Source organism: Erpetoichthys calabaricus, chromosome 9 (assembly GCF_900747795.2).
Source record: "Erpetoichthys calabaricus chromosome 9, fErpCal1.3, whole genome shotgun sequence".
Taxonomy (NCBI): Eukaryota; Metazoa; Chordata; class Cladistia; order Polypteriformes; family Polypteridae; genus Erpetoichthys; species Erpetoichthys calabaricus.
Genome location: NC_041402.2, coordinates 181,446,437 through 181,518,525, shown reverse-complemented (window position 1 = coordinate 181,518,525; position 72,089 = coordinate 181,446,437). Strand labels below are relative to the sequence as shown.

General features: G+C 41.7%; 2 protein-coding genes across 4 annotated transcripts in view; both read right to left on the bottom strand.

The window, feature by feature from the left end:
- Positions 1–20,168, bottom strand: part of gpr107 (G protein-coupled receptor 107) — a 194,725-nt gene extending 174,557 nt beyond the window's left edge. Inside the window, exons 1-5 of the mRNA XM_028808533.2 lie at positions 20,043–20,168; positions 7,570–7,692; positions 7,353–7,403; positions 3,878–3,966; positions 1,498–1,625 (exon numbers count right to left, since the gene is read on the bottom strand). Of these exons, the coding sequence (XP_028664366.1) occupies positions 1,498–1,625; positions 3,878–3,966; positions 7,353–7,403; positions 7,570–7,692; positions 20,043–20,153 (502 nt within the window). The 5' untranslated portion in view covers positions 20,154–20,168. The remainder of the gene's footprint in view (positions 1–1,497; positions 1,626–3,877; positions 3,967–7,352; positions 7,404–7,569; positions 7,693–20,042) is intronic.
- A 29,144-nt stretch (positions 20,169–49,312) lies between these two features.
- Positions 49,313–68,528, bottom strand: LOC114657697 (ATP-binding cassette sub-family G member 4-like). 3 transcript variants are annotated; one of them, XM_051931958.1, is made up of 15 exons: positions 68,386–68,528; positions 57,988–58,105; positions 56,500–56,629; positions 56,374–56,424; positions 53,796–53,941; positions 53,574–53,697; positions 53,288–53,402; positions 53,027–53,178; positions 52,839–52,940; positions 52,107–52,275; positions 51,912–52,012; positions 51,670–51,828; positions 51,016–51,134; positions 50,849–50,938; positions 49,313–50,818 (listed from the first exon to the last, which is right to left on the bottom strand). In XM_051931958.1, exons 1-15 carry the CDS (start codon positions 68,483–68,485, stop codon positions 50,692–50,694), a joined length of 1,803 nt encoding a protein of 600 aa, XP_051787918.1. In that variant the 5' UTR covers positions 68,486–68,528; the 3' UTR covers positions 49,313–50,691. The 3 variants fall into 3 exon arrangements, with proteins under 3 accessions (XP_051787918.1, XP_051787917.1, XP_028665406.2); XM_051931957.1 differs by having other exon boundaries at positions 49,313–50,938; XM_028809573.2 differs by having other exon boundaries at positions 49,313–50,938; positions 53,042–53,178.
- Between the last annotated feature and the right edge of the window lie 3,561 nt (positions 68,529–72,089).

The following is a 72,089-nucleotide window of genomic DNA, read 5'->3' as shown; positions in this document are numbered from 1 at the left end:
GGCCATCGAGCTGCCGTCCATTACAGTATATTGTGAAAAAAGAGGTTCCAGTTATGACCATTACGCGTTGAATTTCGAAATGAAACCTGCCTAACTTTTGTAAGTCAGCTGTAAGGAATCAGCCTGCCAAATTTCAGCCTTCCACCTACACGGGAAGTTGCAGAATTAGTGATGAGTCAGTCAGTCAGTGAGGGCTTTACCTTTTATTAATTAGTATAGATAATATATGGACCAAGCAGTTATATGGGAATAATGTATTTTTTCTTTTTAACAATATTTTCATCTTGATTTTCATTCTACTTTTTCAGGTGTTCTAATTGTTTAATTCATCCATTATTTACTAATTAGTGGGTCGGACGCTACAGGTAATTCTTTTGCTCTCACGGCTCGGTTTATGCTCTGATACACATTGTGAATTGTGGGACCATATTCAGACAGGTGTGCACCTTTCGTAATCATGTCCAATCAATTGAATTAACTAAAAGTGGACTCCAAACAAGATGAAGAAACATCTCAACAATGAACAACAGAATAGGATGCACCTGAGCCAAATTTCAAGTGTCATAGCACTTGTGTATAGTGATAGTGCAGCTTTTTCATTTATAATACATTTGTACAAATAATTAAAATCCCATTGTCACTTTGTCATTGTAGGGTTTTGAGTGTTGACTGATATGTGGAAAAAATGAAGTGAAAAGATTTTAGCATTAGGCTGCTACAGAACAAAATGTGAAAAAAAGTAATGGGCTCTGAATACGTTATAGATGCTCTGTAGAAGCACTAGGTATTGTGGAGAAAAGTGCATTCAGTTCTAGTCGTGGACTTGAGAGGCTGTCCTGTTAAAAAAGGAAATTAACTTTTAAATCCTTGAAACAAAAAATGAGCAACTAATTCAAATATCTTCAAAATTCTCAAAGGCATTAAAAATTAATTCAGGAGAATTACTTCAATTAACTATTGCATCACATAAGCAAGGATGGAAATTAAGAGGAAGCAATTCAATAAACGTAACCAGAAAACATTTAACTCTGATGATGGCTGGCTTCAGAAACAACCACGGTACTTAGCAGCCACTGACAGAGATTTACAAATTTCTTAATAAAATATTACGCCGGCCCAGTTAAGCAAACAAGCCTAAAGAACTCAAAAAAGCTCTCACCTGCCCTTAAAATCTCTTGTATTGTCCACTGGACTGTAGATAGGGGCAGACTGGCACAGCTTTCTATGATTTTAGGGACATCATTTTTTTTATGTCAACAAACTAGCAAATTGAGATAGGCTCTGTCCTCCCATAAGCCTAAAATGGATTAAACAGATTTGAGAATGTTGTGATTTTAATGAGGAAGTATTTAAAGGAATCTTTATTACTCCACCCATGTGATTGTATGGCATACATACCCACACTCAACCTTTCTTTCAGTTGTAAGATATTGACAGCGTAAATAAGGAATAGATCAATGGCAGAAAAAAGGCATGAAGATGCCAAACAACACACACCTGGAGTCGGATCGCGTGACATGTCATTTTTCTTCTTCTTCTCCTTAAGAGGCTGATCCCAAGACACATTTTTCCCTGTGACGATACGAGGCAATTTGGTGTCATCTGCAGAAGTCTTGATTTTCACACTGTAACAAAACAATAAATGTTTGTAATAACCAGAAGCCTAAAGTGTAAAATTGTAATTAAGGTCAAGACATATGAGCCAGGCAGTGACATTCATGTCTCTGGTGACTCTTCCTATGAAGTCTAGGATTGGGAGAGCATGGGGGTCATGAGGTCACTGGAAAGGGGTGTGTGGCGCTCCCGATATCTATGCAAAAGGACGAAGGTCCAAGTCTTTAGAGTCCTGGTGCTTCCTGTCTTGCTATATGATTATGAGACATGGCTGCTATCTAGTGACCCGAGATGAAGACTGGACTCCTGTGGTACTGTATCTCTCCAGAGAATCTTTGGGTACCACTGGTTTGACTTTGTGTTGCTCACGGAGTCCCTAATGAGGCACATTACCTGCATTGTGAGGGAGCGTCAGTTACGTCACTACGGCCATGTGGCGTGTTTTCACGAGGGTGATCCAGCTCGTAAGATCCTCATTGTTGGGGACTCGAGTGGCTAGACCAGGCCAAGGGGTCGCCCATGTAACACCTGGCTGCGCCAAATAGAGGGTAATTTCCAAAGGGTGGGACTGGACCGCGTGTCTGCCTGGGGGGTTGCTAACTGGGATCCTGAGCTGTTTTGTCATGTGGTGGGTGCGGCAATGCACTATAACAGTGCACGCTCCCCAACTTGACTTGACATATTTTAAGCAATGAAAAATCCTTCAAGACAAATACAGCACCTCAAAACCCATTTTATTTTGCTTCACAAGTTTAAGACACTGCATGACAAACTGAGAAATGCATTCAATTTCGAACAAATCTTTGATCATTAAGCATCCACTTTAATAAATCGAAACATATTTGTGTGTCCATAAGGTTGCTGTATCTCCGTAATGCCAACAAATGGCACATCACAAACATACTGCTTTTATGAATGTCACACCAAATGGCATAACAGAGACATATGCATTACCTTTGTCATTCCAACAGATTGCACATTACAAACATTTGCAGTAATGCATTTTATTACTACAAATGTTTGAGATACGCCATCTGTTGGAGTAACAACTGCTATGCATTTTATTACTACATGCATTACAAAATACATTCCAACAGACGGTGCACTGCAAGCGTTAATTCTGAGGTGTACATTGATCACTTAGAGTTCAACCCGCCTTACACAAGAATCACAGCTATTCCACCTCAATAAAATGATAAGTGTCTGTCCAGTTGCTATGTCAAGACAAATACAGTATATCAACACCCATTTTATTTTGCTTCACAAGTTCAAGACACTGCCTAACAAACTGCAAAATACAGTCCAGTTCTAACCAGTCTTTGAGCATTAAGCATCCACCTTAATAAAAGGAAATGTGTGTGTGTGTCCATCTGGTTGCTTTGTCTCTATCACCAAACGATAGCATAGCACAAACATTTTTAGTAATACAATGTGCTGTATTTGTCATTCCAACAGATGGTGCATCACAAACATTAACACTGCTTTCACAGATCTCATACCAATTTGATTACAGTGCCATCAATAAAAGTGGGATAAAGGCAAATTTTTACTTGATTTCCCCCTCTGCTCCCGAGTTAAAAATTACAGATGAAACTATTCAGATGGGATTAAAGTGCACACTGCAAACTTTAAATTAACGGTATTTACATATATTTCAGTCACAGCATATATAAATGACAACACTTTTTCTAAATGGTCCCCCCATTTCAGGGCACCATAATGTTTGAGACATAGCAATGGTGGGTATATTAAAGCCGTCCTAGTCGCATATCCTTTTCTTGCAATGACTACTTGATGTCTTCAATTCATTGACATCACCAGGTGCTGAGGATCTTCTCTGGTTATGCTCAACATTATGGTGCCCTGAAATGGGGGGGACCATGTAGAAAAAGTGTTGTCCTTTCTAAATGGTGTCACCAAAATGTATACAAATACCCTTAAATGAAAGTCTGCAATGTGCACTTTAATCACATCTGAATTATTTGATTTGTAAACTCTGGAGCAGAGGGGTAAATCAAGGAAAATGTGTCTGTCTCAAGCATTATAGAGGGCACTGTATAACAGAGACATAATCATTGCATGTTGCATTGTAAACATTAACACATTGATTATTTGGTTTTCAACCTATCTTAAACTGTTAGCATTGCTAGTATCTCCTACAGGCACAATCAAACATTTTTACTTTTGTTAAGTGATTTAAGACAAGTATGCTTTCTTCTTTCCATTTCTTGAAAAGGAAATATTCTTATTGTTGGACACTTACAAACCACTGCTAAAGTCCAGCAACAGAAGTGTTACTGAAACATCATTGCTGGGGAACTTCTTTAGGATACAGTAATCGACATCTTCATCCTGAGGGGAAACAAAACAAAGAACTCAGTTAAGAGAGAACAGACAATATCGCCATGTCCCTGAAGGCTCGTTTTCAGGTGCCTTGAGGTAATGTCTCTGATGTGTAGCTTGGTATGCTACTCCTGATGGCACTGCGAAGTAACTGATGAGGGGGACTCTCTGTATAAAATCAAGACTGGTGGACTGGAGTCTCTCATCAGTCTAGCCTGACCACAAGTCACGTTTATATCATGGTGAAAAATCAACCTCTTCTCTCTTTGTCAGAGGTTCCTGTGACTAGCTTATTCTCTTAACTCTTCTGTACTAATACAGCTACCACCACACGGCCAATCTACTCAAATTCTGCACCCATGTTCAATCAGCCAATTTTCTTGGAATGTGCCAGATACACAATCATTTTGCACTGTAGTTGATTTTCTGCTTGACGAATAGTCTTTAGCACCCACGGCCTGTTCTCTGCAAAAGACAATATTTAAAATATAGTTTGATTGAATAATTGAGAAAGCAGCTGCAATGCCTAAATGTCAGCCTGCCATCCAAAAAGTGGCCAGTGGAATTTATACGCAATCATCCAGTAAAAATCCAACATTTCTGAAATGATAAAAGTAGGAAGAACACGCTGGATCTTCTACTGTGCAGTACTTACATTTAGTTCGACAGAGCCCAGGAATACAATAAAAACAAGGCAAATAATTTAGTAACATAACATTTTCAAACCTGCTTAAGCTGAATCACGCTTCCTGATGGGGGCTAAGATCAATGTGTAGTACAATGTTGTGAAAAAGTATTTGTCCCCTTATTAATCTCCTCTGATTTTGCATATTTTACACAATAAATGACCTGAGGTCTTTAAAGAAAATGCACTATTAGAGAAAAAGAAGCTGAGTGAACATGCAACAGGGCTTTAAATCATTACTATCTTTATCTAAGGAACAAAGTTATCAAATACGCCTATCACAACATACAAAAAAAATTAATTGCCTTCATAGTTTCAGTACTTGGTCTCCATACTTTTAGCAGCAGTAACTTCAGCTAAATGCTTCCTACAAATTGGTATCAGTCATTTTCACTTTTCCTTTGTCTCTTGATAGGAACACTAACCTTAGCCAAGGCTAGAGAGGCCTGCAGCTCTATGCATGCTCTTCTGGGATCCTTTGTGACTTTTTGAATGAAATGTTGTTGTGCTCTTGGAGTAACTTTGACAGACTGGCCTTTCCTGGCAAAATTCACAACTCTTCTAAATGTTCTCCATTTGGAGAAAATGGGTCACACTGTACTGTAGTGCAGTGGCGGCCAAAAGCCTTAGCTTTGTAAACCCTTCCTGATTGGCAAGTTTCAACAACCCTTTTTCTTCATTTCTTTAACAATTGCCTTTGATCGAGGTATGGTGTTCTTCTTGAAACTCTGTGGTGTCTACTTCACTCTCATGGTAAGGGCTCAGCATAGGATGAGGTTTACATTTAACAGTCAGCCGAGTCCAATTATCGGTTCACTTTGGTCAGCTGTTTGAGAAATAAAAGGGCAATTAAGTTTTTTTTTTTACATGTACGATGCAGGTGTTGGATACCTTTTTTGACTTAAACATATTAAGTAGCAATTTAGAAATTTTGTTTTATGTTTATGCTGGTTTCCGTCATCTAATATATTTTGCCTAAAGATCTGAAGCCACTAATTGCAACAGAAATACAAAAATAGTGGGTATCAAGGAAAGGGAGAATACTTTTTCGCAGAGCTGTAAATCATTTTCAAAATAATTTGGTGCAATGGGAAAAACAACAGGCAAAGAAATTAGAGATAAGGCATTATTATATACCATAAGAACATAAGGAATTTGACAAACGAGAAGACCATTCAGTCTTTTGGTCGCTTGTTAGTTTAGCTCACAATTAAGCTGTCTGAATATCTCAGATCCAGATACTTCTTAAAGGATGTCAAGGTTTCTGCTCCAATTACATGGCTTGGTGATTTTTCTAGATTCCCATGACTCTTTGCGTAAAGACATCCTTTCTGGCTTCAGTCCTAAATGCTCTTCCCATTACTTGAAGAAATATAGCAAAACTAAGAGAATGACACTTTTTAATTGATTTTTTTTTTTTTTTTTTAAAAAGGTACTCCATTAAGCCCAGTGCTAACAAAATCTATGCATGGGATGTAAGTTACAGGTGAGGAAAGAGCTGAGGAGACTTCGTGCCAGCAAAGCAGTGGGTCCAGATGGAGTATCGCCACGACTGCTGAAGGTCTGTGCGCTGGAGCTGGGGAGTCCTCTACAGCGCATCTTCAACCTGAGCCTGGAACAGGGGAGAGTCCCGAGGCTTTGGAAAACATCTTGTATCACCTCAGTCCCAAAGGTATCACATCCTAGTGAGCTGAACGACTTCCGGCCTGTCGCTCTGACGTCACATGTGATGAAGACCATGGAGCGGCTGCTGCTGCTTCACCACCTGAGGCCAAAGGTACGCCACGCCCTCGACCCTCTGTAGTTCGCATACCAGGAGAAGGTGGGAGCGGAGGATGCCATCATCTATATGCTACACCGATCACTCTCCCACTTGGACAGAGGCAGTGGTGCTGTAAGAATTATGTTTCTAGACTTCTCTAGTGCCTTCAACACCATCCAACCTCTAATAAAATAATAGAAAATGATTCCACTGCTATACACTTTTCTAATTCTGACCTTACAAAACAAACAATGCATTAACTATCACAAAAAGTGGCCACACTCACAGACCATAGCAAATCACCCTAAACATTGCACTAACTGTCAGCATGTTCACAGACGACATCATTATAGAAAGAAATGGCTGATAATACGCAGGTTCTTTAAAGAATTACATTTAAATTCTGTACACAGTAAGATTCCAAATATACAAGGGGAACTGTGACATTTAATATGAATACAGCAGCACAAATGTTTACTTGCCACGGTTTACCATATACAGCGCAGGAGTTTAAGGAGGTATGATCATAATGAAGTGTCCGCCCTGATGTTAAGACAGCAGAATGAAAGAACTAGAGTGGTACGGTGGCACAGTGGTAGCGCTGCTGCCTCGCAGTAAGGAGACTCAGGTTCGCTTCCCGTGTCCTCCCTGCATGGAGTTTGCATGTTCTCCCAGTGCCTGCGTGGGTTTCCTCCGGGTGCTCCAGTTTCCTCCCACATTGCAAAGACATGCAAGTTAGGTGGATTGGCGATTCTAAATTGGGCCTAGTGTGTGCGTGTGTGTGTGTCCTGCGGTGGGTTGGCACCCTGCCCGGGGTTTGTTCCTGCCTTGTGCCCTGTGTTGGCTGGGATTGGCTCCAGCAGACCCCCGTGACCCTGTGTTCGGATTCAGTGGGTTGGAAAATAGATGAATGGATGAAAGAGCTAGATTATATTGCATAGCACATACCAAATATGTTGAGAATCCATCATTACTTGTTCTGTCCAGGCTAAAGCCAAGCTAAAAAACAAAAAAAAAATGGACAGAGTAAATAGGAGTAAAATGACAAATATGACAAAATGAGCAGCTACAATGTCAAGCTTAAACAGACGGCATTAAAACACAAAACAATACAAACTCAACATTGTTATCCTATGAACACAGGCAGCAAGACAGAGATGCTTACCGTAGAACTGTCAATCTTGGAAATCTCTCCCCCAGACATTGAGAGTTTGCTCACGTTCACAGCCATGTAGCCATCTTTAAAGAAGCCAAAGGTGTTGAGGTGGACCTTCTGCCTCACGTCATCCTATGGGGTTAAGAAACACAGTGACGCAAATCACACATTAATTAAAAATGTATCTTTAAATTATGTGGTAATATTTAATTTCTGTTTTGCATTAATATGAAGTTTAGAATTATTTCAGTAAAATGTCATTTTTAAATGAATACTCTGTGTAAACAGGACTGCAGAATTCATAAGGGAAGGCCTGCATTGTTTTTGATTGTGTGTATTTAGAGTGGACTTAGACAAGTGCATTTGGACAGAAGGCTTAGTCAGCGAGCATATTTGAGTTTTAATGAATAGTCAAGAGGGCTTTTGGGAGTTATACCAACATAAAAGAGAGCACTAATACAGTGCCATGACTATTAGATTATCTGAGCTTAAAGCTTTTACAAAGTAACCAGTGTGTGCTTGTAAAAATACCTTTTAAGTGAACATGTTATGGAATTTAACTACATAGTAATAATCAAAGTGATTTCACTGACAAGTAACAAGACCACTTAAATATCAGTTGTCTGGTTACTGCTGATGCAACTCATAGGCTCTTTACCAGTACTTTTCCAAAACGATTACAATATCAAGTCAGAACTAGGGGTGTGTGATATTGGCAAAAAAATATATCTCAATATTTTCTGGGACTTCAACGATAGGGCGGCACGGTGGCGCATTGGTACCACTGCTGCCTCGCAGTTAGGAGACTTGGGTTCGCTTCCCGGGTCCTCCCTGCGTGGAGTTTGCATGTTCTCCCAGTGTCTGCATGGGTTTCCTCCTATAGTCCAAAGACATGCAGGTTACGTGCATTGGCGATCCTAAATCGTCTCTAGTGTATGCTTGGTGTGTGGGTGTGTGTGTGCCCTGCGGTGGGCTGGCGCCCTGCCCGGGGATTTGTTCCTGCCTTGCACTCTGGGATTGGCTCCAGCAGACCCCCATGACCCTGTGTTAGGATATAGTGAGTTGGAAAATGAATGAATGACTGACTGACTGACTGACTGACTGACATTGACGATAACAGTAATTAGAAGATATTTTGCACTTTTTAAAAACGTGTTTGTAAAAGTCTTATTGATCTAGCTTGGTCTTGTTAATAGGATAAATAGGATATTAATTGTAGCTTACTAATGAGATTAATGGGAACAACAGTTAAGGAAAACAGGTCTTATTTATGTACTTAAAACTGAAGTAAAATAACACAACAACATTAAAATCACTCAGTATTACTGAGATGAAACAGTGCAAGGCGGGGTAAATCACTTCAAAGTGGCCTAAAGGATTTATGCAAAAAAATTCATGAAGACAAAACAAAATTAATAAAATTATTATATGAGCATTTTAAACACTTACCCTTAATGTAAACAAGATATGAACCCAATGGGAATAAAATACTAATCATAATTAAACTACAGAGCATGAACAAGTACTGAGAAAAGCGCTATATAAATGTAATGAATTATTATTATTATTATTATTGTCTGAATAAATATAGACTGCTGTGCTGTATGGTGAATTGTGCAGCATACAAACAAGACCAAAAATCTAACATACTGTGCTATTGTGTAAAAATCCAAAGTTCAGCCTGGAAAAAAAAAGTAAACTATAGCATTTATAAACAAGTTCTGCCTAATACTGCATAATGATATCAGAAAAAAATAAATCAATTGTAAAATTCTACTGAGAAAACTTGAAGAGTTGTGACAGAAGCACCAGTGTACTCACAGCATCAGACTTCAAAGCAGCACAGTTAGCGGTTACAAAGTTTCCTCCGATGTTGAAAGTCCTCTCAGAAGGGCTGATTGAGGCAGAAAGGCGCAGGTACTTTTTTTTTTTTTTTTTTTGCAAGTTTCCCCAATATGCCAAATGTACTTCTTTTTTTTTTTTTTCCACCACTCGCGTGGATTTACATCACTGTCCACCTCCGGTATCATCAAGAAGCTCTTGATCTCTTTTTCAATGGCAGTGTGCAGAGACTCGCCTTCTCTGAATTCATTTTATCTTTTTCTTTCTTTTTTGTAAATAGCTGCTAAAATACGTTTTTTGCTCCCTCACTTGTGTCATTGTGTCATCACCTGCTTCAACTTCTGCAGCCATAGGGCCAGATGGAGCAGGGTGAGGAGGCAGGGATCTGTGCGAGTGTTTTAAAATAATGACAGAATAAAATGTGCTTCTGAATCGAGGACGAAAAACCAACATGGTTTGTGAAATAAAACACACCTGGTAGGTATATGCTTCTTACGGAAATAGAAATCTGTTTGAAAAAAATTAGGTAATTTGATCAAATGGATTTTTTTTCTTTTTTTTTTTTTTTTTACAGGACTCCGTACTAGATCAATTGCACTTTGCAGATGGTGAAACGAGTTAGTTGTTGAGAGGTCTTTAATGTCAAACTATTTCTTACATAGTTTGCAGATTGCTGCCTTTTACCACTAGAATCCCTGAGGCCTACGAAAACATTTGCAATGAAGGGCCACCTTAAATTCCCTCGCACCTCTGCATCAGCGTCTTTGTTTTTCAAATGTCTCAATCAGCGCAAGCAGCCTACTATCCCAACCCCCACTGAGGCAGCTGAAGTCAAGTCAGATGCAAACTTCTCACTGCTGAAGTCTCTTTATCTAGGTGTGAGGCATCTGGAATTGTACAGGATAAATTATATATCGTTATTTGGAAAACATACATTTCATGTGTGTTCCGTGTCTACAACGATCTGGGTAAATGTAGGATCACAGGAAATGCGAGGCAAGAAATGTTGAACATATAACTAATACAGAAACTTTTTCCACGTTAAAATAATAAAGACAAAATGCTGATGTGAAGTGTATAATGTGTGAAGACTGAAGTCCAAATATCAAATAAATAACGCTTTCACAAGCATATGTAAGCATTTGTTGGCTGTTACCCCCATTACTCTTCAATCCATTGCAACCCAAACCATGCCTACTGGAAACCAGGGGCCTCATGTGTAATGCCATGCGTAGAATTCAGACTAAAACATAGCATATGGACAAAAACAGAAATGTGCATACGCACAAAAAAAAAATCTAGATGCATAAATCTGTACGTACACCAGCTTCCACGTTCTTCCGCTACATAAATCCCGGTCAGCGTGAAATGTAACACACGTGCATGCGCCTGCCTCCCCACCCACTCTCCCTTCAGAATTACGCCTCTTGAATATGCAAATCAATATGGTGGTGGTGATTTCGAACTGCAAAGATCCAAGGTGCTTTCGTTAATCATGTCTAACAGTAGACAAGTTTTGAGGAACTGACGAAGTCTCCTAAAAAACAGCCTATTAGACATATAAATGTGTATCATATGTGCAGAGAGTGCATTGCACGTTTTAAAAATAAACAACCTGATGTAAGGGAAAAACTTCTCCTTGGCATCAGATTATACATTGGCATCTGAAAGCATCAATGGATGAATGGTAAACGTGAACAATTCGTTTTTGCAGGACAGGGCTGTGGAGTCGGAGACAATTTTGGGTACCTGGAGTCGGGGTTGGAGTCGGCAAAAATGTACTGACTCCGACTCGTAATAAATTTAAATTGTCATGAAAAAAAATACAGCAAGTTCAAATGTCCCATTTCACAAACAATAGTCATAATTAAGTACTTCTCTGATGTAAGAATAAGTTCAGCTGAGCTATTATACAACCTGCCATTCACATATTGTAATCTAGATTATGGTACATTACAAAAAGTGTTTTTCATTTTATTTCAAATATAATGTGTTTAACAAGTTCATTTGAGTGTAAACAAGTGTAATGATGCAGGTGGAGGTGTGTGCTATGGCCTAATGTGTGTTCAGGGATTCTTGTCTTTTGTTTAAACTGGCCAATATGGTAGAGTCAACTTCCAAGCCAGTAGTTCTGTGGTTAAATGATGTGTATGTTGCCTTGCTTCAATCAACATGGTGTGAGGGATGGCCGGGCCTGTCATCCCGGCCAATACCCCCAGGCCGCCAGGTGGAGCTCTCCCTTTGGCATAGAGGTTCCCCGAATTCCAGCAGGGCCTCATGGACCTTGTAGTTTTTACAACCAGCCCTGCTGGATACCATGGGGACCTCCAGGAGACGCTGTAGGGAGGCTCAGGGAATTCTACATGCCCTATAACCTGGAAGTACGTCATAGGCAAAGCGACAAGGGAAATGACGTGCTTCCGAGATGAAGAAGAGGATTTTTATCTGACCCGGAAGTGATAGGAGATCACATGGACTGAGGGATTGGAAACACTTCTGGGTCAGGGAATATAAAAAGACTATGGGAAATCCCAGACGATGAGCTGAGCTGGGTGGAAGGGTGGCAACACGTCTGGGAGTGGAGGATTGATTAGTTATTGTGTAGTTTATGAGTATTGTAGAGAGAAGGGTGCTTTGTGCACTTATTTGTTCAAATAAATATTATTATTATTGGACTTTTATCTGGTGTCTGACGTCTGGTCTGAGGGTTCAAAGTGTCACGGGGACCCTTAAAACTGTCACAATGGAAAATACATTAGCATATTAAATACCAGGGAGTCGGAGTCAGAAGTACTGGAAACTAAGGAGTCAGAGTCAAAGGATTTATCTACCGACTCCACAGCCCTGGTTGCAGGTGCTGTGTGTTCTCTTAATTGTTCAGCATTACAACAATAGTGTAGGAGACAATGTAAGCCTGAAAGGAATGGCAGCTATAGTCATAAAAATATGAACTTCAAAAAATTCACTTGAAATGAACAGTGAATCACACTCTGTCAAGAAGACTGCCGTTAAGAGAGCGGAAACGAAGAGCCACGGGAGATGCAGATTTCAGCACTTGATGGAGACCAGCCTCGACACAGACGGGCAGACACCAATGTTCAAACACCACCACACGTTTACTTACAACTATATACAAAGTATTCAGTCCCACACACAACCCAGTGCCCCTGCACCAAACACCCTCAGTCCAGGCCTCTTAATAATCCTGTCCTTTCTTCACTGCCTCCACTCCTCTCCTCCGAGCTTCGTCCACTTCCACCCGACTCCAGCTAACGAATGGAGGGAGGCGGCCCCTTTTGTGTCCACCCGGACATGCTCCAGGTGCCCCTTGATGAGCTTCCACCACACCAGGAAGTGTCACATGTTTCCGGGTGTCCCTGGTAATGCTTCCGCCAGCACCTCCGGGTGTGGCGGAAATGCTGACATCCAGCACTTCAGGGTCTTCGGGGCACCCCCTGGCTGTGGCCATGGGCACTTATAGGGTTGGGCTTCCAAGCTCAGTTGCCGTGGCCCCCACACAAACCAGGGCAGCTGCCCTCTCATGGTCCGGAGGAGGCCTAGTCCCTCTCCCGGTCCTTCTCGGCGTCCCGTGCACAGCCCCCAGCTGCCCGCCACACACTCAAAACACCTGAATCAGCAAATCTGACTAATAACACCAGTAGAGGCACAGACGAGGCTGCACAACATCCAACCTTCAAAAGGAATAACTAAAGAAATTGAACGTGACTGTCTAACTGGAAATATAAATAATATGCCGTGACAACACGGCATACCCATAGGTCACAATGCTTCTCTAAACTCGACTTGCTGTTGCAATGTCATGTAGTGATACAATAGTTAAAATGACAGAAAGATATCATAGCAGACAGAGGCATTTCTCAAACCTGTGGAGCCCAGAAGCTGTGGTGGTCTTGTTGAGAATTTTGATCAAGGATCAATGTACTGCATTATTAGTTTTCCTGTTCTTAGCTATGAAAAGTCTAGGCCTGAAACAACTTTAAAAGGACACCATTTATTTTGTAAGAGAGGCCTCTTGCTTGCCTGTCCTTCTTACTTGCTTTGTTTTGTGTTGAGTTTCTGCCAGAGGAGCTGTGAGACGAGGTCATCATGCTCTCTGAGGAAGCAAGCAGGCAAACTTTGCTTTGAAAAATGCAGGAGCAGAACTTTTTTAAGACAAAACAAACTGCATGTAAGGCCGTTGCCTGTGTGAGTAAAGGGTAAGCTCTTAAGCTAGCGTATAAAACATATAAGCAATTAAATGGCATTTAGCAGCATTAGAGCTCATCAATACCTTAGGCCAGGGGTCCTCAATCACAGTCCTGGAGGGCCGCAGTGGCTGCAGGTTTTTGTTCCAACCCGGTTGTTTAATTAGAAAGCAATTGTTGCCAATAATTTCATTTCATGACTTGTTGGTGCTTTAACTCTGCCATGTCAGGTCATTCTCATATTCTAGATTTTTTTTCCCTTTCTAAGGATATCATCCAAATGATTTGAAGGCTAAAATGGAGGAGTAATTCTCAGTCCTTCACTTTTTTCTCTTCACTTTCCTTCCAAGTATTTAATTAAACACAATAGTGCAAGATAAATACACACAGGTGCAAATGGTAACAAGCTAAACGGAGAAATGCTGGTCTCTTTTTCATGTTATTGCTATTTATGAGCGATTAAAAACCAAGAATACAGCTGTTTAAGACTAAAATAATCGAGCGAGACAACTAAAGTGAAACAAGCGTTACTTGAGCAATAAGAGCTTCTTATTAAGAAATTGAGTTGGAGCAAAAACCTGCAGCCACTGCGGCCCTCCAGGACCGTGATTGAGGACCCCTGCCTTAGGCAATAAAATTAAAACTCAATGTGTTATGATTATTAGTTAGTTTGAGCACTATAGGGGCTTAAGAGTTGATTATTGAAAGTTGCGGGACTTTTTCCTGAACATGTGCCATTGATGTAAGCAGTAGCTTGGCCTCTGTCAGACCACCGGGCAGCTATGTGCCATGACTTAACAGCGCTGCTGTCTGCATTCATGGGCTTTTATATTCGCATGCACGTATATGTTTTACAGTAGTATTTACGTTTATATGGCAATGTTTCTTTATACAGCTTAGTGATAATAATAAGATATAGTAGCACATATGAGTGAGCTTAAAGAAGCAATTGTTAAAGTCTTGTCTTTTTTCTTTTCAGCCAAGCGTGAAGCACTGTGTCATGTTGTTCGCAGCTTGGCCCTCATCAGTGAAGCTGTGCGCTGGTGCCCACTGGCACAGTTGCCTGTTATGTTAGCCTTAGCCTTACAGGATGCTGGTGCAACAAGTAATCATTTATTGAATTATTAATTAGGCAGTCCAGTTTCCATACATGGGCCCTTCTGATTTCAACTCAAATGTTAAGAATTGAATATTTAAGAATTGATTAACTGAAAGGCCATTTATCTTAATAGCTCAGGATTAGGCTGTAAGAATGAAGGAAGGTGTAATCAGGAGATACTTATCGCCGGATGGCAAATATGTCCTGCCAGCAAAAATATTATTATGGAAAGAAGACTGTTATAGGGATGTCTTCAGGGGCAAGAATATTGTTATGAAATGGTCTGGAACATCAGGTGTTTGTTATTAATAAAGGTGTTGAGTGGGGACAACATCACGGGAAGCTCTATACAGTAGATATTGGGAAACTAGTCTGGAAAGGGGGACATTTGGAGATAAGAATTGTAATATATTCAAGACTCTCTGGACACTCGGGGCTCACTTCATGAATGGAGACAGGCTTTATGTGCTCTGCAATTGTTTTCTATGCTGTCCAATAAATTCTTAAATTCTGACCGCCTTTCTGAAGACTCTTGTTTGTTTTTTCTGAGATTTCTCCACAACAGTCTACACGTGTGTGTCTGTCTGTTTCCACAGTTGCAGCGCTCGTGACAATGTGCAAATTAATTATGAAGCTTCAGTTACTGTGTGCTACTCAGCCCATGAATACATTTAGTTTTTATATTTCTTCCCGTCATCAAGTCTTTTTATTCATTATCTTTTGCTCTCTCTCTGAAACCCCGGCGGTGGTCTACAAAGCACACAGCCTGAAGGAATTGGGGGGCGGAGTTTGTAGAAAGAAGCACTGTGGGCGGAGCCTTTGCAGAGCAGGATTTTGTTGCCATTCATTACACACTTTTTTTAACGGGTTGTCCCCAGATCTCTTGTCGTTTGAGAATCCTGTCTGGCCCTAGCAAACCTAAAACTAGTATAATTCTTGCTGTATGTTTATTTGTTCATTTTTTATCTGTTGCTATTACCCAGCAATTTCCTTCAAGTTTAATAAAGTTTCTATCTAAAATGGAGGTTCTGTTATGCAGTGTGTAAACAGAATACGATATACAGTTTGGTCCATAAATATTTGGACAGAGACAACGTTTTTCTAATTTTGGTTCTGTACATTACCACAATGAATTTGAAATGAAACAACTCAGATGCAGTTGAAGTGCAGACTTTCAGCTTTAATTCAGTGGGGTGAACAAAACGATTGCATAAAAATGTGAGGCAACTAAAGCATTTTTTGAACACAATCCCTTCATTTCAGGGGCTCAAAAGTAATTGGACAATTGACTCAAAGGCTATTTCATGGGCAGATGTGGGCAAGTCTGTCGTTATGTCATTATCAATTAAGCAGATAAAAGGCCTGGAGTTGATCTGAGGTTTGGTGCTTGCATGTGGAAGATTTTGCTGTGAACAGACAACATGCGGTCAAAGGAGCTCTCCATGCAGGTGAAAGAAGCCATCCTTAAGCTGCGAAAACAAAAAAAAAACCCATCACCCATCCGAGAAATTGCTACAATATTATGAGTGGCAAAATCTACAGTTTGGTACATCCTGAGAAAGAAAGCAAGCACTGGTGAACTCAGCAACGCAAAAAGACCTGGACGTCCACGGAAGACAACAGTGGTGGATGATCGCAGAATCATTTCCATGGTGAAGAGAAACCCCTCAACAATAGCCAACCAAGTGAACAACACTCTCCAGGGGGTAGGCGTATCGATATCCAAGTCTACCATAAAGAGAAGACTGCATGAAAGTAAATACAGAGGGTGCACTGCAAGGTGCAAGCCACTCATAAGCCTCAAGAACAGAAAGGCTAGATTGGACTTTGCTAAAGAACATCTAAAAAAAACAGCACAGTTCTGGAAAAACATTCTTTGGACAGATGAAACCAAGATCAACCTCTACCAGAATGATGGCAAGAAAAAAGTATGGAGAAGGCGTGGAACAGCTCATTATCCAAAGCATAGCACGTCATCTGTAAAACACGGTGGAGGCCGTGTGATGGCTTGGGCGTGCATGGCTGCCAGTGGCACTAGGACACTAGTGTTTATTGATGATGTGACACAGGACAGAAGGAGCCGAATGAATTCTGAGGTGTTCAGAGACATACTGTCTGCTCAAATCCAGCTAAATGCAGTCAAATTGATTCATGATACAGATGGACAATGACCCAAAACATACAGCCAAAGCAACCCAGGAGTTTATTAAAGTAAAGAAGTGGAAAATTCTTGAATGGCCAAGTCAGTCACCTGATCTTAACTCAACTGAGCAGGCATTTCACTTGTTGAAGACTAAACTTCAGACAGAAAGGCCCACAAACAAACAGCAACTGAAAGCCGCTGCAGTAAAGTCCTGGCAGAGCATTAAAAAGGAGGAAACCCAGCATCTGGTGATGTCCAGGAGTTCAAGACTTCAGGCTGTCATTGCCAGCAAAGGGTTTTCAACCAAGTATTAGAAATGAACATTTGATTTCCAGTTATTTAATTTGTCCAATTACTTTTGAGGCCCTGAAATGAAGGGATTGTGTTCAAAAAATGCTTTGGTTGCCTCACATTTTTATGCAATCGTTTTGTTCACCCCACTGAATTAAAGCTTAAAGTCTGCACTTCAACTGCATCTGAGTTGTTTCATTTAAAATTCATTGTGGTAATGTACAGAACCAAAATTAGAAAAACGTTGTCTCTGTCCAAATATTTATGGACCTAACTGTATATCGTATTCTGTTTACACACTGCATTACAGAACCTCCATTTTAGATAGATGTTGCCAACATAGTTGGCAAGACAACTTGAACATTTCATTTTACAGTTAACTGCACTTAATAATCACAATGTTAATATCAAGGGCAATTATTGTCAGTTATTAATTTTATCATAATCGTGACAGGGGATATCACACTACACAACTGGTGGTCACGGGGGCTGCCTGCGACTCGCCAAGATTAAGTAAAGAAAAAGGCAATGACTGAAAAAGTCATGCATTTTGATGGTGGGCTTAATTTGAGATTTTCAAGGATTACTACGGACCAGTGCAACCAAAAATAATAGGCATCAGTCAAATAAAATTATTTATACCCATTCTACCTGTCACAACTCAAATAACAAGTTCCTGAAGTGGACGGTTTCCAGAATGTTAGGATTTCAGAACAACCACCACCACAATTCTCCTCAACAGGTCAGGTCAGGGAGCACGCACTGGCACAGAGTGTTGTTATACCCACCACATAACAAAACAGCTCAGGATCCCAGTTGCCAACCCCCAAAGCAAACTTGCAGTCCCACCCTCGGGAAATGACCCTCTTTCTGCCACAGCCAGGTGTTATGTGGCCGTCCCCAAGGCCTAGTACAGTCGCTCCAGTCCTCAACAATGAGGATCCTGTGAGCTGGATCACCCTCGGGGAATTGCACCACATGGCCGTAGTGCCATAACTGACGCTCCCTCACAATGCAGGTAATGTGCCTAATTCGGGAATCCACGAGCAACACAAAGTCAAACCAACGGTACCCAAGGACTCTCTGAAGAGACACAGAACCAAAGGAGTCTAGTCTTCATCTCAGGTCACTGGATAGCATCCATGTCTTGCAACCATAAAGCAAAACAGGAAGCACCAGGACTCTACAAACACCTGGGCCTTCATCCTTTCCACCTTCACCCCTTTCCAGTGATCTCATGACCACATGACCACCACCCCCATTCTCTCCCATCCATCTACTGACTTCATAGGACGAGTCACCAGAGACATGAATGTCACTGCCGAGGTAAGTAAACCTCTCGACAAGGTGGACACTCTCTCCTCAGACAGACACACTGCTGATGGCCATGCCCAAGAGGCCATTAAAGGCCTGGATCTTGGGTTTTTATCAGGACACTCACACGCCCAGACACTCAGACTCCCAAGAGCCCGGATCAGAGCCTCCATTGACTCTGCGAAGATCACAGCATCATTGGCAAAGTGAAGATCAGTGAATCTTTCCTCACCAACAGATGACCCCACGACCCAGCCCAACACGCATGCAAGTCCATGCAAGCACTGAATAGAGTAGGAGAAAGAACAGTCCCCTGACAGACCCCAGAATCAACTGGAGAAAAATGCAGAGGTTCTTCCTCCACTCTGCACAGCACTCACAGTACCAGTGTACAGGCCGGCCATGATATGCAGCAACTTTGGGGGGAATCCCACAAAGTCGAAGGATGTCCCACTGGGAAGCTCAAATTATTGAGTCGAACGCCTTTATGAAAATCGACAAATTCTGCAAAGAAACTCTACGGATATTCACACTTGCACTTCACGAGAACCCTCAGTGCCAGGATGTGGTCGATGGTAGACTTCTTAGGTGTAAAACCTGACCTGCTGGTAGGTGAGCAAGTGATCACGAATCCTATTGAGGATGACCCTAGCAAGGCACAAAGAGAGTACTGTTATCCCCAGTATTTGTCACAATCCAAATGATCGCCCTTCCCTTTTCAGAGAGGGACGACAAGTCCAGTTTTCCAGTCTAGTGAAGTTCACCCCGAATACAACAGATCCCTGCAGCCTTCCCTACCGTCAGCTGGTTCAGCACCTGTGCAATCTCAGTGAGACTGGTGGGGTTCACAGCTAACTGGAGGTTCAGCCTCAAAAACCGTGGACCCTGAGATATTCAACATCCTAGCCGGTGGGTCAGCTTTGAACAGTTGCTCAAAGTAGCCGGATCAGCGGGTCACAACTGCAGTGTCATCCGTTCCATCACCTGTCCTGACTGCAACACAACAACAAACAAAAAACTGAACACGTAATGTGATGACACTTCGATGGTTCAGCGAGAAGCGATTTACTAGCAAACGACGCCTGGAACAGGAGTGTCCTGTTACCTCAGCGTTAACTTCCTTCGGCGTTACAGTTCAATGTAAATATTCGTAAACGAAATAAACCCGATGAAGTCATCCGTTAACCTGAATCTAGCAGCCCGCTTTGAGAAGGGGTGATTTTTAGTGTAAATCAGTAAACAAACTCGCACTCGTCTCCATGTAAAGCAATGCAAGCTTTCGTCCACCGCAGATGTTTAAACTTAAAACCGCCATGACTCGTCTGTGTCATTCACCTACAAATGTTACGGATTTGATCTTACTCTACATTTATCTTTATATACGGTACTTATTTTCACGTGTTGTCATAGCTGACAGTGAAGGTCGAGATACTAAACAAGATGTCAAGCGGCGGCTATTCTACTGGGGGGGGGGGGGGGGGGGGGGGGGGGGGGGGGGGGGGGGGGGGGGGGATTAATGCCCTGTGATGATTTATTAAATAAAAGGCAATGCCGCGTCCGTTTCTTCGTGGTAGAAAGAAAGGCTTACCTTAAGAACGAGGTGGTGAAGCCGAGCATCACTCTGTCCGAACAACTGCAATAAATAAAATAGCAGCACGGCACAAAATACCGAGCTCCCACCGTTACTTTTCGCTGCCATTTTACCAAAATTCCCACTTCCGGGTTGCGAGGGCGGGGGGGACGAAAACCAATAATACGACGGGACAGCGGAGTGGGCGTGGACTGTAGATACCGGGCGGCGTATGGGACAAAAATCCTCGCACAGCTGCGGTTTCTTTATCTAAAACACCCTGCATTCGCAGTTTAGCATTTCGGCTGTATTATAAATTTTCACCACTTCATTTTGGAGTCGCTGTCCTACCGTTTCCACTGTGCCGGTTCAGAATCTCATCAGTAGGCCTGGTTTATATACTTAACCGCGAAAAGCCGGTGCGCAGTCTGCGCTGCAAAGGGCGCATGCAGTGAGCGACCACAACACATTGTTACTGCTGCGGCCCTTTCGATCGGCGAGTTCATATTACCAACTGACAGTGTTTGGTGAATGTCACATAGCACACATTGTCACAATGTCACATTGTGAATTTGTCCTTGGGATTAATAAATTATCTATCTATCTATCTATCTATCTATCTATCTATCTATCTATCTATCTATCTATCTATCTATCTATCATAGCTAAGTCACAACAAAGGTCCCGGGGCATTCTTAATGTATAGGCACAATGGGCACTGGCCAGGGGACCACAATGTTTCTGATGCCTGTATGTTTCTGTTTTGCTTTCAGAACAGGGGCCCCAGTGCACTACTTTGCCCCCGGTGCCTGTGATGCTGTTAAGACAGCCCTACTGGAAGAAGAAGTGAGTCAGTTATTGCTGACTTTAAGAGGAAGAAGAAGTGACGCTGGAGTGTCAGACCTGTTGACCAAAAACAGTGATGGAAGGGCAAGTGTAATATTCTCATGAGGAGGGGATCTACATGATGAGCTGATGCATTTTGTGTTTTGATGACCTTCTGCGTCTTAGTCAGTCCATCGTTCATCATTCTGGCACCCAAGTAACCAGCCTCACCATTTTGGATATATGGCTGTTGTGCTTGCTGTGTAGGAAGAAAAATTTTCACAACGCAAGCAGGTCCGTGCCACAGAATTTGATGTCATTTTTGCACCTCCGCTTCAGGTGTAAACTGGGTTTGGGGTCACAAATACCACTGACAGGGTTATAGAGTCACTAGCTGTGCTACCTGATCTGTTATGGCTAACCTCCATACTGACATCACCCTGTGATGTCTGAGAACTTCACTCATAGTGATGGCTGCCTAAATCTTTTTTTCATTGAAGCCAGCGGAGCTCTCAGCTGAAACAAGGTCTCTGCTTCAAATGCAGTTCTCATGCTGAACATCATCCCACACTGTAAAAAATGTTTTGTTGGATCAACCTAAATAAATTACTTCACAAGGTAACAAGCAATTTAATTGATTTCTTTCAAATTTTAAAAAGTATTTGAGTAAACTTAATTCATTTGAGTTTGTTTTAACCTTTTCAAAAACTTGAATAAAAGCAAAAAATGTATTTAGCTCAAACCAAATTTCTTTAAAAACTCAATTTAACTGCGGTGGGCTGGCGCCTTGCCCGGTGTTTGTTTCCTGCCTTGCGCCCTGTGTTGGCTGGGATTGGCTCCAGCAGACCTTCGTCACCCTGTAGTTAGAATATAGCGGGTTGGATAATGGATGGATGAACTCAAATTAAAATTTTGTCCATTGCTGTATTCACTGTAATGCCAACTTAAATTCGATATATATAGTCACAAACTCGAGGCAGAGTCATATAAAGGTTTGGGGCAGCCACCCGTATAATTTGGTTACCTGGCTGCAAAGTTGCTTTTCAAAATAATACAACACTGATGTGCACAAAACCGAGTCCAAGCAGAACTGAGGGAACAGGGAGAAGGTGGAGGCTTTTAAAGGGGGAGACAGGAAGTGAAGTCAAAGCGGTCGGGCTCATGTACGTGTTCTGCCATTGGTGCGAGCCCGGACGTGACATCACAGGGGTCGGAGCCGGCAAGGGCTCCAAAGTGATTTTTTGCTTTAGACTAAATAGAAGAAGTTACATTAAGCAACAGCAAGGTTTTTCAATTTGAAGTAAAGCAAAAAATTATGTTAGGTGAACAAACATATTAATATAGTTCATTACATTCTACAAAGGCGGCACGGTGGCGCAGTGGGTAGCGCTGCTGCCTCGCAGTTGGGAGACCTGGGGACCCGGGTTCGCTTCCCGGGCCCTCCCTACGTGGAGTTTGCATGTTCTCCCCGTGTCTGCGTGGGTTTCCTCCGGGTGCTCCGGTTTCCTCCCACAGTCCAAAGACATGCAGGTTAGGTGGACTGGCGATTCTCAATTGACCCTAGTGTGTGCTTGGTGTGTGGGTGTGTTTGTGTGTGTCCTGCGGTGGGTTAGCACCCTGCCCAGGATTGGTTCCCTGCCTTGTGCCCTGTGTTGGCTGGGATTGGCTCCAGCAGACCCCCGTGACCCTGTGTTCGGATTCAGCGGGTTGGAAAATGGATGGATGGACATTCTACAAAAATTACCTTATATCAAAAAGAGCCCTTTTTCTCTTTTTAGAGTGCAGCACAAGTAAAATGGCTCAAGGGTCACGTCCTTGATCCTTCCTACATGGAGTTTGCATGTTCTCCCTTTGCGTGGGTTTCCACCAGTTGCTCTGGTCTCCTCCCACAGTCCAAAGACGTGCAGGTTGGGTGGATTGGCGAGACTTCCTGTGCTGTGCTTCTCATGCAGAGGCTCTGTGTGCTGGTTTATTATTACTTTTTTGTCGTCTGCAAGATCCCACAGAAATGATGGAGAACAGCAGCTGTGAACTAGTAAACAGGTTTTCGAGGAACAGATACTAATGCTTCACACTCGCTACAGGTACCTGAAAGCCCCTAAGGTACAACATAACATGGCAGGGCGTTCTGAGTTGGCTTCCTCTTCCAGCAACTGCCTGCTGGCATTATGTATCTGTTATACCCCTGCGCCTACTTAGGGAGCACCAACAAAAAAGAGCGACCACAACCACCTGAAGAAAGTCTTCAGCAGCCACCTGTGATGTTTGAATGAAAGCTGACCCCCCAACCTGCCACGAGACCCACTGCGTTGAATGCTCTAAGATGAAGCATTAAAAAAATAACAATAATAACATAAAGAATGACTTACAAATATTTATCTTCTGCAGAATGTCCATTGGGGCCTGGGTGGTCTTTTAGCCTGGAATCCCTACAGATTTTATTTTTTACTTCAATTCTATATTTAAGGTCTCTATATCTCTTAATTATTATCTATCTTATATATTTGTGTATTATCAAGTTTTTTGTATACAATTAATGCATTGTTTTCTTATCTAATTTTAATGTGTCTTTCTTTGCATGTCACTTACTTCTTTGACATCTTTCAGTTTCATTGTTTGTATGAACTGCGGTGGGTTGGCACCCTGCCCAGGATTGTTTCCTGCCTTGTGCCCTGTGTTGGCTGGGATTGGCTCCAGCAGACCCCCGTGACCCTGTGTTCGGATTCAGCGGGTTGGAAAATGGATGGATGGATGTTTGTATGAACTGCGGTGGGCTGGCGCCCTGCCCGGGGTTTGTTTCCTGCCTTGCGCCCTGTGTTGGCTGGGATTGGCTCCAGCAGACCCCCGTGACCTTGTAGTTAGGATATACTGTAGCGGGTTGGATGGATGGATGTTTGTATGAAAATGTGCTATAGAAGTGCAGTGTCCTCCATAATGTTTGGGACAAAGACACTTTTTCTTTGATTTCACCTTATGCTCCACAGTTTAAAATTACAATTCAAACAATTCAGGTGTGTGTGTGTGTGTGTGTGTGTGTGTGTGTGTGTGTGTGTGTGTGTGTGTGTGTGTGTGTGTGTGTGTGCTCGCCCTGTGGTGGATTGGCGCCCTGGCCAGGGTTAGTTCCCACCTTGCACCCTATACTGGCTGGGATTGTCTCCCATCAGACCCTCGCGACCCTTTTCATGACTAAGTAGGTTACAAAATGGCTCAGGCTCTGAGCAATATGTCCCTTGCCACTATGCTAGGTCCTCATTTCAAAACATTTGGTTTTCACAGTCTCAGCGGAGCAAGTGAAGCCATTAAAAAACACTGACTTCAGAGTGCGCTGTGATGATAAGAACGGAGCAGACACTTCACTACAACCATCTACGTCACAGGAGGCCGAACTTACACCCTCAAGGAAGTGTTCAGTTTGAATTGTGTTTTTGTGTTGTCTTTGAATAAATACTGCCTTCTCTGCTAATATGGTGTGTGTGTACTTCTCAAGCTACAGTCTGTGTGTGTGGAGTCATTCTGACAACACCATGAAACACTCACAACAAATCCATAATATTACAGTAAATACCTCTGTGGAGGTGCAAAGATATCCAGCTGAAATAAACATTGCATGGCTGGAGGACCCACTTCAATATTGGAAAAAACACAAAATGATTTACTTCAGCAGACGGTATCTCAAAAGGTCTAGTTATAGACCTAATACAGTCAAAAAAAATGTTGTTTCTAAACAAGAATGAAGAAAATCTTCATTCACCATTTGTTTCTCGGTTTAACCTGATGCTCCACACCCACAGGTTACTCAGAAACATCCACCGAGTTCTCCTTAGCCAATGCATTTCCATATTTCTTTGTAAACATAGTCATACTGAATGATGTGCTTGATCATTTATAAGTTTAACAGTGTTTCATTTAAAGGCCTTGGGAGAGATGGCAAATCATTGAGCAGGCTTAGTGGTATTTGTGCCTGTTCCACAAGCTGCCAATAGATGGCGCAGTGTTTGCATGAAACAAGAAAATAACCTTTTCTTGAATCAGTTTGCTAGAATGGTTCAGTATGTCCTAAAGCTTCAGATAGATAGATAGATAGATAGATAGATAGATAGATAGATAGATAGATAGATAGATAGATAGATAGATAGATAGATAGATAGATAGATACTTTATTAATCCCAAGGGGAAATTAACATATTCCAGCAGCAGCATACTAATAAAAAACAATATTAAATTAAAGAGTGATAACAATGCAGGTATACAGACAGGCAATATCTTTGTATAATTTTAACATTTACCACAGGTGGAATTGAAGAGTCGCATAGTGTGGGGGAGGAACAATCTCCTCAGTCTGTCCGTGGAGCAGAACAGTGACAGCAGTCTGTCGCTGAAGCTGCTCCTCTATCTGGAGATGATACTGTTCAGTGGATTATCCATGATTGACAGGAGCCTGCTCAGCGCCTGTCGCTCCGCCACGGATGTCAAACTGTCCATGCCTACAATAGAGCCTGCCTTCTTCACCAGTTTGTCCAGACGTGAGGCGTCCTTCTTCTTTATGTTGCCTCCCCAGCACACCACCGCGTAGAAGAGGGCGCTCGCCACAACTGTCTGATAGAACATCTGCAGCATCTTATTGCAGATGTTGAAGAACACCAGCCTTCTAAGGAAGTATAGTCGGCTCTGTCCTCTCTTACACAGAGCATCAGTATTGGCAGTCCAGTCCAATTTATCATCCAGCTGCACTCCCAGGTATTTATAGGTCTCCACCATCTGCACACAGTCACCTCTGATGATCACGGGGTCCATGAGGGGTCTGGGCCTCCTAAAATCCACCACCAGCTCCTTGGTTTTGCTGGTGTTCAGGTGTAGGTGGTTTGAGTCGCACCATTTAACAAAGTCCTTGATTAGGTCCCTATACTCCTCCTCCTGCCCACTCCTGATGCAGCCCACGATAGCAGTGTCGTCAACGAACTTTTGCACGTGGCAGGACTCCAAGTTGTATGGAAGTCCGATGTATATAGGCTGACCAGGACCCTATACATAATAGGATATATATATATATATATATATATATATATATATATATATATATATATATATATATATATATATATATATATATATATATATATATACTGTATATATATATATATATATATATATAAATAGGTCTGGAAATGATGAACTTCTGAAGGTTATTGCAACCCTTTCCGGAGATCTGTGCTTGCCTGGCATCACAAAATATCAGGAGAGAAGGCCATCTGCTAGTGAGAACCTAAGATGGCTTTCTGATCTGAAGTTTTCCTTCAAGCTTTATCCTCTCTTGAAATTTACCATTAGCCTTCCTAAGGGTTGGCTAGTACAAGTCAAGGCCCTCCTGGTCTGGTGTGAAATTTTGTATATAAGTTGATAAATACACTACTCAAAATAATTAAAGGAACACTTTGATAACCCAGCAGATCACAATGGGAAATAAAAATCCTGCTGGATATCTCCAGTGAAATGGACTGATATGGTAATGTGTTAGGAACGAAAGGATGGAAATGAAAATGATCAACCTACAGAGAGATGGCTGAACTCAAAGACACCCGAAAATCAAAGGGGAATAATGATGTGGCAGACAGGTGAGTCCATTTGACCCGAAATTTCATTGCAGCAACTCCAAATTGTACTCAGTAGTTTGTATGGCCCCCCAATCCCCCCCCCCCCCCCCCCCCAACCTCCCCACCGTGCTTGTATGGAAGCCTGGCATGCTCTTAATGAGATGACAGATGGTGTCCTGGAGGATCTCCTTCCAGATCTGGACCAGGGCATCACTGACTTCCTGGGCAGTCTGAGGTGTCAAATGGACCGAAACATAATGTCCCACCCAGAGGTGTTCTATTGGATTGAAGTCAGGCGAGTGAGCGTGGGGGCCAGTCGATGGTATCAATTCCTTCATCCTCCAGGAACTCCCTCTCGCCACATGAGGCCGGGCATTGTCATGCACCAGGAGGAACCCAGGAGCCATTGCACCAGCATAGGGTGTGACAATGGGTCCAAGGATTTCATCCCGATACCTAATGGCAGTCAAGGTGCCGTTGTCTAGCCTGTAGAGGTCTGTACATCCCTCCATGGATATGCCTCCCCAGACCATCACTGACCCACCACCAAACTGGTCATGCTGAACAATGTTACAGGCAGCATAACATTCTCCACGGCATCTCCAGACCCTTTCATGTCTGTCACATGTGCTCAGAGTGAACCTGCTCTCATCTGTGAAAAGCACAGGGCACCAGTGGTGGACCTGACAATTCTGGTATTCTATGGCAAATGCCAATCAAGCTCCATGGTGCCCACTAGAGGACGTCAGGCCCTCAGGTCACCTTCATGAAGTCTGTTTCTGATTTGTTTGGTCAGAGACATTCACACCAGTGGCCTGCTGGAGGTCATTTCGTAGGCTCTGCCAGTGCTCATCCTGTTCCTCCTTGCCCAAAGAAGCAGATACTGGTGGGTCCTGCTGATGGGTTAAGGACCTTCTACGAGGGGCCCTGTCCAGCTCTCCAAGAGGAACTGCCTGCCTGTCTTCTGGAATCTCCTCCATGCCCTTGAGACTGTGCTGGGAGACACAGCAAACCTTCTGGCAATGGCACGTATTGATGTGCCATCCTGGAGAAGTTGGACTACCTATGCCACCAAACTCTGGAGGGTCCAGGTATGGCCTCAGGGTACCAGTAGTGACACTGACCATAGCCAAATGGAAAACAAGTGACAAAACAGATGAGGAGGAAAAATGTCAGTGGCCTCACCTGTTAAACCATTCATTCCTGTGTTGGGGGTCGTCTCATTGTGGCCCATCTAGTGCCCCTCTTGTTAATTTCATGAACACCAAAGCAGCTGAAACAGATTAACAAGCCCCTCTGCTACTTAACTGACCAGATCAATAGCCCAAAAGTGTCATTGACTTGATGCTAAACTCTCATTGAAAAGTCTTTCTTTTATTTTTTTGAGCAGTTTATTATGAATGTCTTTATTTGTAACTTAGACAAAGCAATGTAATATTAATATTATATCACTGATAAGAACAGCAATGCTTTCATGCCCTCCTTTAGGACTGAGTCTTTATAATTTTACGACAGGGTTGGAGGAAGTACTGTACCTAGAACCAGCTTGGCAAGGGATTCTCTGCAGGGCTGTCTATCAATCAACCCCTACAGAAAAGCCAAACTACCCAGCTGGCAAGCATCAGCTCAACAAATGGTATTGGGGGGCAGGTGTGAAACAACTTGTGTCAGATCAGAATTCTGTTGGTCTAAAGTTGCCTGTTTGGTTTTAAAGCAGTAGCCATTAAGTACCACAACACACCCTACTGCTTCCATTAGGTCAGATTATCTCGGGACATAACGTGAGCTACCACAGCTATGCTGATGACACACAGCTGTATTTATCAATAGCACCTGATGACCCCAAATCTCTTGATTCGCTAACACAATGTCTAACCTGTATCTCAGAATGGATGAATAGTAACTTTCTCAAATTAAATAAAGAAAAAACCGAAATCTTAGTGATTGGCAATAATGGATACAATGAGGCTATTAGAAATAAACTGGATGCATTGGATTAAAAGTCAAATCGGAGGTAAAAAGCTTAGGGGTAACCGTTGATTGTAATCTGATTTTAAATCGCATATTAATAAAATCACTAGGACAGCATTTTTTTCACCTAAGGAACATAGCAAAAGTTAGACCTCTTATATCATCGAAAGATGCAGAGAATTAGTTCATGCGTTTGTCTTTAGTCGGCTAGATTACTGTAATGCACTCCTCTCAGGACTACCCAAAAAAGACATCAATCGTTTGCAGTTAGTGCAGAATGCAGCTGCTAGTATCCTTACCAGGAAAAGAAAAATCCGAACACATTTCTCCAGTTTTGATGTCACTACACTGGTTACCTGTGTCATTCAGAATTGACTTTAAAATTCTGCTTATGGTTTATAAAGCTTTTAAATAATCTCGCCGCGTCTTTTATATCGGAATGTCTGACACCTTATATTCCAAATCGCAACCTCAGATCCTCAACTGAGTGTCTCCTTAGAATTCCAAGAGCAAAACTTAAAAGAAGTGGTGAGGCTGGCCTTCTGCTGTTATGCACCTAAAATCTGGAATAGCCTGCCAGTAGGAATTCGCCAGGCTGATACAGTGGAGCACTTTAAAAAACTACTGAAAACACATTACTTTAACATGGCCTTCTCATAACTTCACTGTAATTTAATCCTGACACTCTGTATATCCAATTCATTATAATAACTATTCATTCAAAATTTGTACTAACCCCTACTCTCTCTTCTGTTTCCTTTTCCGGTGTCCTATTGGTGGTGGCTTGTGCCACCACCATCTACCCAAAGCACCATGATGTTCCAACAATGATGGATGGATTAAAAGCCAGAAGTCTGTATAACCATCAGCATAAAGTGACTCCGTGAGAACCCTAACTACAAAGAGGACTATTTCATTTATGTTAGGTAGAATGCCCAAAGGGGACTGGGCGGTCTCGTGGCCTGGAACCCCTACAGATTTGATTTTTTTCTCCAGCCTTCTGGAGTTTTTTTTTGTTTTTTCTGTCCACCCTGGCCATCGGACCTTACTCCTTTTTATGTTAACTAAGGTTGTCTTATTTTAATTTCTTATTTGTCTTTTATTCTTCTTTTCTTCATTATGTAAAGCACTTTGAGCTACTTTTTGTATGAAAATGTGCTATATAAATAAATGTTGTTGTTGTTGTTGTACTGGCTGTAGGGTTTGGACAGAGAGACTATATATTTGGTTGCTTTACCCAACCCAATTGCTCTCTCTTACACCATCATCATCAAGGAGCATCTCGCACAGAAGACCACACTGAGAAGCACAACTCTGCAGCCATATTGAGACAGGCATGCGGCTCGTCCTGAAGAAAGCTGACCGCAAATGGTGTCTTAATTAGAGACATTTTAAGTAACTAATAATAATAGTAATAATTCATTACATTTATATAGCACTTTTCTCAGTACTCAAAGCGCTATCCACACTGGGAGGAACTGGGAAGCGAACCCACAATCTCCGTACTGCAAAGCAGCAGCACTACCACTGCGCCACCTACAAGTCTGTATGCCGCCTGAAACTACTCATCACCATTTATCAGGTTGTATGGTTGCCAATATTCACATGCACTTTGCATATTGGTATTATTTATGAATATTATTAATAATACATTGTTTAAAGTTGTAATTTACCTCCTGCTTGTCTTTTAATACACATAACTGCCTGAGGTTATAAATGTAGAAGGGAAGGTGGGGAGAAGTTATAAAGTACAACAGAGGTGGCCTTAGGGGTGTGCGGGGCCAGTTACATCAAATGCTGTCACTGCTATGTGTGGACTGTATGAACTTGTGTGCAAATTTAATAAAAATAATGTTAACATACAACGGATTTTCTCATTAAAGTGTTCAGCTAAATTTTTGCAAGATAACATGCGGATTTTCTCAAAATATAACGCTATAATCTATTAAAAAAGTGCAATTCATAATTCATGACAACACCACGACACTGAGAAATGAAATGCGGTGTCAAGCGGAAATCAGCAGGGTCTCATCTAGAAAAGCAAGTCTACTCTGAGTCTCTGTATTTCATTTTCATTTTTATTTTTGCAGCATTTTTGCCCGCAGACTTTGAAAATGATTCAAACTTTAATTTTCATTTTAATTTTTGCAGGAAATACCTCCCATAGTCTCAGACCCATGGCTCATGAAAACCCTCTTTATTAAAATGGCGACTACAAGCTCGGATGAGGGAATTAACAGTAAAGTTCTCCCTGCGGATAGCGGCGATCCATTCAAATTGGAGGGCGATGTTTGACAACTGAGTACCTTGTTGTACGTACGGGAAGCTGAACATTAAGGTACTCAACTCAAAAGCTGTCTGCACGCTAAAACTAAAATTTCTTTTTCTCGGACATTCTCGCCATTGCAGTACGGACAATGGAAGTGCCTGATGTGTGTGAATGAGAATGAAATGACTTCTGCTGACAATATTTTTTTTTAAGATTTTTTTTCTTAAGTTGGACTTTTTCTTAAGTTGGACAGGAAATTCACCTTTTTGGGCCTGGCCAGTACTGGGATCAGGGACCATCTAGGAAAAACTTGAACTGCTGCTGGAAGAAATGTTGGTGAGGCCAGCAGGGGGTCCTTACCCTGTGCTCTGTGTGTGGGTCCAAATGCCCCAATTCATTGATGGGGACACTGTGCTGTGACAACTGGCACAGTCCATAAAACCAAGGGCCTGACAGGGTGCACCCCGATATCCTGACTAAACTGCCAACCACAGCCTGGTCATTCTGGCCCACTAATCATCCTCTAACTATTTCTCTCACCCCTTTACCACCTAAGAGATAATGTGTGCTGAGCGGACTGCTGGAAAAATGGCCGACGTCACACCATGGCCTTGTCCTTTCTGGACCCCAAATCCTCCTCCTCCTCCTCATTTCTCTCTCTCTCACTCACCCCTTCACCACCTAATGGCTGATGTGGGGTAAGCCTGTTGGCACAAAATGGCTGCCATCAGATCATCCAGGTGGGTACTGCACATTGGTGGTAGTTGAAGTGGTTCCCCTCTGTCTATGATAATGCTTTGAGTAGCGAGAAAGCAATATATAAATGTAATGAATTATTATTATTATTATTATTATTATTATTATTATTATTATTATTATTATTATTATTATTATTATCATCTTCCAGGTGGACACTGCACAATGGTGGTGGTTGAAGTGGTCACCTCTGTCTATGTATAGCGCTTTGAGTAGTGAGAAGCACCATATTAATGTAATGAATTATTATTGAAATGACTTCTGCTGACAATATTTTTTTTTAAGATTTTTTTTCTTAAGTTGAACTTAAAAGAGCCACAACTGTCCTTTGAAGAGCCACCAGTTCAGCACCACTGGTCCAAAAACAACACTGAACAGAACTACAATATACTTTAAAAAGCTCCGTTCACTGGGGAGGCACGGTGGCGCAGTGGTAGCGCTGCTAACCTCGCAGTAAGGAGACCAGGGTTTGTGTCCCCATCCTCCCTATGTGGAGTTTGCATGTTCTCCCTGTGTCTGTGTGGGTTTCCTCCAGGTGGTCCCGTTTCCTCCCACAGTCCAAAGACATGTAGGTTGGGTGGTCTGGTTGGTCCTAAATTGGCCCGTGTTTGTGTGTGTTTACCCAGAGGTGGACTGGTGTCCTGTCCAGGGTTTGATCCCTGCCTTGCTCCCTTATCTCACTGGGATGGGCTCCAGCAGACCCCTGTGATGCTGTTCAGGACAAAGCAAGTTAGAAAATGACTGACTGACTGACTGATTGACCAATATTCACTCATGTGCCTGGTATTGAAAAAAGAGAACATTTGCAGCCATTCTTCCCCGTGGTTTCTAAAAGTGAGTGTCTTTTTTGCTCTTGCAAACTAAAGAACGTGCAAACTCCCTAAGAAGCGATTCTGAAACATTGTAATGAATTTTAACATACCACACATCAACCAAAGTCTACTGAACATTTTCCAAGATAAAATAGAAAAGGGGGATGGAAAGTCTGAAGATGCATTTCTGTTAGGGTCTTACAAGCCAGGGTAGCCTAAATCCACAAATGAAAAATACAAAAATATATACTTTTCAAATTCCTTAAAAATAAATAAAATCACCTTGAATTCATTCCCTCAAAGTTTGTAATGCAAGGACACAAGAATCGAGTCGCTCTGTGCCACGTCTTGGCAGGGCTGGCTGACAGGCCAGGGGGAGGCACACCTGACCCTGTCACAGCTGCCTGCTGCTCTTCTCTCCAAAGTCCCCAAAACAGTTAGGGGGGTCACAAAACATTCTGTTTAATTACTCCTTTCTAAATCCTCACGGGCACATCCACCCGAGTCACAGGGCAAGGGTCTGTCGGTATGTGTGGGCATCTGTGTGTCCGTCCAATTGCAATGCCATTTGGTATGGGACTCACAAAAGCAGTGCTAATGTGTGCCGTGCCATCTGTTGGAATGAAAAATGCAATTCATTTTTTTACCACATGCCTTATAAAATACAATCCAATAGATGGTTCACTACAAACGTTAACACTGAATGCATCCAACAGAAAGTAACTACTAGATAGACAGAAATCAGCTTGTCCACCTCCATAAGAGGACAGGTGGCTGTGTGTTCATCTGTGTGTCCACCCTGTTGCTCCATCTCTAGTATATGTCATTTGGTATGTGATTCATTAAAGTTTAAGATGTACCTTCTGTTGGAATGAAAAATGCAATGCATTTTATTACATCAAGCATTACAAGATACATGCCAATAAATGGTTCAGTATAAATGTCAGCGCTGAATGCATCCAACAGAGAGTAACTGTCCAATGGACAGAAATCAGCTTATCCACCTCAATAAAAGGGCAAGTGTGTGTGTGTGTGTGTCCATCCAGTTGCTATGTCTCTGTTATATGCCATTTGTTATGGGAATCATCAAAACAGTGCTAATGTTTTTGATGCACCATCTGTTGGAATGAAACATGCAATGCATTTTATTACTGCATGCATTACAAAATACATTCCAGTAGATGGAGCACTGAAAACGTTAATGCTGAATAAATCAAAGTAATAGTAACTACCAGATGGACAGAAATCAGCTTATCCACCTCAATAAAAAGAACAAATGTCTACGAGCGTTTGTGTGTGTGTGTGTGTGTCCGTACAGTTTCAATGTCTTTGTTACATGTTATTTGGTATGGGATTCAAAAAAGCAGTTCTAATGTTTGTGATGCACCATCTGTTGGAACGAAAAATGCAATTCATTTTATTACAACATGCCTTACAAAATACATGGCAATAGATGGTTCAGTATAAAAGTCAGTGCTGAATGCATCCAACAGAGAGTAACTGTAAGTCAGTCACCTGATCTTAACCCAATTGAGCAGGCATTTCACTTGTTGAAGACTAAACTTCAGACAGAAAGGCCCACAAACAAACAGCAACTGAAAGCCGCTGCAGTAAAGGCCTGGCAGAGCATTAAAAAGGAGGAAACCCAGCATCTGGTGATGTCCAGGAGTTCAAGACTTCAGGCTGTCATTGCCAGCAAAGGGTTTTCAACCAAGTATTAGAAATGAACATTTGATTTCCAGTTATTTAATTTGTCCAATTACTTTTGAAGCCCTGAAATGAAGGGATTGTGTTCAAAAAATGCTTTAGTTGCCTCACATTTTTATGCAATCGTTTTGTTCACCCCACTGAATGAAAGCTGAAAGTCTGCACTTCAACTGCATCTGAGTTGTTTCATTTAAAATTCATTGTGGTAATGTACAGAACCAAAATTAGAAAGAAGGTTGTCTCTGTCCAAATATTTATGGACCAAACTGTAAGAGATAATGTGTGCTGAGCGGACCTCTGTAAAAATGGCTGACGTCACACCATGGCCTTGCCTTTTCTGGACCCCAAATCATCCTCCTCCTCCCCAGTTCTCTCTCTCTCACTCACCCCTTCACCACCTAATGGCTGATGTGGGGTGAGCCTGTTGGCACAAAATGGCTGCCATCAGATCATCCAGGTGGGTGTTGCACATTGGTGGTAGTTGAAGTGGTTCCCCTCTGTCTATGATAATGCTTTGAGTAGCGAGAAAGCAATATATAAATGTAATGAATTATTATTATTATTATTATTATTATTATTATTATTATTATTATTATTATTATTATTATTATTATTATTATCATTTTCCAGGTGGACACTGCACAATGGTGGTGGTTGAAGTGGTCACCTCTGTCTATGTATAGCGCATTGAGTAGTGAGAAGCACCATATTAATGTAATGAATTATTATTGAAATGACTTATGAAAATGAAATGACTTCTGCTGACAATATTTTTTTTTAAGATTTTTTTTCTTAAGTTGGACTTAAAAGAGCCACAACTGTCCTTTGAAGAGCCACCAGTTCAGTACCACTGGTCCAAAAACAACACTGAACAGAACTACAATATACTTTAAAAAGCTCCGTTCACTGGGGAGGCACGGTGGCGCAGTGGTAGCGCTGCTCACCTCGCAGTAAGGAGACCAGGGTTTGTGTCTCTGTCCTCCCTATGTGGAGATTGCATGTTCTCCATGTGTCTGTGTGGGTTTCCTCCAGGTGGTCCCGTTTCCTCCCACAGTCCAAAGACATGTAGGTTGGGTGGGCTGGTTGGTCCTAAATCGGCCCGTGTTTCTGTGTGTTTACCCAGAGGTGGACTGGCGTCCTATCCAGGGTTTGATCCCTGCTATGCTCCCTTATCTCACTGGGATGGGCTCCAGCAGCCCCCTGTGATGCTGTTCAGGACAAAACAAGTTAGAAAATGACTGACTGACTGACTGACTGACTGACTGACTGACTGACTGACTGACCAATATTCACTCATGTGCCTGGTATAGAAAAATGAGAACATTTGCAGCCATTCTCCCCGTGGTCTCTAAAAGTGAGTGTCTTTTTTGCTCTTGCAAACTAAAGAACGTGCCAACTCCCTAAGAAGTGATTCTGAAACATTGTAATGAATTTTAACATACCACACATCAACCAAAGTCTACTGAACGTTTACCAAGGTAAAATAGAAAAGGGGGATGGAAAGTCTCAAGATGCATTTCTGTTAGGGTCTTACAAGCCAGGGTAGGCCTAAATCCACAAATGAAAAATACAAAAATAAATATTTTTTAAATTCCTTAAAAATAAATAAAATCACCTTGAATTCATTAGCTCAAAGTTTGTAATGCAAGGACACAAGAATTGAGTCGCTCTGTGCCACGTCTTGTGCAGGGCTGGCTGACAGGCCAGGGGGAGGCACACCTGACTCTGTCACAGCTGCCTGCTGCTCTTCTCTCCAAAGTCCCCAAAACAGTGAGGGGGGTCACAAAACATTCTGTTTAATTACTCCTTTCTAAATCCTCACAGGCACATCCACCCGAGTCACAGGGCAAGGGTCTGTCGGTATGTGTGGGCATCTGTGTGTCCGTCCAATTGCTATGCCATTTGGTATGGGACTCACAAAAGCAGTGCTAATGTGTGCCGTGCCATCTGTTGGAATGAAAAATGCAACTTATTTTTTTACAACATGCCTTATAAAATACAATCCAATAGATGGTTCACTACAAACGTTAACACTGAATGCATCCAACAGAAAGTAACTGCTAGATAGACAGAAATCAGCTTATCCACCTCCATAAGTGGACAGGTGGCTGTTTGTTCATCTGTGTGTCCACCCTGTTGCTCCATCTCTAGTATATGTCATTTGGTATGTGATTCATTAAAGTTTATGGTGTACCTTCTGTTGGAATGAAAAATGCAATGCATTTTATTACATCAAGCATTACAAGATACATGCCAATAAATGGTTCAGTATAAATGTCAGCGTTGAATGCATCCAACAGAGAGTAACTGTTCAATGGACAGAAATCAGCTTATCCACCTCAATAAAAGGGCAAGTGTGTGTGTGTGTGTGTGTGTGTGTGTGCGTGTGTGTGTGTGTGTGTGTGTGTGTGTGTCCATCCAGTTGCTAGGTCTCTGTAATATGCCATTTGTTATGGGATTCATCAAAACAGTGCTAATGTCTTTGATGCACCATCTGTTGAAATGAAACATGCAATGCATTTTATTACTGCATGCATTACAAATTACATTCCAGTAGATGGAGCACTGAAAACGTTAACGCTGAATAAATCAAAGTAATAGTAACTACCAGATGGACAGAAATCAGCTTATCCACCTCAATAAAAAGGACAAATGTCTATGAGTGTTTGTGTTTGCGTATCCGTACAGTTTCAATGTCTTTGTTACATTTCATTTGGTATGGGATTCAAAAAAGCAGTTCTAATGTTTGTGATGAACCATCTGTTGGAACGAAAAATGCAATTTATTTTATTAATTCAAGCATTATGAGATACATGCCAATAGATGGTTCAAAGTAAATGTCAGCACTGAATGCATCATAGACAAATGTCTATGAGTGTGTGTGTCTTTGTTACATGCCATTTGGTATGGGATTCAAAACAGCAGTTCTAATATTTGTGATGCACCATCTGTTGGAATGAAAAATGCAATTCATTTTATTACAACATGCCTTACAAAATACATTCCAACAGATGGTTCACTACAAACATTAATGCTGAATGCGTCCACCAGAAATTAACTGCTGGATGGACAGAAATCAGTTTATGCACTGCAATAAAAGGAAAAGTCTCTTCATGTGTGTATCTGTGTGTCTGCCCTCTGTCTGTGTCTCTGTTATAAGCCATTTGGTATGTGATTCATAAATGTTTGTGATACACCATTTGTTGCAATGAGAAATGCAATACATTTTATCACTACATGCATTACGGAAAGTAGATGGAGAACTTCAAGCGTTACTGCTGAATTGTCAAACAGAGAGTAACTTCTGAGCACACAGAAATCAAGTGTCTATGTGTGTGTGTGTGTGTGTGTGTGTGTGTCTGTGTGTGTGTCTGTGTGTGTGTGTTTGGCCGTCCAGTTGCTATGTCTCTGTTATATGCCATTTGTTATGGGATTCATAAAAGCAGTGCTAATGTTTGTGATGCACCATCTGTTGGAATGAAAAATGCAACACATTTTATTACTACATGCATTACAGAATACATTCCAATAGATGGTTCACCAGGCAATGGTTGACGGCCCTGTGCTTTTCCCACCACGTACAAGGTGGAGGTCTATTGCCCTGCGGCATCATAAAGCAACTTGTGTGGGTGCAGGTGGTGCTTCTGCTGCATTCCTGCATGTGCACCATGTACTGGCGGTAGGGCATCAGTGGTTCACAAGCTCATAAAATCAGAGGAACCTCTGCACCATGTGGTTAGGCACGTTAGTAAAACTTGGGCAAGTGGATACATTTGATGAACGCAGAACGGGCAGGAGGTTAGTGCCATTGTCTGACACTGCCTGTCTGGAGTTGACGAGGTGCCATCCACTTTTAGACCTGACCCTAGAAAGATTCCTGAATCGCAGGCCCAGTGTGACTCCTCTCACCCAGACACACCAGCTTCCACACAGCCAGGCACCATATTATAGCTGTGGGGGGGTTTGCTGGTTTGGGTCAGCTTGTGCCTTGTGTGAAGGCAGCTATGGAGGAGGAGGATGAGGAGGAGGAGGTGGAAGTGGCAGAGGAGGGAATTGGGGCTCGTCTCCTCGTGAACCTCTGGGTGGCACCATCAACTCTAATGCTGCCTCCCGCATCCTCACCAGCATCTAATTTTCCACAACAGGTTGGTGGTGAAGTGGCCCCTGGTTTCCACAGTGTGGTCGAGTGAGAGGCCCACATTCTCTGCCACATGCTGGTGGAGGGCAGGGTTGGCCTTTCTGGTAAAGTAAAGGCAGCTGGGGATCTCCCGCTTGAGAATGCCACCACTTACCAGCTGGTGGAAGGGGGCCAGGTCGACCAGCCGATAGGGCAGGAGCTGCAGTGCCAACAACTTTGCCCATTTAAACACCAGATTTGGAGGTGGCACCATAGGAGGGGCCAGACATAAAAAATATGTAATGAGTGCTCCAGTTGCTGTATGTTGCTGTGCCAACCAGCAGCCATCCCACCTACATATCTAAACATGAAATTCACCTTTTTGGGCCTGGCCAGTACTGGGATCAGGGACCATCTTGGATAAACTTGAACTGCTGCTGGAAGAAATGTTGGTGAGGCCAGCAGGGGGTCCTTACCCTGTGCTCTGTGTGTGGGTCCCAATGCCCCAATTCATTGATGGGGACACTGTGCTGTGACAACTGGCACAGTCCATAAAACCAAGGGCCTGACTCTCTGTGCTCATAACAGATTCCTGGGCATCTTTTGAAAAGGGTAGGGTGCACCCCGATATCCTGGCTAAACTGCCAACCACAGCCTAGTCATTCTGGCCCACTAATCATCCTCTAATTGTTTCTCTCACCCCTTTACCACCTAAGAGATAATGTGTGCTGAGTGGACTGCTGGAAAAATGGCCGACGTCACACCATGGCCTTGTCCTTTCTGGACCCCAAATTATCCTCCTCCTCCCCAGTTCTCTCTCTCTCACTCACCCCTTCACCACCTAATGGCTGATGTGGGGTGAGCCTGTTGGCACAAAATGGCTGCCATCACATCATCCAGGTGGGTACTGCGTATTGGTGGTAGTTGAAGTGGTTCCCTTCTGTCTATGTATAGCGCAATGAGTAGTGAGAAGCAATATATAAATGTAATGAATTATTATTGAAATGACTTATGAGGGGCAGCACGGTGGCGCAGTGGGTAGCGCTGCTGCCTCGCAGTTGGGTGATCTGGGGACCTGGGTTCGCTTCCCGGGTCCTCCCTGCGTGGAGTTTGCATGTTCTCCCCGTGTCTGCGTGGGTTTCCTCCGGGCGCTCCGGTTTCCTCCCACAGTCCAAAGACATGCAGGTTAGGTGGATTGGCGATTCTAAATTTGCCCGGGTGTGTGCTTGGTGTGTGGGTGTGTTTGTGTGTGTCCTGCGGTGGGTTGGCACCTTGCCTGGGATTGGTTCCTGCCTTGTGCCCTGTGTTGGCTGGGATTGGCTCCAGCAGACCCCCGTGACCCTGTGTTCGGATTCAGCGGGTTGGAAAATGGATGGATGACTTATGAGTATGAAATGACTTCTGCTGACAATATTTTTTTTAAGATTTTTTTTCTTAAATTGGACTTAAAAGAGCCACAACTGTCCTTTGAAGAGCCACCAGTTCAGTACCACTGGTCCAAAAACAACACTGAACAGAACTGCAATATACTTTAAAAAGCTCCGTTCACTGGGGAGGCACAGTGGCGCACTGGTAGCGCTGCTAACCTCGCAGTAAGGAGACCAGGGTTTGTGTCTCTGTCCTCCATATGTGGAGTTTGCATGTTCTCCCTGTGTCTGTGTGGGTTTCCTCCAGGTGGTCCCGTTTCCTCCCACAGTCCAAAGACATGTAGGTTTGGTGGTCTGGTTGGTCCTAAATTGGCCCGTGTTTGTGTGTGTTTACCCAGAGGTGGACTGGTGTCCTGTCCAGGGTTTGATCCCTGCTATGCTCCCTTATCTCACTGGGATGGGCTCCAGCCGACCCCTGTGATGCTGTTCAGGACAAAGCAAGTTAGAAAATGACTGACTGACTGACTGACTGACTGACTGACTGACTGACTGACTGACTGAGTGACTGACCAATATTCACTCATGTGCCTGGTATTGAAAAAAGAGAACATTTGCAGCCATTCCCCTCCGTTTGCTCTAAAAGTGAGTGTCTTTTTTGCTCTTGTAAACTAAAGAACGTGCCAACTCCCTAAGAAGCGATTCTGAAACATTGTAATGAATTTTAACATACCACACATCAACCAGAGTCTACTGAATGTTTGCCAAGATAAAAAAGAAATGGGGGATGGAAAGTCTCAAGACACATTTCTGTTAGGGTCTTACAAGCCAGGGTAGGCCTAAATCCACAAATGAAAAATACAAAAATAAATATTTTTTAAATTCCTTAAAAATAAATAAAATCACCACGTCTTGTGCAGGGCTGGCTGACAGGCCAGGGGGAGGCACACCTGACTCTGTCACAGCTGCCTGCTGCTCTTCTCTTCAAAGTCCCCAAAACAGTGAGGGGGGCCACAAAACATTCTGTTTAATTACTCCTTTCTAAACCCACACGGGCACATCCACCCGAGTCACAGGGCAAGGGTCTGTCAGTATGTGTGGGCATCTGTGTGTCCGTCCAATTGCTATGCCATTTGGTATGGGACTCACAAAAGCAGTGCTAATGTGTGCCGTGCCATCTGTTGGAATAAAAAATGCAATTCATTTTTTTTTTACAACATGCCTTATAAAATACAATCCAATAGATGGTTCACTACAAACATTAACACTGAATGCATCCAACAGAAAGTAACTGCTAGATAGACAGAAATCAGCTTATTCACCTCCATAAGAGGACTGTGTGTTTATCTATGTGTCCACCCTGTTGCTCCATCTCTAGTATATGTCATTTGGTATGTGATTCATTAAAGTTTAAGATGTACCTTCTGTTGGAATGAAAAATGCAATCCATTTAATTACATCAAGCATTACAAGATACATGCCAATAAATAGTTCAGTATAAATGTCAGCGCTGAATGCATCCAACAGAGAGTAACCAGCTTATCCACCTCAATAAAAGGGCAAGTGTGTGTGTGTGTGTCCATCCAGTTGCTATGTCTCTGTTATATGCCATTTGTTATGGGATTCATCAAAACAGTGCTAATGTTTTTGATGCACCATCTGTTGGAATGAAACATGCAATGCATTTTAACTGCATGCATTACAAAATACATTCCAGTAGATGGAGCACTGAAAACGTTAACGCTGAATAAATCAAACTAATAGCAACTGCCAGATGGACAGAAATCAGCTTATCCACCTCAATATAAAGGACAAATGTCTACGAGTGTTTGTGTGTGCGTATCCATACAGTTTCAATGTCTTTGTTACATGCCATTTGGTATGGGATTCAAAAAAGCAGTTCTGATGTTTGTGATGCACCATCTGTTGGAACGAAAAATGCAATGCATTTTATTACATCAAACATTACAAGATACTTGGCAATAGATGGTTCAGTATAAATGTCAGTGCTGAATGCATCCAACAGAGAGTAACTGTCGAATGGGCAGAAATCAGCTTATCCACCTCAATAAAAGGGCAAGTGTGTGTGTGTGTGTGTCTGTGTGTGTGTGTCCATCCAGTTGCTATGTCTCTGTTATATGCCATTTGTTAGGGGATTCATGAAAACAGTGCTAATGTTTTTGATGCACCATCTGTTGGAATGAAACATGCAACACATTTTATTACTACATGCATTGCAAAATGCATTCCAATAGATGGTTCATCAGGCAGTGGTTGACGGCCCTGTGCTTTTCCCACCATGTACAAGGTGGAGGTGTATTGCCCTGTGGCATCATAAAGCAACTTGTTGGGGTGCAGGTGGTGCTTCTGCTGCATTCCTGCATGTGCACCATGTGCTGGCGATAGGGCATCAGTGGTTCACAAGCTCACAAAATCAGAGGAACCTCTGCACCATGTGGTTAGGCACGTTAGTAAAACTTGGGCAAGTGGATACATTTGAACGCAGAGCGGGCAGGAGGTTAGTGCCATTGTCTGACACTACCTGTCTGGAGTTGACGAGGTGCCATCCACTTTTAGACCTGACCTTAGAAAGATTCCAGGATCGCAGGCCCAGTGTGGCTCCTCTCACCCAGACACATTAGCTTCCACACAGCCAGGCACCATATTATAGCTGTGGGGGGGTTTGCTGGGGTGGGTCAGCTTGTGCCTTGTGTGAAGGCAGCTATGGAGGAGGAGGATGAGGAGGAGGAGGTGGAAGTGGCAGAGGAGGGATTTGGGGCTCGTCTCCCCAGTTCTCTCTCTCTCACTCACCTCCTTCACCACCTAATGGCTGATGTGGGGTGAGCCTGTTGGCACAAAATGGCTGCCATCACATCATCCAGGTGGGTGCTGCACATTGGTGGTAGTTGAAGTGGTTCCCCTCTGTCTATGATAATGCTTTGAGTAGCGAGAAAGCAATATATAAACGTAATGAATTATTATTATTATTATTATTATTATTATTATTATTATTATTATTATTATTATTATCTTCCCAGTGGACACTGCACAATGGTGGTCTTTGAAGTGGTCACCTCTGTATGTTTATAGCACTCTGAGTAGTGAGTAATCTCTATATAAATGTAATTTATTATTATTATTATTATTATTGCTATTATTATTATTATTATTATTATTATTATTATTATCTTCCAGGTGGGTGCTGCACAATGGTGCTGGTTGAAGTGACTCCCCCTACTCTCTATGTAAGGCGCTTTAAGTTGGTTAGAAAAGTGCTGTATAATTATTAATCATTATTATTATTATTTTTCATTTCTACACGCTTAGTGCCTCTTCTGAAGGCCACCATCCTGTCACTTCATGCCTGCCTGCCTGCCTCCTCTGATCTCCGTGGTTTTCCAGCCCCAGCATCAGGAGACTCCACTCACCACACGAGTGCTCACTCACTGTAAGAGCAGACAAGGCCATCTTCTGACCCGGTTTACTGGCCTCTCCATCACTACCTTAACCTGAAGAGCGTCAGCCGTTTGTGTAGCTTGTCTGTGTCCCGGGGCTCAAGTGACAGCACCTTATTGTCACTTGAAATGCAACGGAGTTCTCCTTTGGTTTGTTGTGAAGGAGGAGAGAGGGTGGCATGGTGGCACAGTAGTAGCACTGCTGCCTCGTCACAAGGGTTCACCTCCGGGCTCCTCCCTCCATGGAGTTTCCATGTTCTCACTTTGTCGACCTGATCTTCCTTCAATTTCCTCCTACAGTCCAAAGAAATGCAGTGTAGGCGGCCCCTGGTGTGTGTGTGTGTGTGTGTGTCTGCGTCTTCACACTGCAGTGGACTGGCACCCCATCCAGGTGTTGTTCTTTATGCTTACTTGGATGGGCTCCAAGCTCCCCATGTGCTTCCTCTGGATAAGTGGGTTTGAAATCGGATGGGTGAATGAAGGTGGTGGGCACAACCAACTTCAGTTCCAGGTGCAGGATGGATGTGCTCGTTGCCTTACATCCTGGAGGTTTTTTGCTTTAAGACCGTTTATGTCCTCCTAGTGTTTTTAGGCTTAGTTTTACAATTCAGGACCCCTTAATTGCCTGTTTTAGCTTTAAACAGTGGCATTCGGTTTTAATTGTCGCCCGCATTCTTAACCAGCCATCAGATAACAATGAGGGACAAATGGCAAAGAGACCACCAGCTCTCCAGCTTAACTCCGTGTATATGCAACCTGGAGCCTTTGTGTTAATAAAATGTTTTGAAATAAATGAGAGAGGAGGGAAGGACCAGGAGGTACAAATCTGTTCTGGGCCACAAAACATTTGGGTAACGTTCTCAGAAAATGAAAAATCTAAAATGTGATAAAGATTTGCCTTGGACTGCGGTGGGCTGGCGCCCTGCCCGGGGTTTGTTTCCTGCCTTGCGCCCTGTGTTGGCTCCAGCAGACCCCCGTGATCCTGCAGTGGGTTGTAAAATGGATGGATGGATGGATTTGCCTTGGAAGAACAAAAGCACTAAAATGCCATGTAATTAGATATCGAGGTTCATTATCTGCTAGGCCCGACTTCTAATTAAGGAACTGGTTGGAACAAAAACCTGCAGCCACTGCGGACCTCCCGGACCGTAACTGAGGACCCCTGCCCTACATGGCGCTTCCATTCAGTAGGTAGTGAGCCGTGTAAACACTTTATTTTAATGAGAATATTGAATGGCTGGATTGTCAGTCGACAGTCAGGCCCGTTTCTTGGTAAAGCCGCACATTTTTGGGGTTCATTTCAGTTGTTAAGATTCAGACGACGTCTTTCCTATATTTTCAGCCCTTTAAGCCAACTGCTTCGTAGCAAAGAGACGTAAACAGCAAGGAAAGCGACAGGTCAGCAGGTACCTTCAGGGCATTCACCATAAAGAACTTCTAATGGAATATTAAAAAGCACGTCCAATATATAAGGAAGTTACGAGCCCTAATGCAGGGTGCTTATAAGAAATAAGTAATGGTTTACTGTATGAGGTCAAAGCACGTAATAAACTAGGATAGCTGCGCCAGATATTTGAAATATTAAAGTGCGTGTTTCAATTTAAAAGTTTAAAGTCTAACTATGCTCCATTGTAACTGTAATTCGTCTTTTTTCACTCTCTGATAGAAGGTCATGGAGGTCTAGAACCGACTTAAAGGATCAGAAATCAAACGTTGCATCAAGTATTCATCCATCCATTTTCCAACCCGCTGAATCCGAACACAGCGTCACGGGGGTCTGCTGGAGCCAATCCCAGCCAACACAGGGCACAAGGCAGGGAACCAATCCCGGGCAGGGTGCCAACCCACCGCAGGCATCAAGTATTTGAAATATTAAAACATGTGCTTTGATTTAGAAATTTGTCACTGTTTACCCTCAGATGGAGGTCCATAGGGGGGGCTTGTAAGGGATCAAAAATCAAAAATAAACTTTCGTGACCTTAAGATAATCTAAAATGACCCCAAACGTGCGTATGTTTTAAATTTGTCATTTTTTGAACCTTCCTGCAGTGGCTCTTAGAGGGCTAGGACCACCGGTAAAGAATCCATCCATCCATTTTCCAACCCGCTGAATCCGAACAGGGTCACGGGGGTCTGCTGGAGCCATTCCCAGCCAACACAGGGCACAAGGCAGGAAACAATCCTGGGCAGGGTGCCAACCCACCGCAGACCGGTAAAGAATGAAATAATAAAAATATGAAAAATCAACAACAATGACACTCCACGTGCCCCTATTACCAATCGCCAGTTTTTCAAAGTTTTGCAAAGAGGAGTAACTTTGACCCCTCGTATCGTTTTAGGGGGTCGTTTGATGCGGCCTGCACATCTTCAAGATCTTCTAATAATTATTTGCTTTGTAAATATTTGGTTTACTCTTTATCATAAAGGTGTAATTTCCTGCACAAGGTATGTTCAAAAATGGCCTAAAAATGAGCTTCCTTTTGGGTCTAGAGGGCTAAAAGTAAGGGGGGGACCCCCAAAAGTTGCACGTATTGCATACCTAGAGACATCAAGACACGTTGAATGGTGTATCATATGTGGGAGTTTTCTCGTATTGGTGAATCAGGAGGTGCGGGCAAATAAAACCTGAAGTGACTTACAAAGTGTTCAGAAGTAAAACTTGAAGGACCTGCCAGTGACAATCTGCTCCCAGCCCATTAAATATGCTGCCGATCATCTCAGAAAAGGAACGTTGACAATATCAGAAATGTCAAAAGGAGCGTGTCAGAGGGGGACACTTTTACATTTTTTTGTGCACTGGGTGGTTCCATTAGGCACCCACTGTTGGGACTGGGGGGTGAGAAGTTAAAAGGCTGTCTGTACTTATTAATGGTATTTGCTGTCTTGCAAGGGAGTCACTGCTTTGAAGTCTGGCCTTGGAGGATGTCTGTATTTACCTGGCTTGGAAATATTGGTTCCTAATCAGCATATCTGTACTTATTAATGTTTGGTAACCATACATTTTGTTAACTTGTGTTTTTATTAATTGTTAAACCCAAGCTATTTAGATGTGCCATTGATTAAACTGTTTGTCCAGGACTGACAACAGGAGAGGCTGAAGTAAATATAAACTCCTGGCCAGCAGAAGGCAGGGGGGAGAACCCACAGGAAATGCTGCCAAGACACTCGGACAGGGCACAGGGGGCTCGCAGGCAGACAAGGGTACCTGGCTGGCACGACGTGAGGCACAAGGACGGCAACATTTACTTCCAGGGAGGAAGAGACAGCTCCACAAGGAGACGGCAGTTGTGGGTCCAGCGAAAGAGGGAAGCCGCATGAGAGGACCAAGCGAAGCTGACAGACGAGGAATGAGGCGTGCCTAGGTCGCAGCCACACAAGGAGCCCAGAGTGGAAGAAAAAGGAACAACGAAGAGACGCTGACAGGGAGTCAACAGTTTGACACAGCCTTCTGCCGGGTAACAGAGTGCATCCATGAACAATTAAGTGTTGGGGTAACACAGTGCCCAAACTGGACTCTGCACCACTAAAGGTTGTATCCTACAATTCTTGTTTTTACGGACTTTTAGAGTGTGGACTGTGTATTTTCCTTTTAAAAAAAGGAAATTAATTCCTGATATGTTTAGGTTCTGTTATGTTCATTTATCTTTTTAATGTACCTTATATTGTCTTGTACAATAGAACTTACTGTTGCCTTTTTCTGAAATTACTGTTGTGTCTTTCATTGTGTGTTTACTCACCACCCAATTTAAAGAAACCTGTGTGCTATTAAAGGTAAATTTCAGGAGTTCCCAGTCTCTTAATAAAACTGGGTGGCGTAGTCGGATATTTTAATGGTGTCCAAGTTAGATTACCTATAAGTGTGACCAGACACCTGTGACAAGCGCACTAATAAGAAGTGCCGTCTGATTGAGAAATTGTTTGGAGCAAAACCAATGAGCCACTGTGACCCAACCCACGCTGCACTGGAGTCTTGAGGTTGTGTTGATTGCACAGTTTCAATAATGGAGGCTTGTGGTAATGTGCCTTACTGGCATTACCTAGAATTAAATAAAATTTGTCAAGTGTCCTCTGCAGTGGAGAGGCATTTGTTTGTAATAAAAAGTTAAAGTACAAAGAAAGGAAACTTGCCTTATTCCTTTTTTTTATACTATTGCAGATAGACATCTTCACAGACCTTATTAGTGCCTTTTGGAGAGTGTTGCGGTAGGTCGCGGATAGACTGGAGAGACAGCCTTGCCATTTACCGGCCGGGATGGCATTGTCGGTCCTCCATTACTGCGCGACCCCATAACTCTAAAGGAGTAAAAGTAAGTGTGAAGCGTCATAGTATTAGGTTACCGCTGTTTAGAAAAGGGATCCCATGTGTATAGTTGTCTGGGCAGTAGCTCGGGGGAAGGGTGTGAAACTTTAAAAAGTGCTTACGGTAACTTAAGGCAGAAGCGCAGTTGCGTCTCAAATGCCGGCACAGCTATGCGCGTGCGCGCCGGCTGCTCGATTTATTATAGTATTTTTGCAGGGCAGGAGACGCCACATCTCGCAGACGCGTTCTCGTCATCGCGTGATTGGGGAGAGATGACGGAGGACAGCCTAATTGGTCGGCACACGCGCACCGAATATAAAAGGGACTCATGGCCCATAGAGGTTGGTTCCTTTCTGATTAGATCTTCCTGGAGAAAGGTACTCGGTAGAGCAGTTTCGAATTTACCAAACATTACGGCTTGTGCCTTGTTTTTGTAAATATTTGTTCTTGAAAATATCTCTGGAATACTTTTTAGTGAAGGTATTTATTCGGGTTATGGGTATTGGTGCACTGTTTATTTTTGTGTATAGCCACTATTTTTGAACATCATTTATTTACTGTTTTTGTGTGTCATTTGCGGTATTGAACTGTGTTTTAATATATACATTCCGCAGGACATTATTTTTGTTAAGTGCACCTGTAAATAAAACTTCACTTTATTTTTCAAAAACCCAACCTTTTATGTGTCCGTGTCTCCCTGTCTTGCACTATCATCCTGGTCACGCTCGGTCCCATATACTAGACACCTAGAGCAGGGGTTCTCAAAGTCGGTCCTGGGGGCCCACTGTGGCTTAAGGTTTTTGTTCCAACCAGACTCATAATCGGTGACAACACCAGAAAACACTGATCTCAATTAATTAGCTGGGTTTTTTTTTCTCTTATTCTACATTAAGAAAGAACCACAGCATGATTTTTACATAAATAAGACATTTAGGAATATTTCCATTTTTGCTATAGATTTAATTATAGCATTATATGATTTCATTATATTTTGCCCCTTCTCTGTGCAGTTTGCTCCCTTCATTGTATCTTAATAATGACAACCAGCAGACAGCCAGGTAAACAACAATGAATAATCAAAGGCTGCAACTACTTCAGCGTTAGACCCACTAATTAGAAAATAATGAATTAATGAAACAATTAGAACACTCTGCAAAAAACAGAATGAAAATCAAGATGAAAATATTGTTAAAAAGAAAACAAAATACTGTACATTATTCCAATATAACTGCTTGGTATATTTTAATATACATTGTAATTTCTACATTTTTCCCAAAACACAGAATTTGACAAATAACAGTTCAATTAATTAGCCCAGGAGTCCAATTAAAAATAGAAGCTGGTTGGAACAAAAACCTGCAGCCACAGTGGGCCCCCAGGACCGACATTGAGAACCTCTGACCTGGAGTGTAGGCTGGTGTTCTTGATTCCCACTACACGGGGTGTCACAAGGCTTTGATGCTTGTGTTAGTTGTCGTGACCCCTAGATGGACCCCTCAACACAAAGGAAGTCTTTGGAGCAGAACTGCACGCAGATCCCAGTTGGCCCCTGCCATCCACGTGTCGTCTTCTCTCCATCAGTTTGGTGTCACCAACTATTTGCATTTGTCTCCACTTAAGCCCTTTTCAGCTCTTTACCTTAAATGATGGACCTCATTTACCACAAAGACCACATACAGGTTGAAAGAAAAGCTTTTTTTATTGGCATTTCAATTCAGTACAAAGATTGCATATCATAATTCATTTCTTGCACCCGCCATTGTGATATGAACTTGGATGCCCCCAGTAGGACCAGCAAACTTTTGACAATTCCCAACAATTTTATTATCATTGCCACCAATTGGTGCTAAAAATCAACAAATAAAAAATCAAATTACAAAAAGGTGATAACTGGAAAGAGAACTAGAGGAGCATGAAAAATCAGTGCTGCAGAAAAAGAGTTTGTGAACGTTACTTAATTATGTGAACGTTACTTATGCAAACATTACTTACTTATGCGAATATTGATTATTATGTGAACATTACTTACTTATGTGAATATTGCTTATTATGTTTACATTGCTTATTATGTGAACGTTACTTACTTATGTGAACGTTACTTATGCAAACATTACATACTTATGTGAATATTGCTTATTATGTGAACATAACTTACTTATGTGAATATTGCTTATTATGTTTACATTGCTTATTATGTGAACATTACTTATGTGAACATTACTTACTTATTTGTTCCATGTTTTTATAACTTTAAGAAAATGCTTACTATTGCTGCCATTTATCTTAACGATGTGCATTTATGTTTATTAAGTCATGTATTATTGTTTGAAACTCTTCTTTAATGCACAGTCTTGACGTTTAGTAGAAGTTTAGAGTGTTTCACTACAATATTGTACTGCATGTATAACTTCATGTGACAAATTAAATTTGATCTCAGTTCCAATAACAGACAAACACAACCAGAGAGGTGGCAATGGAGACAATGCGTGTTTAGAATCCAGACCTCAGTCCAGGGGAGACATCTGTGGCCTGACCTAAAGGGAGAAGCCCATGCAAGGAGTCCCACAAACATCAACGAGCTGAAACCGCGTGGTGAGGAGAAAACTCTGAGCACCAGCAGCTCCAGGAAACCTTTGGTTCAAGTTACGGATGGTAAAGGAGGTTCATCCATCCCATTTCCTAATTCGCCTATCCAGGGTAGGGTTGCAGGGGTCTATCCCAGCAAGCATTGGGCACAAGGCAGGAAAAACACCCCTGGTAGGATTCACAAGAGGGTTAATTTCAGCAATACCAATCCACCTAACCTGCATGTTTTTGGACTGTGGGAGGACACGGGAGCAGGCAGACATGAAGAAAATGCTGGTCTCCTTACGGCAAGGCGCCACCATGAAGGAAATTCTACTGGTTACTCAATAGACTTGAACCCTCTGATGGGACTGTGAAGGTTCAGAAGTTCAATTATTTGTGTCTTTATTAGTTTTAGCAGATTGTGTTTGTCTGTTATGTGACTTTGTTGAAGATCACAATCATTTTTTGATGTGTAATTGATGTATAAATCATGAAAATCGTATTTTGCAACTGAATATCAATAAATATTCTGAATATGTCACAGAAGGAGGCAAACTCATTGTAAAATAACTTTCAAAGAAAAAAAAAACTTTGTGCCTCAGAAAAATAAACTTTAAACTATTCTTTAGTGAATCAATGAGTGAAACTATCAGTCCTTAAATCTAAACTCTAAAATCTATTCTTAATTTAGCCACGGTAATCACAAATATTAGCAATAAACTTTCATGATAAGGCAAAAGTCCAGAGATCAACAGATGTCAGCATCTCATGGCTCCAGTTGTCATGTGTCCTTAATCAACAGAACGTGGCATCACTTGTAGGCAGTCAGTTCTTTCACAAGATGTGTAACAGAGAAAGCAAATCAATTCAAACTTGTACATTGCGAAGATCCATTCAGATGTAGGCGGACCATTCTTGCGCTCCAGTGGACTTCAATTTTTGTATTCTGTCTTTCTCCTTGATGGCCGGGCCTTGTAACACAGAGCGAGATACGCTGCCAGATGGAAGATGATGAAGTAGATGACCAGTATGTGGATGTCTACTACCAGCTTGGCCTCATCATTCTTGAGCTCTTTCAGAATTGTCTCAGGCTTCTGTAGTGGGTAGATGCCCTCAGCACACTCCAGGTCAGTACGATTAATACCATAAAGGGACAATACCATTCCTCCAAAGCTATACCTGGAAGAACACACAGAATTAGAAGCCATTTCTTTACTCCAAGATACCTGTCTCTGAATGCTCTGCACTCCACTCACCTTATGTTGGACAAATATGTAATCCACCTCACGTATGAGGCAAGCTCATCAAATGGGCCAAAGAAACCGCCAAAGATGCACATTATAGCACCCACAACCCATGCCATAGCATTGGCACCCTGGAAGAAAAAGACCATTATGAGGCGAGGGTCAAGGCTGAGACTAAAACACACAAATGTGACCTCCCATACAATTTCCTCGCTTGTTTATCTGTTGAGTCGCCTCCATCAACTGGCAGCTACACTTCCTCCTCGCCTCACTCACACGACATCATTCAGTTTAACAGAGCTGAATAAGTGAGAGATGTCTGGGGACAAAGTAAACAATTCCACCACCAGCTCCAGTAGAGAGCCATTAGTGAACTACACGTAGCAGGCAAAGATACAGCACTGCAGAAACAAAGCTTACTTACCTGAATTTCCCCTTGGGATTAATAAAGTATCTATCTATCTATCTATCTATCTATCTATCTATCTATCTATCTATCTATCTATCTATCTATCTATCTATCTATCTATCTATCTATCTATCTAAAAAGAGAATCAATGAAAGATGGGAAGCAGTGGGAATGTCTGCCACATTGTGGTCTTGATTTTGCCAGGGTGAGGCGAGTAACAGCATTTCTGTAAGATTACATAAAAAAAAAGCACATACCATCAAAGAGTCACACATTGCTGCAATGAACTGGCCCACTGATTGGGTCACAAATGCCACAAGGATTAAGAGACCAGCAAAGAGGACGTAGAGTGTGGCCTTGGGAGGCTGGCTGGTCATCCAGTAGGCGATACAGCAGTAGATGATAGGGCCAATGATCTGTAAGAAAACCCACCACAAGTTATCTTCAGAACACAGGATACTGTTTGGTCATAGGGATATTCCAGTGGATAGCGGCTCACCTGCATTGGCATATCTGACATCATCTTGGCTAGGTAGTAAGCCTTGAGGCTGTACCAGTTGTTATGGTGCTCTTTTAACACCACAGGCATCTGCAGAGGACCTGAGAAAGCAAAAGGAAGAATAACACACTTGTTTTTTTTTCTTTTTTTTTTGCATTATGGCCACCTTTCTTAAAGTTTCTATAGTTTTCTTACATAGAAGGATTGTACAGGCTTTTATTGATGCCAACATGGTACACACAATGAAGAAAACACAGCCCTGGTTCTGAGGGACCTTCATTATGTCATGTTTGCCGTTTAGGTACACAAGTCCAAGCATGAAGCCAGTATTGATGATCGAGACGAAACTCTGAAGAACCAGATTCTGGGCAAGAAAAAAGAATGACAAGCAAATCAGAAAACAATCTAAAGGAGGAGATGGAGGGAAGGACTAAGTGTTAGAGAAAAGGGGGAATCCACAAGTCATTAGGAGACAGACAGACAGGCAAGACAACTAACAGCGAGTCAGAAAGAAGAGGAAAATGGACTGGAGAGAAACAGAAAGAGGGACAAATCAGGGGTCAGAATGATGGGCACATCGAGTAGGACAAAAACCTGGAAAACAGATGGACAGGCAAGTTTTAAATCAACATGAATCAGGAAATGGAATGCTGAGAAATGGAGACATTCATTTGCAAGTTGTCTGGGAAATGGAGGAAGCAGATCAATAATATTTAAACAAACTAGTCTGCATAGTAACCACAAAGATACATGTCAGTGGGGTACTCATTAATTCAACATATAAATGAATGAAGAAGAAATGGGCAGGCAAGTGAAGAAACTTGTCAGAAAGATGAGTAGGGAAATAGACTGGGAGTCATAAATGTCATGTAGATAGACATAAATGACAAGAGAAAAGGCTATGGGAGTCTGATGTGGGTGACCTACCAGTTGTAGATAGTCATAGATGAAGGACCTCTTGAGTAGGACACAGAACTGAGAGAAGGTGCTGGTGACAAACTCATCGCTCTCCATGGGGTCCACGTCCTTCTGTGACAGAATCAGAAAAACAATTCGACATTGCTTCACAATTGTTGAATCATAAAAAGCCCACAACATGGGGTTTACATGCATACCGTGGTGGCACTCACGCTTTGGCATTGGCTGGGATCGGAGGAGGCAGACTCTTTTGCGCTGGTAATGCTTTTCTGCTGCTCCATGGTGCACAAGCCATTTTGCAAGGCAAAGATATATGCAATTTCACAGCTCTTTGCTGCCTCTTTCATTACTAGAAGACATAACAGAAACAAAGAAAGAAGACATTGAATAGATTAGACAGACTGTCTCCGTGATTCTGAGTAATAAGTTAGACATTGCTGTGGCCACAAGTTACGTACTTAAGGCAGCTGGACTGTGGTATTTGCGGCAGTGCAGACCAAACTTGGCGAGAAATGTGGTGAGGTATGATACGGTGCCACTGTAGACACACTGGCCTTGACTTAGGATGTATAGCTGTAGAAAGACACAAATTGAGGAGCCTTCAAGCTATAATATAACTTTGTTCTGGAGTAGACTCTCTGCATTTAATGCAGGACTTTGCCTCTGGCTATAGAATCCAGGAACAGACTTCAAGCTGAGGGTCAAACACAGCATACAGCACCTGCAGGCAGAGAAGAGACTCACCTTGTCAAACAAATTTAAGATGTCACAGCATGGTTGGTGAATGATACAGACGATTGTGCGCCCACTCTGTGCCAAAGACTTCAAGAGCGAAATCACTTTGAAGGAAAAGTAACCACATACAGTACTGGAGGGATAAGAGGTGATGGGAAAATAGTGTTAAAGTGCTGCTACATCAAGATGTTGAGGTGCCACAAAACCTGAACACCTCCAAATTACAAATACCTGGTGGGCTCATCCAAAAACATGACTGAGGGATTCCTTAGGAGCTCCAGTGCAATTGAAAGAAGTTTCTGATGCCCCACAGATAGTATGCTTGTTTGAACGTCTGCGTATTCCTTTAGGAGAAGGGCGTTAAGGGTCTCATTCACCTGTAGGCAAGCACAAAGGATAAAAGCACAATCCTCTGGAGTGAAATACTTAAATTCAATGCAGAGATTGTAAGTGTGTGTGTTTCTTGACACTTTTAACTATGGGTATATTCTTAGATACACAAAAAGAATTAAAGTAGGTGTGTGATTCAACTGATGTGAAGTGAGCATGGATCTAAGTAAATTAGTGCATGTCTAGAATAAAACAGACTGGGACAGAATACATGTTTCAGAGTATGACTGTGCACGTGTATGCATGTGGAAACAGAGTGTGAGATTTGAACAGTTGTTTAAAGTAATATTAAGCAAGACTAAAAATCACCTGCTGAAAGGTGCATTTGAATGCAATATTAAATGAGTGTAACTGTTGATAAGTGGAAGAGAGAAATACAGTGTGTGAGTCTCTGGAGTGAGACAGTGTGATTAAGAGTATGTTTGTGATAAGTAATATAATAAGCAGGTTATGAAAATGGATGGATGTTTAACTCATATATACAGTGGTGTGAAAAACTATTTGCCCCCTTCCTGATTTCTTATTCTTTTGCATGTTTGTCACACAAAATGTTTCTGATCATCAAACACATTTAACCATTAGTCAAATATAACACAAGTAAACACAAAATGCAGTTTGTAAATGGTGGTTTTTATTATTTAGGGAGAAAAAAAAATCCAAACCTACATGGCCCTGTGTGAAAAAGTAATTGCCCCCTGAACCTAATAACTGGTTGGGCCACCCTTAGCAGCAATAACTGCAATCAAGCGTTTGCGATAACTTGCAATGAGTCTTTAACAGCGCTCTGGAGGAATTTTGGCCCACTCATCTTTGCAAAATTGTTGTAATTCAGCTTTATTTGAGGGTTTTCTAGCATGAACCGCCTTTTTAAGGTCATGCCATAGCATCTCAATTGGATTCAGGTCAGGACTTTGACTAGGCCACTCCAAAGTCTTCATTTTGTTTTTCTTCAGCCATTCAGAGGTGGATTTGCTGGTATGTTTTGGGTCATTGTCCTGTTGCAGCACCCAAGATCGCTTCAGCTTGAGTTGACGAACAGATGGCCGGACATTCTCCTTCAGGATTTTTTGGTAGACAGTAGAATTCATGGTTCCATCTATCACAGCAAGCCTTCCAGGTCCTGAAGCAGCAAAACAACCCCAGACCATCACACTACCACCACCATATTTTACTGTTGGTATGATGTTCTTTTTCTGAAATGCTGTGTTCCTTTTACGCCAGATGTAACGGGACATTTGCCTTCCAAAAAGTTCAACTTTTGACTCATCAGTCCACAAGGTATTTTCCCAAAAGTCTTGGCAATCATTGAGATGTTTCTTAGCAAAATTGAGACGAGCCCTAATGTTCTTTTTGCTTAACAGTGGTTTGCGTCTTGGAAATCTGCCATGCAGGCCGTTTTTGCTCAGTCTCTTTCTTATGGTGGAGTCGTGAACACTGACCTTAATTGAGGCAAGTGAGGCCTGCAGTTCTTTAGACGTTGCCCTGGGGTCTTTTGTGACCTCTCGGATGAGTCGTCTCTGTGCTCTTGGGGTAATTTTGGTCGGCCGGCCACTCCTGGGAAGGTTCACCACTGTTCCATGTTTTTGCCATTTGTGGATAATGGCTCTCACTGTGGTTCGCTGGAGTCCCAAAGCTTTAGAAATGGCTTTATAACCTTTACCAGACTGATAGATCTCAATTACTTCTGTTCTCATTTGTTCCTGAATTTCTTTGGATCTTGGCATGATGTCTAGCTTTTGAGGTGCTTTTGGTCTACTTCTCTGTGTCAGGCAGCTCCTATTTAAGTGATTTCTTGATTGAAACAGGTGTGGCAGTAATCAGGCCTGGGGGTGGCTACGGAAATTGAACTCAGGTGTGATACACCACAGTTAGGTTATTTTTTAACAAGGGGGCAATTACTTTTTCACACAGGGCCATGTAGGTTTGGATTTTTTTTCTCCCTAAATAATAAACACCATCATTTAAAAACTGCATTTTGTGTTTACTTGTGTTATATTTGACTAATGGTTAAATGTGTTTGATGATCAGAAACATTTTGTGTGACAAACATGCAAAAGAATAAGAAATCAGGAAGGGGGCAAATAGTTTTTCACACCACTGTATATGCGGGGTATGTGTTTAGAAAGTGCTGTGCTTCTGTGTTCCTGAGTAAAACAAAGGGCAAGGACTAATGTGTAGTGTGTTGCAGGAATGTTTCTGTACAAAATGGTGTGCACTGAGATTGTTTGTAGGTGTGTGGAGTCAGGCCGGGTATGACAAGCAGAAGGAGTGAGTATTAGTGCAAATCTGGGTGAAGTTAAGAACTGACATATATAGCAGTTCATGTCATTATATGAGGTGAGACGTAATGTGCATCATGATTAAGTGCCTGGTGTTTGCATGCACACTGTATGAATGTCACCTGCCAAAGTTAACTCACCATGTCTCTTTTTACAGCTGTTGTTGCCTTCACATTTAAGTTGGCACTCAACTGCAGGAATAAAAACACAAGCAATGAGCAAGGTGCTTTAAAAAAGGGAATGTGTGCTCACTGCATGAGGCTTACCATCATGGACTCCAGCACAGTGAGATTGGGAATAAGGCTGTCACGCTTCGTTATATAACAGGACAACTTCTTGAAAGTTTGGAGCTTCAACTGCTGACCGTTCACAAGGATCAGACCCTTCTCACTCTCTCTGTACGTAAGAAAGTTGGTGAGAGGATTCATTAATTAACTAACTATACATACATACAAACACACATACATACAGTGCATGCCTACATGCAAACATACATACATACACTCAGTGGGAAAATTCATAGGACCACTATACTAATACTGGGTAGAGCCTCCATTTGTAATAAAAAATGCCTTAATTCTTCATGCCATGGATTCCATAAGACGTTGACTTGCTTGCGTTACAAAAATTCTGCTGATTTGTGAATTTCCCATTCTCCCACATCCCAAAGGTGTTCTGCTGGATTCAGATCTGGTAACTGGTAAACCCACTGAAGACCACTGAACTCATCATGATGTTCATGAAACCAGTCTGAGATAACTTTTGCTTTGTGACATGTTGGATTACCATGCTGGAAGTGGCCATTAGAAGATGGGTACTTTAAGACCATGAAGTGATCCACAAGGTCAGTAACAATACTTAGATAGGCTGTGGTATTAAAATGATGATTATTGGTACTGACAGGCTCAAAGTGTGACATTCCCACCACATTACACCATCACCACCAGCCTGGACTGTTGATACAATGCATGTTGGATGCCTGAATTCAAGCTGTTGGTGCCAAATTCTGATCCTTCCTTTGTGTGCCTCAGAAGAAACTGAAATTCATTAGACTATGCACAGTTTGTTAGTCTTCAGCTGTCCAATTGTGGTAAGCATGTGCCCAGTGCAGTCTCAGCTTTCTGTTCTTGGATCACAGGAGTGGAACCCGACATGTTCTTCAGCCATCTGCTTTAAAGTTGGACATGTTGGGCATTCTGAGCTGCTCTTCTGCTTATCACTGTTGTCCAGAGTGGATATGTGAGTTACCGTAGCCCTTTTGTCAGTTTGAACCAGTCTGGCTATTTGCCTCTGACTTCTCTCATCAACAAAGTGTTTCTGTCTGCATACCTCCCATTTACTGGATGTTTTGTGTTTTCCACATCAATCAGTTTAAACTCCAGAGACTGTTGTGTGTGAAAGTCCCCGGAGAATAGTAGTTACTGCCTGTCTGGCACCAAAAATCATGTCACAGTCAAAATCGTTGAGATCACATCTGTACCCATGCTGGTGTTTGATGTGAACATTAAGTGAAGCTCCTGACCTGCATCTGCAGGATTTGATGCACTGCACTGCTGCCACATGATTGGCTGGTTAGGCAATTACATGAATATACAGGTGTACAGGTGCTCCAAACAATTTGCTCAGTAAGTGGACAAATATACTATAGATGAAGAAATGCACACAAGCACACATGTTCAAACACACAGTTACTTGCTGACACGTACAACACTTCACTGACACATGTAGCACAAGAACATTTGTTAGTAACTCACCGCTTCCCAGCCAAGATATCCATTAAGATGGTCTTGCCAGCCCCATTGGACCCCATGATGCCAATCAGCTCCCCACTGCAGAATTTTCCAGAGAGGCGTTTGAGGATCATCTTGTGACCTGTGTTCAAACATTAGAGGCTTACTGAAGTTCCTTATTGACACCATACTGTAGTGAGTATGTAGTGGGTACCTTGTTAGTTCATGGTAAGTATGTCTTGGAAGCTGTTCTTGTGCTATAATTAGTTAGATGGTACTATGAGGGTCATGCTAATGCCATGTTGAACAAGCTCATGAACGGTTCATTTTGATGTACTTATGCACCATGGACTCCTACAAAGTCTTACTGGTACCATTCTTCTCAGTGTAGACATTGCGCAAGCTCCCAGTGTCCATGAGATTTTTCTCTGGGTGCTCGGAGAAAAGCCAGAAACATTCAGGACAGGTGATCTGACTGCTCTAAATTTACTTTATGTCACTGTTTAAATGTTTCTGTCTTTTAGGTTTTTCATTTTTTTGTCATTTTGTCATTTTTTGTAATACACCCATCAGTGACCTGGGTTGGTATGCCTTTGTTTAAAGGGTGAGGGCACCTGTGAAACCCACACTTTCAGTCTCATCTTCTTAACTGAAACCCCTTTTTTCCAATCAGCTTTGGAGAAGCCGTTAATATTAGTGGAAATGAAGGAGAAGTGTAATTAAGACTGAAGCCAGGGAACACTTTTTTATACAAAGAGTTATGAGACTCTGGAACAAACCATCATGTTAAAGCAGAAACCTTCACAACTTTCAAGAAGTGTCCAGAAGAGACATTGAGACATCTTATCTATTCGCTAAAGAAACGAGCCTGATGGACTGAATGATCTCGTCTCATTTGTTAAATTGCTTGTGTGTCTTATGTAACATGGAAGTTCACTTACTTTTTCCAAGCTGCGCTGTGAATGTTTAGCTTATGTGCTCAATAAAGACGTAACAAGTGCAACTATTTGTGCGTTATTGGCTTAGTCAGATTGTGTTTGTCTACAATTGTGAATTAGATGAAGGTCATTTTATTAGTAATTAAGGGGCAAGTCCAGTCCAGGGAATTCCAAGGGTTTACCTACTTTACTTTGCAACTGTGTATTGCAGGGTTTGAAATGTTTGGATTTAGTAGTCTGTTTGTTGGGTGCTTGGACAGGGGGAGACAACTATTTCAGGGCTGCATATTCTCCCGACACACTAGGTGGCAGCATCCCTGGGCAACACTATCTGTATGGACTTCTGCAAAGCTTGCTAAGAAATGTACTCTCATGGGGTAGCCTTTTTGAGTTCCGTGGTTGCTGCCAGTGGGTGCTGCATGGATCCGTGATCTCTACTTTGTGGGACTTCCACTTGACCTAGAAATGGTTCCAGTGGGCTACTACTGGAAGTACTCCTGGGTCTCAGATAAAAGGAGTCGCTCTGCTTCATCCAGGTGAGCTGGAGTCAGGTGGAAGAAGAACAAAGCTCGCCAGGAAGGAAGGGAGGAATAAATGAGACACCAAGGGAAGACCGAAAAAAATACTTTGTAAGGCATTGCTGTCAATAAATCTTGTATTTGAAACCGGGACTTATGTCTGTGTGGTTCTGTCTGGGATTCGGGGTGCTGCAATGCCCCATAATGGTTAAGAAGGTATACACATACATTTCATGTAGAAATCACAACACTTTTTCTACACAGTCCCCCTATTTCAGGGCATCATAATGATTCTTGTTTTTCAACTTTGTAATGGCTTCTTTGGCTTTCACTGGCACAGCTCTTGTCCTCGTGTTGAACAACGGCAACTACAGACTCCAAAGTATACAAATAAGCTGAGGTAAGCTGGGGTACTGTATCTTATGAAGTAATGAAACTGACCTGAGGAGTCACAAACACCTGTGATGCTAATTGTCACAAATGTTATGGTGCCCTGAAATGGGAGGACAGTGTAGAAAAAGTACTGAAACTTATGTAAATCCCCTTAAATGAAAGTCAGGAATTTGCACTTTAATCATGTCAGAATTGTTTGATTTGTAATTTTAAACTGTGTCTTTGTCTCAAACCATAATGGAGGGTACTGTAAATGTTGTTATGTTATCCATCCATCCATCATCCAACCCGCTGAATCCGAACACAGGGTCACGGGGGTCTGCTGGAGCCAATCCCAGCCAACACAGGGCACAAGGCAGGAACCAATCCCAGGCAGGGTGCCAACCCACCGCAGGACACACACCGCAGGACACACACCCACACACCAAGCACACACTAGGGCCAATTTAGAATTGCCAATCCACCAACCTTTGGACTGTGGGAGGAAACCCACCCAGACACTGGGAGAATATGCAAACTCCACGCAGGGAGGACCCAGGAAGCGAACCCGGGTCTCCTAACTGCGAGGCAGCAGCGCTACCACTGCGCCACCGTGCCACCCTCTGTTATGTTATGTTATGGAAAAATCTAAATTTGTCATGTCCAACTCACATTCCTGTCCAGTTCCAGTTGTTGGTGGTAATGCACCTCCTTGTAGGATAAGACACCATAAACACAAAGAAGAATAACAATCCAGGTTGCTGTGCCATTAGCTCTTAGCAACTGTGTTCTCATTAACCTCCTTAGCATTAGAAATGAATGTCACATGGGCAACTGTATAGATACATCTCATGTAAACGTTAGACCTGAGGATTACTTGAGCTGTAAAAGTTCCAGCAGAATTAGTGCTGAGATTTGCTCTGGAAACGATGTAGGCGTGTCTTGCGTAAGCAACAGCCCGAGTGTTATCTAGGCAATGATGCAGACACCTCTTGTCCTAGCCTCATAATGACATCTCGTAACAAACGTTTTTCAGTAACCCAGGTGGTGTACGCTCTTAACAGTGATGACAAAGTGAATCTGTCTTCAGGCAGTGAAATCGAAATGGACAGTGAAATTGAAAGGGATTCTGATGAATCTGAAAGTGACGCTTGTATCAATTGCACATGTGTAGTGTGCTGTTCAAAAGCTGATCAGTCTAGAAAGAAAATCAGCAAGCAATCACACTGCTATTGTCCTGACTGTGACGTTGGATTGTGTATTTCACTCTGCTTCAAGATACAGTATACCACATAATCGACACATTTTGACAGTATATATGGTATTGGAATTTTTTTTATTATTATTATTCATTATTATTATTTGTACCATTATTATACTTTCAGTACTTCTGACTGTTCTTTAAGTGTTTTGCACATTTTACAGTGGAAAGATCAGATTTAATAAATATACAATTTTTCAAGCATTTGTTAGTAGGATATTGTGTATTGAATTTGGACATATTGACTATTGTTTTCAGTTAGATAGCTTTTATATTTTTGTTATTTTTCTTTTGAAGTATCTTAGGTTTCTCTTGACTCTTTTTTAGGGATGCTCTGATCGATTAGCCGCCAACTGGAATCATCTGATTTTCAATAAGTAAACATCTGTGACTGGTAAACAGACCGACCACCAAAACTAATATTTTCAGCCCCTGCTTTTCTAAGCTTTAAAGTAATTTAGTTTTAGTGCCCCTTTACACAAGGTAATATGGTAGTTGAGCCACCATGCATCATTTTTTTTCTTTTGCAGAAAACTTCCTGCACTGTAAACAAATGGCAGGGAGTGGAGGTATGTTTTGTCAGTGAGCCAGAGGCGATTGGTATATTAGCCTTTACGTTAAAGAAAGTTGAGTAATAAACTGAAAAAAGTAATCAGAGAAGTAGTCATGTGCAACTAGACAAATGGCAAGAAAAGCTGCTTTAGAGAATTCAAACCTTTACTTTGTCCTTTAAATTAAAACACAGCTTGAGTTTAGCCAATAAACTTGTTTAACATACAGAAACGTATGCTTTAAATTGGAAAAAGAAAAGATAAAGACAATTCTGAAATTGCTGCTTAGTAAATGACTGGCTTTTTTTTAAAGACTTGTACTGTGTTTATTATTTGTTGCTGTGTTATACAACATAAGTTTTGGTAAGAAAGAAGTACTACATAATTAAAATGGCAATCCATATTTATAATTACACTCAAGAATTTCAAATGTATAGCTGATACACTGAAGGAAAAAAAACCCTGCATAAATATAGTAAATGTGTATTTTAGCAAAAAGCTGTAGTTCAACTAATGATTTAAAATGATTAAAACCTATAAGTGCATGTATATTTACATTTAAGCAGTATTTAATTACCAATATCAATTAACTGATTGTGAGAGAATATATATACACATACACATATATATATACATATATATATACACACACATATATATATATATATATACACAGTACATATATATACATAAATATATATATACACACATATATATATACAGTACATATATATATTTTATATATACAGTATATATTTTTTTTTTTTTTTTTGTTAGTGAAATGGTAAAAACTACTTTTTTTAATTAAGTCTTGTTTCAGATAGGTACATTACAATATGACAGCTTCTAATTATGAGAAGCATTTTACTTTCTGCAAATATGCAAACCGTATCACAGACCTTCTCTTCCATATATATATATATATATATATATATATATATATATATATATATATATATATATATATTAAAATGTACCAAGCAATTATATGGGAATAATGTATTTTTTTCTCTTTAACAATATTTTCATCTTGATTTTCATTCTACTTTTCTAGGTGTTCTAATTGTTTAATTAATCCATTATTTACTAATTAGTGGGTCTGCTGCTAAAGTAGTTGCAGCCTTTGATTATTCAGTGTTGTTTGCCAGTGTGTCTGTGCCTCTCATTTTTAACTGTCATTAATAAGACACAATGAAGGGGGACAAACTGCACAGAGAAAGGGCAAAATATAATGAAATCAGCAAAAGAGAGTCAAGCATTTACATCTATAGCAAAAGCAGAAATATTTCTAAATGTCTTATAAATGTAAAAATCATGCTGCTGTGCTTTTCTGAATGTAGAATAAAAGAAAAATAATACCAGCCAATTAACTGAGATCAGTGTTATCACTGATTAGGAATCTGGTTGGAACAAAAACCTGCAGCCACAGTGTGCCCCCAGGACCAAGGTTGGGAAACACTGGTCTATAGTTTAATTATAAAAATACACTTTAATATAGGACTTAAGGCTTCATGGTGTTTGGTTATGCAGGAACTTAGTGTAAAAAATTTTTCACAGGAATTAAAAAAAAATAATCAAAATTGGTATCGGAATCGGCCAATTGAGTAACATGAAAATTGGTGATCAGTATCAGCCTTAAAAAACTCAATCAGAGCATTCCTATTATTTTTCTGTTTAGTTTTGTGACTTTAAATTTTAATCTTTTTTGAATTTGGAACTTTTGGGGGTTTTGGTGGCATTTAAAAAATTTGTATTTACACAAATAAATTTAACATTAAAAGCTTTAATTTTGGGAATTGTGTTGTTTGGCAGTGTTGGCCTACCCCCACTAGGGCAAATCTTAACCTTTTGCTGGTCCTTGCTTTGTGTCCAAATATTGTCAAGTTAGAGTGCAGCCACCTGGCGACCCAAATGGATTATGCAGGTTTATAATGGATGGATGGGTTTAATTAAGGACATCTTAAAATGTTATTGCAGACATCTGAAAATGCAATTGCAGCTGTTCAAAATTTAATTACAGACATATGATATTCAAATTTCACACATTGAATAAAGGATAGTTTGTGGTTTTAATGTCTAAGGCAGGGATGTCTAACGCATTGGGTGCAGGTTTTTGTTCTAGCAATGTTCTGCATTGGACACCAATAACCAATACTAATGGGACATGCTATATTGTCTTGATTTTAATTGGCTTGCACTTTAATTATTTATTTATTTTCTTTAACCAGCTGCCAAACAATAATGAGATGCAGAGTAAACCAACCGAAGACTATGCAAATGTAAATCCCATTTACACCTATCACTTTCATCAAAAATCTTTCTCAATAAAATGCTTAATAAAATTACTTGTGAAAATGAAGGATCCTCGAGTCTTATCCTGAAGTATGGAATATCAAGAAAAATGCGTCTCATTTAAGCCAACTCTGGCCATTCCAAAGCAAAGTTATTTTAGTAGGCCACATTGCGGCATAATAAATACTTATGCTGGATAAGTGTTATTAAGACCAAAAGACATCATTGGTCTGCAGTGGGTTGGCACCCTGCCCAGGATTGTTTCCTGCCTTGTGCCCTGTGTTGGCTGGGATTGGCTCCAGCAGACCCCCGTGACCCTGTGTTTGGATTCAGCAGGTTAGAAAATGGATGGATGGATGGACATCATTGGTAAGGCCTTCTTACATAATAATATAAGGGTAAAAGAAGCATTTTCAGTACCTGCACTAAAATTTTTCTAAAGCTAAAAACACACAGAGCCTTGAAGGTACATTAATGTCCAACATTTAACCACAAGTCACAAAACTCCTAATGCACTTGCTAGTCCCCTGCTTTAGCTATTTATACAGCCCACCAAAAAAAAAAAAAAAGTCACATCACATGAAAACTACAGAATTAAAACACAGCATGAGCTGCGTCCGGCTAAGAAAGAACATTTTTAAATTCAGCATAGTATCAGTATAAACTTCAGATTTATTGTCTAAGCAGCTTAAACAATTGAGACCAGGAAATGTGATCACAAGTACAGAACTGTCAATATAGCCCATTATTTATTTAATGCACATTAGCGCATTATAACTTAAAACTTACCATGGAAGCGAACCTTAAATGAATGAGATAAACTTACAAATGTTCATGAAAACAGCAAGTTTATATAGAAAATAGTTATCTTAAACATTTGTAATAAATCTGCAATAAAATTCTGCAATAGAGGCAAATTTTCAAACTGAACATAGAATAAATGAAAAGCTTCTGAGAGCAGCAACGGACACAATTCATAACAGCATCAGGAATAGTCCTCCATTTTGTATATTGGACACTACTGTTTATTGAGATCCACATTTTAATGAAAGCTTGCATCCACAATGGTTATATTAAACATCCTTAATAAATGCAATCTTCAGCAAATAAAATTCAGCAATACATTGAAGACTACAGTATATATATAAGCTTATATCCAAAATGATTATCTTAAATGTCCTCAATGAACAAAATCATCTTCAAGCAAAAACAACTGCAACACAGCCACATATTAGGAGGACCAAAAATGGGTTATACAAAAATAAATTGTATTGTATTTTATAATATAATAAAATTAACTCACACATTTTAATTAAAACAGCAAACTTGTATCCAAAACAGTTAACTTAAACATTCTGAATAAATAAAAGTCTTACACAAGTAAAATCAACAACAATAGAGCTCATATTGGGAGGGCCAGCATCAAATAATCAGACGCCACCAGAGATGGAAACTGCCAGGATAGAGCAGCTCCACAATTTCGGCAGAATAAATCAGAAGCTTCTGGGAGCTGCGGAGGACACAACTCATAAAAGCAAAAGGAATAGTTCTCCATGTTGTATGATGGAAACTATACTGAGATGCACGTTTTAATTAAAACAGCAGGCTTGTATCCAAAATGGTTACCTTAAATATTCATAATAAATAAAATCTTCTATAAGCAAATTCAACTAGAATAGAGGCTCATGTCGGGAGGGCTAGCATGAAGTAAGCAGACCAAACCACACATGGAAACTGTCAGGATAAAATCAAGTTTCAAATTGTAAGCAGAATAAATGAGAAGTTTTTAACATCTGCACGGGACACCACTGATAAGAATAACACAAGCATGAGCAGGTAGTAACCCATTTCGAGTTTTGATAAAATATATTGAGATTAACTTAAGGCATTTTAATAAAAACAGCAAGCTTGTATCCAAAATAGTGACCTTAAATATTCTTTATAAATAAAAACCTTCTGCAAGCAAAATCAAAAGCAACAGTGCCACACATTACGAGAACCAAAACCAAGCCATCAGGCTTTACCAGACATGGAAACCACCAGCATTAAATATGTTTCACAATGCAAGCAGAATAAATGAGAAGCTTCTGACAGCTACACAAGACACCATTGATAAGAATAACACAAGCACGACCAGGCAGTTACCCATTTAGAGTTTTGACAAAATATATTGAGATTAACTTTAGACATTTCAATAAAAACAGCAAACTTGTATGCAAAATTGTGAGCTTAAACATTTTTAATAAATAAAAATCTTCTTTAACTAAAATCAACAGCAGAGGGTCATATTGGGTGGGCCAGCATCAAGTAAGCAGACACTAACAGACATGGAAACTGCCAGGATAAAACAGCTCCACAATTTAAGTAGAATAAATCAAAAGCTTCTGGGAGCTGCACAGGACACACCTCACAAAAGCAAAAGGAATAGTCCTCCATGTTGTATGATGGAGACTATACTGAGATGCACATTTTAATTAAAACAGCAGGCTTGTATCCAAAATGGTTACCTTAAATATTCATAATAAATAAAATCTTTTATAAGCAAAAACAACTAGAATAGAGGCTCATGTCTGGAGGGCTAGCATGAAGTAAGCATACCAGACCAAACATGGAAACTGGAAAAGTTTCAAATTGTAAGCAGAATAAATGAGAATTTTTTGACATCTGCACGGGACACCACTGATAAGAATAACACAAGCATGAGCAGGTAGTAACCCATTTAGAGTTTTGATAAAATATATTGAGATTAACTTAAGACATTTCAATAAAAACAGTAAGCTTATATGCAAAATTGTGAGCTTTCTCAATTCTTAATTCTTAATAAATAAATATCTTCTTCAACTAAAATCAACAACAACAGAGGGTCATATTGGGTTGAACAACCTCAAGTAAGCTAACCCTACCAGACATGGAAACTGCCAGGATACAACAGGCTCCACAATGCAAGCAGAACAAATCACAAACTTCTGACAGCTGAACTGGACACAATTCATAACAGCAACAGGAATTGTCACCCATTTGGCATACTGGACAATATAACAAAGGAACAACACTGCCTGACTACAGCTGATTGTGGCATAGAACAAAATGTAAAAAGTCAAGTAGCTTCACCCACAGCTCTCATAAATCAAAAATCCAAAACAACAAAACAGCAAAGTCAATAAAGAGCAATTTTTGTGAGACAAACCTGAAACGCAGGATACTGTAAAATCACAAATCATTTTTTTAATAAAAAAATTATGAGATAACTTAATGTGAATACTACAAATGGAAAAGAGCCCCTGTGTACATTCGGCACGTGTTCATTTTGATGAATGGCAGTAAATCCTAATAACGATTTCTGTGTTTAGTGCTAGTGTTTAAAGCTGTGAAATCCATTTCAGCTGATTACACATAAATTATACTGTAAATGTGATACCCAAGAAATATAATTTGGTTCTACTAGGAAAAGATATATTAAGCCTTAAAACCTGCTCATTATGAGCAAAGTCAATTTAAATTAGCTGTCCAATAGTAATAAGCCCCAACAATCAGTCTTCAAAACAGGAATGCTGGAATTTCTTAATTTGGTTATGTCAACAAGGTCCACAAAACTAGTATGATCAATCCGTAAGAAACGTTTTTGTTTCAATTTTACACATAAATTGACATTTCTTGAACGATGTGTTGTTGTGTAGCTGTAAAATGTTTTGATTTGGTCATGACGAAGGTCCTGAAGTGGATTATGCTTCTGTTTAAAAGAAAAGAATCAGATTTCTGATTGTTTCAGCGTCAGTTAATTGTGCTAAAGTGCCACTTAAGAAGTTTTTGACAATGTAACTACAAATAACCATGTAATTGCAGCGAACACGATCATTATCGATTAAATTAACTTATAATAGATATGTCAACACCGCCATTAGTTCGTTTTCGGGTCCCCCTTATCTCGTGTTGTGATGAGGACATTGTACGAGAGCTGCTTATTGCTTAAAAACACGACACTCAATGAATGCATTAATCTAATAACATAAATCAATTTGAAGTCAATCTGCAAAAGTGAAAACACTCCTGGGGTCAATGTTAACATGGGGGTCTGACACATGGGCGCGTTCTAATAAAGTTATTATAAAAACAGACGCCGGCAAATTATAAAATGTGAAAATGCTCCGTAATAAAGTGTACTGCAAACCCCAAAACGGGCGACAATAACCCTGTGGCGCTGTCCTTCTTAAGCACATCGCGCCTTCTGTTAAGTGCGGGGACACGGAGTCCTCCTGGTTTATGGCTTAAGCAGCCCACTGGACAGAGCGCTTGCGGACCCTCATACTCGGTGTGGTTTTACAGAACGGATGACGTTTTACTGAACGGTTTGCGATGGCACTGCATGCCCGTCCGGCATCGACGCTGTGTCCCCTTGGTTGTGTATGACACATTATTGTGTCCCCCTTTCAGGAGTTGTCTTTGCTCTTTTGTTTTTTGAAAATATAAAGTGTGCCAATGCAGGCGCCTACCTTTACTGGAAAAACAGGACTCTTCCGGCACCGAGTACGACACGTCTTTAAACTGCAAATCCACCGGCAGACGTCTACGCAGGTACGACAAGCGCGGCATCCCCTTCACGACGGCTTCCTCTTCATTCGGGCGCGCGGGCTCTTGGGTCACTTGTTGGCGCGCGGCGTCTTCTGGCTGGGGCCCTTGGGTCACTTGTTGGCGCGCGGCGGGCTCTTGGGTCACTTGTTGGCGCGCGGCGGACTCTTGGGTCACTTGTTGGCGCGCGGCGTCTTCTGGCGCGGGCTGTTGGGTCACTTGTTGGCGCGCGGCGTCTTCTGGCGCGGGCTGTTGGGTCACGTGGAGGTTCGAGAAGTCAAGAAGTGGCAGTTCTCGAGTCGTTCTGCTGCTAACGGAATCCTCCGAAAGGAAGCGAAAAGACACAAGTTCTGTACCTTTCTCGGCCATGTCTGCGTCCATCAGTGGTGGTGGAATTCACCACTGAGACGCGTAGCGGCAGTCTTGGCAGTGGTACCCAGAAGTGATGGCAGGCCAGATGAGTGCTAGACTAGGCAGTTAAGTCTGACCTGAACAGCCTTCCAGCTTCCCAATGAAGGTATCGCACCGACTCACCCCCATAAATAAGAGCAGATCACGTTGAAGGTTGGTGGGAGGCAAACCTATCAAATTAACAAAAATGAAACATTTTAAACTTATGACGCCATATTACCAGCTGTAACTGGTCTTATCTTGTGTTATGCACCTTACAACTGAGAATGAAGAAGTGATAATGTATTTATTACTTAACATTTCTAAAGCGAAGGATACAAGAAAACATCTATTGAGTAAGCAATGACCTTGATTCAACAGTAACATGACAAATACTGTAACATACAAGAACGCTTTGTGTACCGAGCAAATTCTTTGGCACACTATACTGATACTGGTTTGGGCCTCCTTTTGCTCTCAAAACAGCTTCAGTTCCTCGTGACCTGGGTTCCACAAGATTCCTTCAAGATTCTGTCCCGTGTTGACATGTTTCTGCAGATTTGCCAGCTGCACTTTCATGCTGCCAATCTCCTGTTCCACCACATCCTAAAGGTATTCTATTGGATTTAGATCTGGTGACTGGGTTGCCCACCAGAAGAACACAGAACTAATTGTCATGTTCATGAAACCAGTTTGCTTCGAGACATGGTCCATTTTCATGCTAGAAGGAGCCATTTAAAGGATGGCTAAATTGTGGCCATGAAGGAATGCATGTGGTCAGGAACAGTACAGTATATAGTACTGTACAAGTGTATTATAGGCCCCTGCGAAAAAGGGGTGTAAAGTGGCAATACTTTCAAAAATGTTAACAGTCATTGTCCAACCTGCTATATCCTAATACAGGGTCACAGGGGTCTGCTGGAGCCAATCCCAACCAGTACAGGGCGCAAGGCAGGAACAAACCCCAGGCAGGGCGCCAGCCCACTGCAGGGCGCACACACTAGGGACAATTTAGGATCGCCGATTGCACTTAACCTGCATGTCTTAGGACTGTGGGAGGAAACCGGAGCACCCAGAGTAAACCCCGCAGACACGGGGAGAACATGCAAACTCCGCGCAGGGAACCTGGGAAGCGAACCCAGGCCTCCTTACTGCGAGGCAGCAGTGCTACCACTGCGCCACCATGCCACCAAATGCTAATATGAATGATTTTTACTAACCAATAGTATTTCAGTTTAAAAAAACATAACTGGAATCAGTGTTTGGTGTTACTGTCCTTTGCCTTCTCTCAGGTCCATTGTCATGTAGTTTCTGAAGGTCCTTGTGTGCCTCTTGTTTGCTTGCCCCAGTTTCACTGCAGACTTTAGCCATCTTACTTGTAATCCCATACTGGCTCGATAATGTGGAGATCAGGGCTCTGCAGGGTGTAACATCTGTTTCTGGATCCTCTTTTTGCTTCTTTATGATTTTGGCCATGTGTCCGGGGGTCATCGTCCTTCTGCAGAATGAATTTGGGACTGATCAAATGCCTCCCTGATACATGATGGATAAGAATCTGCCTGTACTTCTCAGCAGTGAGGGGCCCATTACTTTTGATCAAATCACCAACTCCGTTTGCAGCTATGCAGCCCCAAACCTGTTGGCATCCTCCAGTGTGCTTCACTGTTGCCTGCAGATCTTTGTCCGTGTGCCATTCTCCAGCACTTCAGCAGACAAACTGCCTTCTGTTACCACCAAAAATGTCAAATTTGCACTCATTGGTACAGAGCACCTGTGGCCATTTTTCTGCACCTCTCTCCTTGTGTTTGTGTGAGTAGGTGAGCCATTTGGGGGATTTTCTACCTCTGAGGAATGGCGTTTAGGTCACAATTCTTCCATGAAAATGACTGTACCAGAGTCCCAGTAGTTTGGCTGTCAGTTCTGAGCTGACAGAGGTGCTGTACATTTTGTACAAACTTGATGTATTGTCATCTGTTGTAGTTTCCATGGCAGACCACTGTGATGCCCTTTCAAACGTGAAAGAGGTTTCTTACCATTGTGCTCATGGCACTTTCCTTGCCTTAATTGCAAAGCCCCAGACATGCTTTTAGCTTCCAAATTGCCCACTCTTGAACTGGTACCTTCAGAACGTTCACTCATAACAAACTGTTTTGCGTTCAAGTCACCATCACGCTTTTCCACCTCTAAAACACAGGCATCCAAGAGTAAGGCCAGGGTGGACAGAAAAAACAAAAAAAAACTCCAGTCGACTGGAGAAAAAAATAAAATCTGCAGGGGTTCCAGGCCACGAGACCGCCCAGTCCCCTCTGGGCATTCTACCTAACATAAATGAAATAGTCCTCTTGTGTCTAGGGTTCTCACGGAAGGACTTGATGATGATGGACATGCAGACTTCTGACTTTTAATTCTTCACTGTTGGAACATCATGGTGCTTTGAGTAGATGGTGGTGGTGAAAGCCACCACCAAAAGGACACCGGAAAAGGAAACAGAAGAGAGAGTAGGGGTTAATACAGATTTTAGAGCTACAGTACCATGGATAGTTATTATAATGAATTGGATATACAGAGTATCAGGATTAAATTACAGTGAAGTTATGAGAAGGCCATGTTAAAGTAATGTGTTTTCAGCAGTTTTTTAAAGTGCTCCACTGTATTAGCCTGGCGAATTCCTATTGGCAGGCTATTCCAGATTTTAGGCTGGAGAAAAAAATAAAATCTGTAGGGGTTCCAGGCCACGAGACCGCCCAGTCCCCTTTGGGCATTCTACCTAACATAAATGAAATAGTCCTCTTTGTAGTTCGGGTTTTTCACGGAGTCACTTGATGCTGATGGTCATACAGACTTCTGGCTTTTAATCCATCCATCATTGTTGGAACATCACGGTGCTTTGAGTAGATGGTGGTGGCGCACGCCACCACCAACAGGACACCGGAAAAGGAAACAGAAGAGAGAGTAGGGGTTAGTACAGATTTTGAATGAATAGTTATTATAATGAATTGGATATACAGAGTATCAGGATTAAATTACAGTGAAGTTATGAGAAGGCCATGTTAAAGTGATGTGTTTTCAGTAGTTTTTTAAAGTGCTCCACTGTATTAGCCTGGCGAATTCCTATTGGCAGGCTATTCCAGATTTTAGGTGCATAACAGCAGAAGGCCGCATCACCACTTCTTATAAGTTTTACTCTCGGAATTCTAAGGAGACACTCATTTGAGGATGTGAGGTTACGATTTGGAAT

Coding starts and splice junctions, on each gene's coding strand:
- LOC114657697 (XM_051931957.1), bottom strand. CDS start 68,485: ATGCCGCGCTTGTCGTACCTGCGTAGACGTCTGCCGGTGGATTTGCAG. Junction 58,106..68,385: donor GTCCTGTTTTTCCAGTAAAG/GTAGGCGCCTGC, acceptor GTTTGAACACAG/GTCACAAGATGATCCTCAAA. Junction 53,403..53,573: donor TCTTAAATTTGTTTGACAAG/GTGAGTCTCTTC, acceptor GTCTTTCTACAG/CTATACATCCTAAGTCAAGG.